Genomic DNA, 68,329 nt, shown 5'->3' with positions numbered 1-68,329 from the left:
GTATTTCGCCGTTAATGGAGTTACCTTTCCAGGGGTATAGTTTATCAACATGGAAGACGGGATGGAGGCGATCTAGGGATAGGGGAAGGTCAAGGCGGTAGTCTAAAGGGCCAATTTTCTCCAGAATGCGATAAGGGCCAAGCTGTCGATCTCCTAACTTTTCACTGGAAAGTTGAAGGTTAATGTCCTCCGCACTGAGCCAGACTAGGTCTCCAACTTTAAATTGATGAGCTTTCCGCTTCCCGCGTTCGTATCCCTCCTTCTGTTGTTTCTTTCCTAGGTGTAAGGCAGCTCCGGCATCTTGTCGCACTTCTCGGAGAATCCGTATACGGTCATCCACAGCTGGAATACCGCTGCGTTGGCCCACTGGGATATTGAACAGGGGAAGATAGCCGTAGGTTAGCTCGAACGGGGACATGCCTAGCGCAGAATGAGTCCGTGAGTTAATCACAAACTCCGCCATGGGAAGGTGCTCTGCCCAGTCATCTTGTCGTCGTCCTACATAGAGGCGGATGTATTTCTCTACTTCCTGATTTGCTCGTTCGGTTTGGCCATTAGACTGAGGACGGTATCCGGAGGTTAGATCTGATTTAATTCCTAGCCTAGCGAGAAGGGATCACATGAGTTTAGCTGCAAACTGGGGTCCGCGGTCGGATTTAAAGTGAAGAGGAAGACCATGGAGACGGAAGATCTCTCGGTAGTAAATATCGGCAACGCCTTCGGCTGTGATGGAGCTGGTGCAAGGAATGGCGTGAATTTGTTTTCCATACAGGTCTGTGCAAACCAAGACAGCATCGTAGCCTTGGGAGTTAGGTAGCTGTGTTATCAGGTCAACCCCTACCTCTTCCCATAGACCGGATGGTACATCTAATGGTTGAGTTACGGCCCGTGGGTGTCGCTGGATCTTCTTACGGGCACAAACCTCGCATCCCTCAACGTATTTTTCCACAAAAGAGCGCAACGTAGGCCACCAGAAATGGGTACTGACCAAGTCGAGTGTCCCGTGTAGTCCGGGGTGTCCTGCAGTTGGATTGTCGTGGCATTGACGGAGTACCTCAGTGCGTAGGTCGTCGTTTGCTGGTACGTATACTCGACCTCGGTAGTAGACCAACCCATTGTCTTCTTCCCATTCGGCTATCCCATTGGCCAAGCGCTGTAGTCCGTGCTCTTTGACTGTTTTGAGACCCTCCAATACCTGTGCCTCCCGTTCTGAGGCTTTCCGGATACGATCCTCTAAGGGGTTCTGTAGGATCGAAGCTGCAATTTTTACGAAGTGGCCAGGTTTAAGGACTGTCTGTTGTCGGTTATCATCGCTGTCCGATACATGATGAACTGCCATGCGGGAGAGAGCATCAGCTTGGGTGTTTACTCTGCCAGGGCGGTGGATCATATGAAAGTCAAACCGTGACAGATAGAGGGCCCATCGGGCTTGTCGGCGGGTGAGGTCTTGTGCAGTGCGCCAGAATTCGAGGTTCGAATGGTCCGTAATGATGTCGAATGGTTGAGGGAGTCCTTCTAGAAAGTTCCTCCAATCCTTCAGTGCTTCAATGATAGCAAGCATTTCTCGATCGTAGATTTCGTAGTTCCGTTCCGCTGGCTGCATGGATGCCGATCTGAAGGCTACCGGATGCCATTGGCCATCGTCTTGCTTCTGCATAAGGGCGCCTCCCGTGGCAAAGCCTGATGCGTCTACCTCGATTCGAGTAGGCCTGTCTGGTGTCCATAGAGCAAGGATCGGTGCGGAGATGAAGGCTTCTCGAAGGGTATCAAATGCTTTCTGTCGAGTGTCGGTCCAGGTAAAGCTGGTGTCTTTCTTCGTCAGGTCATTCAGAGGTCGTGCTATTTTGGCAAAATTCCGGATAAAGCGTCGGTAGAAGTTTGCAAATCCCAAGAACCCTCGTAGTTCCCGAAGATTAGTAGGGACTGGCCAGTCGCGAACAGCCGCTACTTTTACCGGATCCATTCTCACCTCCCCTTCTGAGATGATGAGTCCGAGGTATTCAATCTGTTGTTGTTCAAATTCGCATTTTTCTGGTCGTAGGTAGAGGTCGTGCTTTTCTAACCGGGTTAATACTTCCCGTACCATTCGTCGGTGTTCCTCGAGATCGTTACTGAAGATAAGGATGTCATCTAGGTAGACTGCCACCTTGCCGGCTGCAATGAGATCAGCAAATATAGCATTCATAAGTGCTTGGAACGTGGCAGGGGAATTTGTGAGACCAAAGAACATGACTTTAGGCTTGAACAAGCCTCGGGTTGTTGCGAACGCGCCTTTCCATTCATGCCCCTTCTTAATCCGTATGTTATTGTAACCCCAGCGGACATCAAACTTCGTGAAGTATCTGGCTCCCTGAAGTCGGCTAATGATGTCAGCAACTAATGGGAGAGGGTATCGGTTCTTCACAGTGTACTCGTTCAGTTTCCGGTAGTCTTGTACGAAACGGAGTTTCCCATCCTTCTTCTTTACGAAGAAGACCGGTGATGAGATTGGTGATTTTGAGGGGACGATATAGCCTTTCCGTAGGTTTTCTTCTAGGAAACGATCCAACTCCTCCTGCTCGTTTAGGGACATGGGATAAATCTTGGTACGCATGGTTGCTGGTGCTCCAGGTACGAGATCAATCGCATGGTCCCAAGGTTGGTGGGCAGGTAATCGTTCGGAGGCGGATTCTGAGAAAACCTTCTTGAAATCACGATACTGCTCAGGGACCATTTCTTTGAAGGTTTTAACGGGTTTGTCTCGGTTGGCTTCCTCTGCTAGCTGCTGGGAGTAAGTGAATCCTGCGGCGCACCAGACTTCCTCCGTCTGTTCCTCTAGAATTCCTGCTTTTACCCATGCCCGGCGAGTTTTATGATTGGCTCGAATTCGGTGTATTGGTGGTTCTTCCACCGCTGCTGATTCACTCGGTTCAAGGGTCGCTTCTAGTGGCACCTCAATGTGGGGGTTTTCTGCGGGAGGTTCCAGTTCCGGGAGTTCGAGGATCGGAGTTTCTGTGTGAGTGGCGGCTAGATGAGAGTACAAGATCTTCTCGTCTGGGACTTCTTCTATCGTTACTCGAGGAGGCTTTACTGAAAGTCGTCCTTTCTCCCAATCAATCTCCGGATTTACCTTCCGTAGCCAGGGGAGTCCAAGGATGATGTCTTCACCTCCTAGGTTGGTGATCAGAAAGTCCATCCATCGCTCTTGATTATCCACTGTGAGTGCCAGACGTGCAAAATGGGTTATCCGTCCAGCTCGGTTAGGTGTTCCATCGATATTAAAAACGTCGATTGGTTTATGGAGGGGTGCACATCTTACATGGTTCCGGGTGACAAAATCTTGGTTTAAAAACAGGGCGGTAGCTCCACAGTCTACCATGGCTGCAGTTGTTATACTGTGATTCCTTCCTCTTAGTCTCGCATGAATTCGGAAATGTGGGGAAGTAGAGTTTAATTCCCGGATCGACGATATTGTACATGATGGGTGCGAGTCATACGAGGAAGTAGCGAACATAACAAACTGATTACGGGGTACTCTCGGTGCAGCCGAAGCGGGTACCCTCTTTAAAAACCCTGTTGAAAGCCAGAGGACGAGGAGGACATAGCGTTAGCACGATCAAGTAATTCCCTTATTTGACCAATCTGATTGGAAAAGTCCTGGTTAGGGGGGCTCGGAGTAGCAGCTACGGGTGCAGGAGCAGATGTTGGGGTCGAGGACGCGATTTGGACGGATTCGTTTGGGAATAGGGAGAATGGCGCGGGTCCCGTAGCGGATATCTGTTGGCGTCGAGGTTGCTGGCGTCGGCCTCGGTCTCGTCCGAGTCCCATGAATTTGTCTTGGCAGACTGCTTCCAGATGTCCTCGACGTCCACAGTAGCGGCAGGTGGTTTCTCGGTGTGGGCAGTTTTGCTTGACATGACCTTGGGCACCGCAGCCGAAGCATCGTCCTCGCATGCGAGCTAGGAATGCTTCCCTAGTATTCCCATTACTGGTGTGGGTTGCATCAATGTCCATAGCGTGGGGGTCAGCAGGGGTAGTATGAGCGGTATGCGTGGGAGGGTATCCAGAGTTCCGGCCAGTCATGGTGGGATCGTGCAGGTAGACATCCACCGATATGGCCCGTTTGATTGCCTCCTTCAGAGTCGGAGCAATTCCTTGGGCAATGTTTACGGTGATGAGGTGTTGTCGGATCTCTGGGAGTAATGCAGTGAAGAAACGTTCCCGCAAGTCAATATCAGACATTTCAGTCCGATCTCCGATATCCTTGAACTTCTGAGCGAATTCCGCAACTGTCTGTCCTTTACTTTGCCTGAGATTCTTGATCTCGCTACGGGCTTCCATACCTGGGTCCATTGGTTCAAACCGTTGGCTAAATTCCTTCAGAAACGCCTCCCAATTTCCTCCGAAAGGGGGATTTTCCGCATTGAAATGTAGCAGATGGGGAGTTGCCCAATCTCCGGCACTTTCTGTGAAGAAGCCCAAGGCGGACTTGATAAGTTTCACTTGGCTTTTGGCGAGATCCGGTTGTTCTGACGCCCAATTCTGGAACTGAGCCATGAAGCGACAGGCTTCAGCGCCATCTTTACCCTTGAAAACCTCGGGTTTGTTCATGCTTGACTTAGAGGATGAGCGTTCCTCCATAGCTGTAGCAAGGTTAGCTACTTGTCTGATGAGCTGAGCCATGAGATCCTCCGCAGAGGTGTTTGGGGCAGGCGGGATAGGAGTCGACATGATGGGAGTAGGCAATCGGGGCTGGGGAATCGGCAGGAAGGTTATATTGCTCACAGTGAGTGGCTCTCGGATTGAGTTCGAAAGGGCGTTGGGGCAAGGTTGAGACTGGCAATCGCGCCAAGTATCGTCGTTGTTATGGGCGTGAGCTTGGTCTCTGGGGTCAAGTGCGTGCGGGAGTGCGGAGCAGTCTATACTGGCAACAGGTGTTTCAGAGTCGGGCGGAACTGGGGAAGACGTGGTGTCTATAGACCCTGCAAGGACAACCTTATCGGTAGGCTGTCAGTGCAGTAATGGATCTTGACCTAATGTCACGAAGCGGCAGAGGCGGAGTGACTAACGGAGCGGGAAAGCGGAGCGACTAAGCAGAACGGTGAGGCGGAGCAACTGGACAAGGCAACAAGGCGGAGCGACTAAGCAGAACGGCGGCAGGCTGGTCCCAGATAATGACAGAGTTATATTGAGTATCGTAGTCATAGGTAATAATAAGTAAGCACATACCTGGTCCCAGATAATGACAGAGAGGTCAAGATAAGGGACCAGGCTGTGGAGGGTTGGCTATATATACATAATCCGGTCTGCGAGAAACAACGATGTAATACTGTACAGTTTAAGAACAAGGAAGGTGGCGGAAGCCAATAGAAGGAGAAGATGGGTCAGGTGGATCAGTAATCGATGGATCAGTAATCGATGGGGGTTTGACAGTGATGGGATGATGTATCGTACAAGTAAAGGCGTCGAGATGGTGAGAAAAGGAAAATGATAGGGGCTGCGTACTTTATGACAAAATCAATCTTCCTCTGCCTCGATGCCTGCCAATGTCTCCTTATCTAGAAATTCTGTAACTTTTGCCTGTTTGGTTGACCTCGAGTGATAAGGAATGATTCGAAAGGCTGCGTATCGGAGGCGTGAAACGGCGCCTGTCAATTCCGCTAGACGATAGTTCCCATTGCAAGTACGTTTTATGACAATCATAGGGCCGAAATATCGAGGTAGTGCTTTCTTCGAGACGCCTGCTTCAATCCGTTTGTTGAGGACTAGAACTAACTCGCCTGCCTTGAATTTATAATCTTTTATGACATTCTTGTGATAACGACGAAAGGCTTCCACTGATTTGAACCGACTTTGTATGACTTTTTCGTGAATTTGAGCTAAATCCTTCTCTCGTCATTCGAGTTGTCGAGCCCTGAGTCCAATGAGGTCTGAGTCCAAAAGCTTGGAGGTGATGTCTGGGAGAAGGAATGTTGCTTGGGTGATGTCAAAAGGCAAGAGTGGTTCTACCCCATGCGAAGCGTAGTAAGGTGAGAATCCGATGTCACGAAGGACTGTGATACGATCCGCCCAGAAGACATATGGCGTTACACGTATCCACTGTCGGATATCGCTCCCGCAGGCCTTGACAATGCTATCTCGGATGTAACAATGTGAGACTTCGACGACGCCATTTGCTTGAGAATTATATGCCGCAATTTGGATGTGTGTTATGTGGTACTTCTCGCGAAGCCAATCCAATGCTGCTACCATTGCAGGACCGTTATTGGTTGTAATTTCTTCTAGTCCTCCCCATCGGCAAAGTATCTCCTCGAATATAAACTGTCCCAATGTTTTCCCATTTTCTTTCTTCAACATTCTCCATTCCGGCCATCAAGAGAGCGAACATCGGCCTTGAACAATGAACTTATAGCCCTGGACCAGAGGCATGTACATCACGTCGATGTGCGCTTTGCGAAAGAGAGTGGCAGGGATAGAAATAGGGAGGGAGAATCTTCACGACTTTGCTGTTGTCTGGGAGTCGACCTTCATACGTGCACACCGTTCCTATGATTTTAAGCTCTGGAACTGCTACTTTGAGTTTCTTTGCTGAGACCGTGACTCCAGCATGTTTGAGTCGATGGAGAATGCGATTGAGATCCAGAGCGTATTCCCAAACAAAGCGACGGATACCTGAGTTTTCCACCAATACTTCGTAGTCTCCTCCCTGCTTTTCATATCGAGTTTTGGGTCCCAAAACTGGTAAGTTGTCTATAAAATTTGGAGAGACTTCAGTCTCATCCTGTAGCAGAAACGCGACGTGACCATGGAAGACTGGGACAGAGCCTGTCCATCCCTAGGGTATACGTGCTAGGCGAAATGTTCTGATAGGAGTATCGAATGTTGTGGGGTCTCGAGAGTCTTCGTGAAGTGTCCCATGATCGAATCCTGCGATTACATCGATTCCAGAGTATATCCCTCGCCCGCCACACTGCTCAATGAAGAGATGGATGATAGGTGGTTGGCCTGAGTCGCGAACGGTGATTGCGTTGAGTTTCTTTAAGTTATGGACAATGCGTAGACCTCCATCTGACTTTGCAACTACGAACCATTGGGAACGATATGAACTATTCGAGGGTTCGTAAAGTCCTGATGCGACCTTCTCCCGAACAAGTTGAATGACCTTGTTTCAAATTCCTGGTGGGATTGGCAGTGTTCTATCGGCCCATGGTGTATGTGCTATCATCGGAATCTTCAGGGGAGGAAAATAGTCTTCGCAGAATCGACCCTTCTCTGTCTCGTCCCAGGCTATCCCCATCTCATTCTTCTTCAAAACATCTGCCATCAGTAGGTGTTCCTCAGGCCATAGAAATCTGTTTTTCAATATGCCGAGTCCTTTCAGTCGTTCCTCCGTTAGACGTACTCCAGGGAGAAACTGTGGTGGATTTCATGAGAGGCTTGGAAGGGTAAGAAGAGGGTCCTCTGGGAATCTTCGGATTACCTTAGCATAGTCAGGCATGACAGTCGGGATGGGTTGAACCTTCTGCACAACACGCTTATACGCAAGAATGTGGTGGATTTGATTGTGTGAGTAGTTGGAATGAAAGATGAAGGCTGCCAATGATGTTGGGTTGCTCGGATGCTGGATTTCCCCGTCAGTCAACATATTGAGTTGAACTCTTTCCCACATCCGAACCACTTCCTCTGGTGTTATTGAGTTGTCTGGCGGTGTCTTGATATCCTTTGGTATTGTTTTGACTGTCCTCGACCTCTGCCTTCCCATTGGGTCATGTACTGTGACTAGGACATTCTCGTCTGTCTCCATCTTCGACAATCGTACATGTCTCTGCCAAGGTCGCCCCAACAAAACTCGAAACAGACTGTTTGTGATGATAAAAGCATGGGCCCATGTTACCAGTCCGTCCACAACAATTTCCAAGTATTCCGTGCACCCTTCCATCTGTTCACGGCTCCCATTCGCAGTTTCCATTGTAACCATCTTCTCGGGATTTATTCGGAGGCCCATCTCTTTGCAAACATCGGCTCTAATGATGACGATTTCCACCCTGTCGTCGATGAGTGCTGTCTCTTTCTGCCCTCCAAACAACATGACTTCAATCATCCGTACCGGCGTTGAGTATTCCAGGTTCAGGGACTCCTTGGTACAGATTGTTGCTTGGACTGTTGGTTCATCCGTGGTAGTGGGAATACGTTGGACTTTCGTATGGTCTATCCATTGCTTTTGCAAGTCGCTACTAAGTGATACGAGATCATGGACGGTCACATCTGGAACTACAACATCCAACGTCCTTTGGAACATCTTCGTAGCGGCGTTTGGATCCTCTGCTTTGGACTCGTAGGTGAATGCAGGTTTACTTCTGGATATGGTGAGTGGTCCTGGCAGGTTTACTGGAATCTTGGGTTGCTTATGAGTTTCTTTGGCTTTAGGTTGATCCTCCGTATCCTCTTCGCGCTGTTTTCGTTTGCCAGCTGAACGTGTTACTGCCATCCCTACATTCTCCTCAACTCTTTCCAGCTCCAGGGGTTCCATCCATGTATCACCATCTTCCTCTATTGTATCTACGTCTATGATCTCCTCCATTCTTCCTTCCACCCTCGACGAACTTGCAGATGTATCTTCGTTTGCCTCCACCGTTACTGCTCCCGTAATGGCTTGGCAGTCTAAAAACCCGGCAAGTTTGAACTCTCCCTGTCGTGGGGTCAGACGGAATCCGCTGACATGCTTGGGGATGGTTATCAGGCCAGCAGAACCAACGTCCGATTTGGGATACTCAGCTCGTTCATAGATATTCGGGAAGATGGGTACAGTCACGGATCAGGTGGTTTTCTTTGCAGAAGAAGCAAAGGATTTTCGCTGGGAGAGGTCCTGGAGCTTGTCTCTGCATCCCGTTACCTCTCCTGTAGTTGTTCCTTTGTATTTCGATCGAGTTGGGATACGTCGCTGGGGTTAATGGGCGGTTTGGATATGGTGCCATCTGGACTGCAGGAATCGCCGTTGTTGTCACTATTTGCGGAATTGGTGGAAGTGCTGCGATAGCACCTGCAACCACTGGCGAAATTGTTGCTAATCTGGCATAAACTCCTGCGTAATTGACATCCTGAACGTTCAATGCATGGAGTTGTTTGGCAAGATCTTCAACACTATCTGTCTGCGGCTTCTCAACAATCTTTGTCCTCACTACTTGCTTCACTGTCTTCTTCCTCTTTGGCTTCTCTTCCTCCGACTCTTCACTCTCACTTGAATCACTATCTTCATCATCCTCACTTTCACTCGTGGACTCAATAACGACGACCTTGCCTTTCTTCTTCTTCTTTGGCTTTGTGAACATTTCGGCAATGTGGTCATCAGACTCCATGCCCAATACATCGTCACTAAAGACTTCGCGACCCATCTTGAAGGCTAGTTCCATGTCCGGAACTGTGGTCCTGTCGAATGTCGAGTCCTTTAGCTCAATGCGACCAAGAATCTCCTTTCGGTCGTGTTTATGAAGACCATACCAGAAGTAGCGGTTCGACTCATCCACCGAAACCTTCTTATCGTCCTTCAATGGTCTCGACATTACTCGGAACTGTCGGTAGTACTCAATAAGATCCCCTTCCTCGTCAATTCGGTTTTTCACATTCTTCTCAGCAAGTTTCATCAAGCCTTTTACTGTGTAATGATGTCCTTTCTTGGAACCCGGGTAAGCATCAAACAATTCTGTCTTCATCTTATTCCAATCTTTTTCCCCATAGCCGTCGAGTGTTTTCCAATAGCGCTTCGTCTGTCCGTCGACGTACTTCAAAACAGCATGAACCTGTTCCTCATCGGTGAGTTCTTGTGCTTTCGCATGACCGTCAAATTCCTCAAGAAATTCTCGTAGTTGTCATAAAGTACGCAGCCCCTATCATTTTCCTTTTCTCACCGTCTCGACGCCTTTACTTGTACGATACATCATCCCATCACTGTCAAACCCCCATCGATTACTGATCCATCGATTACTGATCCACCTGACCCATCTTCTCCTTCTATTGGCTTCCGCCACCTTCCTTGTTCCTAAACTGTACAGTATTACATCGTTGTTTCTCGCAGACCGGATTATGTATATATAGCCAGCCCTCTACAGCCTGGTCCCTTATCTTGACCTCTCTGTCATTATCTGGGACCAGGTATGTGCTTACTTATTATTACCTATGACTACGATACTCAATATATCTCTGTCATTATCTGGGACCAGCCTGCCGCCGTTCTGCTTAGTCGCTCCGCCTTGTTGCCTTGTCCAGTTGCTCCGCCTCACCGTTCTGCTTAGTCGCTCCGCTTTCCCGCTCCGTTAGTCACTCCGCCTCTGCCGCTTCGTGACATTAGGTCAAGATCCATTACTGCACTGACAGCCTACCGATAAGGTTGTCCTTGCAGGGTCTATAGACACCACGTCTTCCCCAGTTCCGCCCGACTCTGAAACACCTGTTGCCAGTATAGACTGCTCCGCACTCCCGCACGCACTTGACCCCAGAGACCAAGCTCACGCCCATAACAACGACGATACTTGGCGCGATTGCCAGTCTCAACCTTGCCCCAACGCCCTTTCGAACTCAATCCGAGAGCCACTCACTGTGAGCAATATAACCTTCCTGCCGATTCCCCAGCCCCGATTGCCTACTCCCATCATGTCGACTCCTATCCCGCCTGCCCCAAACACCTCTGCGGAGGATCTCATGGCTCAGCTCATCAGACAAGTAGCTAACCTTGCTACAGCTATGGAGGAACGCTCATCCTCTAAGTCAAGCATGAACAAACCCGAGGTTTTCAAGGGTAAAGATGGCGCTGAAGCCTGTCGCTTCATGGCTCAGTTCCAGAATTGGGCGTCAGAACAACCGGATCTCGCCAAAAGCCAAGTGAAACTTATCAAGTCCGCCTTGGGCTTCTTCACAGAAAGTGCCGGAGATTGGGCAACTCCCCATCTGCTACATTTCAATGCGGAAAATCCCCCTTTCGGAGGAAATTGGGAGGCGTTTCTGAAGGAATTTAGCCAACGGTTTGAACCAATGGACCCAGGTATGGAAGCCCGTAGCGAGATCAAGAATCTCAGGCAAAGTAAAGGACAGACAGTTGCGGAATTCGCTCAGAAGTTCAAGGATATCGGAGATCGGACTGAAATGTCTGATATTGACTTGCGGGAACGTTTCTTCACTGCATTACTCCCAGAGATCCGACAACACCTCATCACCGTAAACATTGCCCAAGGAATTGCTCCGACTCTGAAGGAGGCAATCAAACGGGCCATATCGGTGGATGTCTACCTGCACGATCCCACCATGACTGGCCGGAACTCTGGATACCCTCCCACGCATACCGCTCATACTACCCCTGCTGACCCCCACGCTATGGACATTGATGCAACCCACACCAGTAATGGGAATACTAGGGAAGCATTCCTAGCTCGCATGCGAGGACGATGCTTCGGCTGCGGTGCCCAAGGTCATGTCAAGCAAAACTGCCCACACCGAGAAACCACCTGCCGCTACTGTGGACGTCGAGGACATCTGGAAGCAGTCTGCCAAGACAAATTCATGGGACTCGGACGAGACCGAGGCCGACGCCAGCAACCTCGACGCCAACAGATATCCGCTACGGGACCCGCGCCATTCTCCCTATTCCCAAACGAATCCGTCCAAATCGCGTCCTCGACCCCAACATCTGCTCCTGCACCCGTAGCTGCTACTCCGAGCCCCCCTAACCAGGACTTTTCCAATCAGATTGGTCAAATAAGGGAATTACTTGATCGTGCTAACGCTATGTCCTCCTCGTCCTCTGGCTTTCAACAGGGTTTTTAAAGAGGGTACCTGCTTCGGCTGCACTGAGAGTACCCCGTAATCAGTTTGTTATGTTCGCTACTTCCTCGTATGACTCGCACCCATCATGTACAATATCGTCGATCCGGGAATTAAACTCTACTTCCCCACATTTCCGAATTCATGCGAGACTAAGAGGAAGGAATCACAGTATAACAACTGCAGCCATGGTAGACTGTGGAGCTACCGCCCTGTTTTTAAACCAAGACTTTGTCACCCGGAACCATGTAAGATGTGCACCCCTCCATAAACCAATCGACGTTTTTAATATCGATGGAACACCTAACCGAGCTGGACGGATAACCCATTTTGCACGTCTAGCACTCACAGTGGATAATCAAGAGCGATGGATGGACTTTCTGATCACCAACCTAGGAGGTGAAGACATCATCCTTGGACTCCCCTGGCTACGGAAGGTAAATCCGGAGATTGATTGGGAGAAAGGACGACTTTCAGTAAAGCCTCCTCGAGTAACGATAGAAGAAGTCCCAGACGAGGAGATCTTGTACTCTCATCTAGCCGCCACTCACACAGAAACCCCGATCCTCGAACTCCCGGAACTGGAACCTCCCGCAGAAAACCCCCACATTGAGGTGCCACTAGAAGCGACCCTTGAACCGAGTGAATCAGCAGCGGTGGAAGAACCACCAATACACCGAATTCGAGCCAATCATAAAACTCGCCGGGCATGGGTAAAAGCAGGAATTCTAGAGGAACAGACGGAGGAAGTCTGGTGCGCCGCAGGATTCACTTACTCCCAGCAGCTAGCAGAGGAAGCCAACCGAGACAAACCCGTTAAAACCTTCAAAGAAATGGTCCCTGAGCAGTATCGTGATTTCAAGAAGGTTTTCTCAGAATCCGCCTCCGAACGATTACCTGCCCACCAACCTTGGGACCATGCGATTGATCTCGTACCTGGAGCACCAGCAACCATGCGTACCAAGATTTATCCCATGTCCCTAAACGAGCAGGAGGAGTTGGATCGTTTCCTAGAAGAAAACCTACGGAAAGGCTATATCGTCCCCTCAAAATCACCAATCTCATCACCGGTCTTCTTCGTAAAGAAGAAGGATGGGAAACTCCGTTTCGTACAAGACTACCGGAAACTGAACGAGTACACTGTGAAGAACCGATACCCTCTCCCATTAGTTGCTGACATCATTAGCCGACTTCAGGGAGCCAGATACTTCACGAAGTTTGATGTCCGCTGGGGTTACAATAACATACGGATTAAGAAGGGGCATGAATGGAAAGGCGCGTTCGCAACAACCCGAGGCTTGTTCGAGCCTAAAGTCATGTTCTTTGGTCTCACAAATTCCCCTGCCACGTTCCAAGCACTTATGAATGCTATATTTGCTGATCTCATTGCAGCCGGCAAGGTGGCAGTCTACCTAGATGACATCCTTATCTTCAGTAACGATCTCGAGGAACACCGACGAATGGTACGGGAAGTATTAACCCAGTTAGAAAAGCACGACCTCTACCTACGACCAGAAAAATGCGAATTTGAACAACAACAGATTGAATACCTCGGACTCATCATCTCAGAAGGGGAGGTGAGAATGGATCCGGTAAAAGTAGCGGCTGTTCGCGACTGGCCAGTCCCTACTAATCTTCGGGAACTACGAGGGTTCTTGGGATTTGCAAACTTCTACCGACGCTTTATCCGGAATTTTGCCAAAATAGCACGACCTCTGAATGACCTGACGAAGAAAGACACCAGCTTTACCTGGACCGACACTCGACAGAAAGCATTTGATACCCTTCGAGAAGCCTTCATCTCCGCACCGATCCTTGCTCTATGGACACCAGACAGGCCTACTCGAATCGAGGTAGACGCATCAGGCTTTGCCACGGGAGGCGCCCTTATGCAGAAGCAAGACGATGGCCAATGGCATCCGGTAGCCTTCAGATCGGCATCCATGCAGCCAGCGGAACGGAACTACGAAATCTACGATCGAGAAATGCTTGCTATCATTGAAGCACTGAAGGATTGGAGGAACTTTCTAGAAGGACTCCCTCAACCATTCGACATCATTACGGACCATTCGAACCTCGAATTCTGGCGCACTGCACAAGACCTCACCCGCCGACAAGCCCGATGGGCCCTCTATCTGTCACGGTTTGACTTTCATATGATCCACCGCCCTGGCAGAGTAAACACCCAAGCTGATGCTCTCTCCCGCATGGCAGTTCATCATGTATCGGACAGCGATGATAACCGACAACAGACAGTCCTTAAACCTGGCCACTTCGTAAAAATTGCAGCTTCGATCCTACAGAACCCCTTAGAGGATCGTATCCGGAAAGCCTCAGAACGGGAGGCACAGGTATTGGAGGGTCTCAAAACAGTCAAAGAGCACGGACTACAGCGCTTGGCCAATGGGATAGCCGAATGGGAAGAAGACAATGGGTTGGTCTACTACCGAGGTCGAGTATACGTACCAGCAAACGACGACCTACGCACTGAGGTACTCCGTCAATGCCACGACAATCCAACTGCAGGACACCCCGGACTACACGGGACACTCGACTTGGTCAGTACCCATTTCTGGTGGCCTACGTTGCGCTCTTTTGTGGAAAAATACGTTGAGGGATGCGAGGTTTGTGCCCGTAAGAAGATCCAGCGACACCCACGGGCCGTAACTCAACCATTAGATGTACCATCCGGTCTATGGGAAGAGGTAGGGGTTGACCTGATAACACAGCTACCTAACTCCCAAGGCTACGATGCTGTCTTGGTTTGCACAGACCTGTATGGAAAACAAATTCACGCCATTCCTTGCACCAGCTCCATCACAGCCGAAGGCGTTGCCGATATTTACTACCGAGAGATCTTCCGTCTCCATGGTCTTCCTCTTCACTTTAAATCCGACCGCGGACCCCAGTTTGCAGCTAAACTCATGTGATCCCTTCTCGCTAGGCTAGGAATTAAATCAGATCTAACCTCCGGATACCGTCCTCAGTCTAATGGCCAAACCGAACGAGCAAATCAGGAAGTAGAGAAATACATCCGCCTCTATGTAGGACGACGACAAGATGACTGGGCAGAGCACCTTCCCATGGCGGAGTTTGTGATTAACTCACGGACTCATTCTGCGCTAGGCATGTCCCCGTTCGAGCTAACCTACGGCTATCTTCCCCTGTTCAATATCCCAGTGGGCCAACGCAGCGGTATTCCAGCTGTGGATGACCGTATACGGATTCTCCGAGAAGCGCGACAAGATGCCGGAGCTGCCTTACACCTAGGAAAGAAACAACAGAAGGAGGGATACGAACGCGGGAAGCGGAAAGCTCATCAATTTAAAGTTGGAGACCTAGTCTGGCTCAGTGCAGAGGACATTAACCTTCAACTTTCCAGTGAAAAGTTAGGAGATCGACAGCTTGGCCCTTATCGCATTCTGGAGAAAATTGGCCCTTTAGACTACCGCCTTGACCTTCCCCTATCCCTAGATCGCCTCCATCCCGTCTTCCATGTCGATAAACTATACCCCTGGAAAGGTAACTCCATTAATGGCGAAATACCAACACCACCAGAGCCGGTATACTTAGAGGATGAAGACGAACCGGAATACGAAGTAGAGGAGATCTTAGACAGCCGGGTTCGATGGAAGAAGTTGGAATATTTGGTTAAGTGGAAAGGTTACGACGCAGGGCACAACTCTTGGGAACCCGCAGCCAACCTCAGTCGAGCACCAAAAATTGTTCGGGCCTTTCATAAAAAACACCCAACAGCGGCAAAGCCTTGACCATCGAGGGCAATGGTCATAAGGAGGGGGGTAATGTCATAAAGTACGCAGCCCCTATCATTTTCCTTTTCTCACCGTCTCGACGCCTTTACTTGTACGATACATCATCCCATCACTGTCAAACCCCCATCGATTACTGATCCATCGATTACTGATCCACCTGACCCATCTTCTCCTTCTATTGGCTTCCGCCACCTTCCTTGTTCCTAAACTGTACAGTATTACATCGTTGTTTCTCGCAGACCGGATTATGTATATATAGCCAGCCCTCTACAGCCTGGTCCCTTATCTTGACCTCTCTGTCATTATCTGGGACCAGGTATGTGCTTACTTATTATTACCTATGACTACGATACTCAATATATCTCTGTCATTATCTGGGACCAGCCTGCCGCCGTTCTGCTTAGTCGCTCCGCCTTGTTGCCTTGTCCAGTTGCTCCGCCTCACCGTTCTGCTTAGTCGCTCCGCTTTCCCGCTCCGTTAGTCACTCCGCCTCTGCCGCTTTGTGACAGTAGTTCTGCATTTTTCCCTCTGAACTTAGTCAGTGCTCGTGTTGAACCTGGGGCTGGCATGACCTTTCGTAGCTGCGCGCGTGGGTGTAGTCGACATTGTAATGGGTGAAATCCGTGGTGAAGATGGTGGAGAGGGAGTCAATGGAGAGAGTGAAGATACTGTTGAGGGAGTCGTTCCGAGAGAGGTCCACTTGCTGGTATGTATTTCTTTCGTTACATCTGCACTGGGTTGTCTAACGTCTATGTCTGTTCTGTTGTTTTTACGGTGCAATGTTTCCTCAGGGGCTAGGTACTGTAGTCGCTCTGTGTCTAGGGAGTGTCTATGCGCCGTTGACGATATGCCCTTTCGTGCTGGCAGAAATCTTAGCGGGTTTCCCGACGCTGTCAAGTTTGGATGTTCCGACGAAATCTTAGCTATCTTTCTTAGCTTGCGGTGGGCTCCAGATGTAATGCGAGTCTTCCTTCCGTCCTCGCGTCGATGACTCGTATACCGTAGACAGAAGCCAAGTGCTGATTCCCCGAATTACCCGAACGTATATACATTTGTAAGTTAATATATTCTATTGCTGATTAATGGCAAGCCGTGCATGTAGTCCTATCGCATCCTCTACACTTGGATTGCTTAGATGTGAAGTAAAAGCATGTATTGGATTGCATAGGTGATTGTAAAGACAAGAGATAAAAGTAAAGAAACTGAGATAGAGAAACAGAGAGTAAATGAAGTTCCGTATAGGTAGCAGGTACAAAGGAACAGGGACTGGACCTATGTAAAGGGTGTATATTCAAAATATACCAAGCTAGGGACATTTATGCTATGAGGGTACATATATATAGGTGAGATAAATAGGTAAGGAGGCATTATAGGAAACAAGCATCTAATGGGGATGATGTGAAGTGCGAAGTCCATGAGGCTAGATTGATAAGGGACCATTTGACAGTATATGCAAGGCCATCCCAATACTGCTGCTTTGGTTGGAGGTTAGTATTGATTAGGAGATTGACTAATGCTCCATGGTTCATGGGAGGTTCTTTAAGAGGAGTGGGCAGAGTTGACGTGCTCATGAAGCAATTCTAGGAGGTTTAGAAAGGGAGGTTTAGCAACAGAGCATGACACAAGCTCAAAAATTGAACCAGACTGCCAGTTTGACTGCCATCACAGTAGTAGCTGGCCAATGCCTGACATCCATCCCAGAACAGTGATGAACCCTCTAATGATGTAAGGACCACCAAAGGACATCAACTTGTAGTTCAGATTCCTCCTCCAGTGGATCCCAGATCCACCAGAACAGCTATGGGGCTGCCTCAATGGGGTATGTTCAGCCTACCAGTAGTCCAATAGGAGGTTTCACCTACTCTCCCACTTGGGGAACGAGAGGACCCCCCCCTCTGGGCCAGTACTGCAGTTGGACATGGAATCAGCTTCGAATACAGGAGGAAGAGTTAGCAGTCAAATAGCCACTATAGACAAACTATAAGGGAAGGAGGTGGCCTCCCTTACAGCTTGACAGAAAGAAAAGCTCCCTGAAAGGAAGGTATCACCTGCTGTATCTGAACAGTCCCGAACATTATTGAGGAGATTACCAACTCCTCCCACACAGTCCCTTAATCCTCCACCAAGACAAGGAAGCTCCCTTTCTAGTCTCCTTAGGAGTCCCGCAGTAAGTGCATCTAACTGGGAACGTACCCATGCTAACGAGCTTGCCTCGTTTTTATGTGAAAGAGAAAGGAAGGAATCAAATGGGCACTCCAACCAACCAATCTAATACACAATATGCAAGTTCACTGCTATCAAATTTATTTAATAGCAAGGGGTAGCATTGTCAAAGGTTCCGCAAAGCTTTGAGAGCTAGGAAAAGCTTTGATCAATCAATTTGAATCATTCTAAGGATTTGGTATATTCCTTTGATTAAGGTAGATTCAGCACGATTTGTGCTTTGATTGTATTGATATGGGTATATCAAGAATTGGGGGTTTGACTCAAAGTAATTAAAACCGAAACACACAAACCCCTACGAAGGGCTAGAACTATGTGCTAGCACAACCACACAGTGTGATTTGCCCTTAAGACCAACGACTGATCCTAAGTTAAGAATACCCAACAGCTGGATATAATTTCTCGCAGTCACAAGGAGCAGAACACGACATTCCTATACTCACAAGTGCCGGGCCCGAATGGCTGCTAGCGAAGAGGTTTCAGTCTGGCAGGAGTGTGTCTTTCCTTTTTATGGATTAGCACTGCAACGTTGTCCCAAAATCACTTGTATTCCAGATACATCTGATTGCTATTTATACATACAGGACATAGAATTGCACAGTACAATTAATTTAACAGAATGAATATTTGGAGCCACAAGGAAACTTCTATAATAGGTTATACATTATTTAATTTGAATGTATTCATTCTTATTTGGTCCATATTGGTTCCAAGATTCTAGTATACCTCCAAACATAGGTAGGTACTTTTGTAGTTATTGAATCTTAATTAGAGAATGACTTGAATGGTGTTCATCTGTCATGGATGCTCAATATGTTCTTCAAACATTTGTCACCTTGTCTAGAGGCAAATCAGCTCTTCTCATTTCCAATCCTATCAATCTGATTCATCTGGATTAATCTAATTACTTTCCACTTTCAGTAGACACCCATTGTGTCTATACTCTATCAAGAAAGTTGTTCATAGTATTCATTTTAATTATATTCTTCCATGTTTTCTGCTTCATGACTCTTTGAGATACATTTGATATATTTTCGGAGCCTTGCAGTACTTTGATCATCTTTCTAGTCATTTCCTTCAACCATGCAACCTGATTGGTCTATTAGACTAAATTGCAGTCTTTTGGATTAATGCATGATCTCATTCTAGTATGTGCATTTGACAATTCTTGAGTTTTAGAAAGTCATTTTGAGTCAATCCTTGGCTTATCCTCACCTGAGTAAGTTCTTCCAAACTCCTGCCAGTGTAAGGTTCAACAACAATACCCTTGGTATGTCATGCATGAACTGTTGTTCTTTGGATGTAGTCTGAGTCTGGTATAATCCTGCTTGACAAACAGGTAGACTTCTATCTGAAGCTAGTTTCAGGGATGGGTAAACTAACCAACTCATGGTAGTATGGGTATAGGGTCTCTTCAACTATCAGACTGATTCAGTAATGACTTTGACAGTCAATCTGAGTCTCAATTACAGTCCTCTTGATACAAATCTACATATAAAAGTGTCAAAATTCACTGCATAGACATCTAGCCAAAATTCAGGCATGTCACTGGCTTGGCTGCTACTTATGTTCTTCTTGTACCTCTCTTCTACTCTCTTCCTCCAGGACTAATGGCATAACAGTGGTGTTGTTAATAACTTCACTACTGTCCCATTTGACCCTCCATGCTTAGACACTAAATGGCCCTTGGCACAGCTTTCCGGTGTACATGATCTTAATAATACCCATTCTGATCCAGGTCTTACATAGGGCAATTTTAATTCATTGTACTACCAGGGTTTTAGAGGTTAAAATATTGGGAGGAGACCATGCAGAAGAAACTGTTTTCATATCACACATAACACTTACACCATCTAATTTGGATTTGCCTTTCACATTGAAAAGATGTCAATTTCCAGTCTGGCTTGCTTTTGCAATGTCTATCAATAAAGCACAAGGGCAATCAGTGAAACAAGTTGGTTTAAACCTGCAGTCATCTGTATTTACACATGGCCAATTGTATGTTGCTCTTTCTTCATCTGCAAAACATGGATTTTCGGCTAAGGGTCCAAAAGTAGCTGAGAGCAGCTCCCAGCACCGAAAGCATTCAAAGTGAACTGCTTTCAGTGCTTTCAGTGCTGGGATATGCTCTGAGTTGCTCTCAGTCCTTAGCCAAAAATCCAGGTTTTGCAGATGTTGCAGTACCACAGAACAAGGAGTCAAGGTCATTTTTTGTGAAGGTAAAGTTTTTATCATTACTTTCAATGTATTATTTGTTGATTTACCTTTGTTGTATAGGTGACACAGAATATAGTTTACCCAGAGGTTCTTTTAGACTAAATAAATGCACCAAATACTCCAGATTCTTTATTTATTAGCAGTTTGTAAAGTGTAAATAAGTTAAACAAAAGCTAAGTGTGCCAGAGGAGCGAAGTGATGACTAATGGGGGTTTGGGGGCTTGCCCCCAATAAGCTGTGAGCCCAGCTGTAGCACAGGAGAGCACAAGGTGCGAGCAAAGCAAACCACCGTGGCGAAGGCACGGGTTCTAAAGCTTGTACTACATATAACACCAATGCTTTCATCTTACGGGTAGCGGGCTATGCTGCTTGCCGGCGCTACTTCGTTATAGGATTATGTACTTGGTTGGCATTGACACGACCACGTGCTAGATGTTGAAGCGCGATTTTGGAGATTCTGAATCTTCACCGTTTGACGATTTTGACCTACAACAATACAAACAGGATGTTCAAGAGTATCCTTCCATCAAAAAGGATCACCTCCTCCGACTTCACAATGGTAACTCCCTTAGCAGATGGAGCTCCAAACGGCAAGGAAAACCAACCGAGCTCTAACTTTTTCACGCAATCCACTCGAAATACGAAGGGAGGTTCCGCTGGCTCTGACAAAGGATTTACTGATAAGAAGAAACGCGGAGCTGCCCAAGAGATTAACCAACTTGAACATGGAGATGACATGCACGAAGCTTTCGACCAACTTTTGGTGCGTTGGTTCAGTTCCATTTTACTCATAATGTAAGCTGACAGAATGGATATAGGACGAGCTACAAATTCCTTCTACTCTTCGTCCTAAGCTGGTTGGAATGGACTCTTCTGTCAAAGCAGCTATGTTAAAGTCATCTCGAGGGATGTCGCTTAATATTAAATCAACTTTCCCTGTTATTCCTGAGATGCCACTCACACCCCAGCCCTTGACCTTGAGACGGACACGAAGCATTGACACGTTGGAATCTCCTCGCCCAACAAAACCAACTTTGGACTACGACCTGAGACCTCCAATGGCACCTTTCACGCTCAGCGATCAATCTTCTCGATCTGCTTCCTCTACGGGGTCTCCGAGAAAATCTAGTCATTCTCGTGGCATATCTCTGGGTACAGGTATTATTTCCCGAAGTCAAGTCAACCTTCTCGGAAATAACTCCACTTTGGACCTCACGGCCACGGCCAAGTCAGGAAAGGAGAAAGGCCCTGGATCCTCGAGAATAATATCACCAACAAAGTCGGTCAGCATCTTGGCCGGTGCATCTAGTACAGAGCTGGATGTGGAGCAAGTCAAGAAATTACGTCTGCTGTTACGAAACGAATCTGCTAGGTAACAATCTTTACAATGTACCTTCGTTCACGTTCTGACGACGATATAGTTGGACCGAAGAGTTTCTCCGTTCAGGCGGCTATGCCGCTCTTTTGACTCGAATGAATGAAATCCTGGAGGTTGAATGGAGGTAAGTTGCTGTTTGTATGTCGTTTGTACACAATTATGTATTGACTGTCTTGCAGGGAAGAACAACATGATGATCAAATTTTGCATGAGCTCCTACGATGTTTTAAAGCCCTGTCTACATCTTCTATTGGATGTGTTGCGCTTCGAAGCTCTAGCCCTACTCCTTGGGGCCAACTTGTCACGCTGTTGTATTCTGACAAAAAGCCAGGCGAGGTTGCCACCCGTCAACTTATTGTAGAACTTTTGCACATTCTATTCGACCTTTATCCTTCTTCATCTTTGCCGTCCTCCGGAAGGAGTCCGCATCGAGAAATATGGGACTCTGACTCTGCTCCTCTTGGTTCTGGCAACGTCATTACCCTCCCCGCGCCTCACAAATCCTTGTTCTCCTTCATACGATCCCTTCTCCTCACCCCTGCGCCTCCCACAGCGGAAGCCCCTGCGTCCCCCCTCTCTCCTCACGAGTTCATAGAGAATCTTCATCGGCCTAGGATATACAAGACCTATTTACAAGAGTTGTCCGACGTATGTCGCGACTACTTTTGGGTGTTCTGTCACCCCAACAACACAATCTGGCTTTTATCAGAGACTGATGAGGGTCGGGTTGAGAAACCTCGCGCGCCAGGTGGTATGACGGGCGGCGTAGAATTCGAAGCCATGAATTACTTCGTGAGTGATTCAGTTTCACCGGGATGCTCGTTTCTCACACCTCCGCTTGAAAGACATCACATCTTAAATTCATCAATGCTGTTGCTAAAGCCACTGACGACTTGAATCTACCTAAGGACCACGAACTTTCTGCACACCGTTTCCATAGCGATATGTTTGCATCTGGTTTTGAGCGACTTATCTTGGTATTTCTGTCACTGTCACCTGAACGCTCTCCTAATACGTCCTTAGATCTCCCGCAAAGCTTCCACGACCTATTATCCTACTCTTCATCTCGAGCTTGCACGTTATGTTACCTTCGCAGGCCGCGCTCAATTTGAGCTTCCTTGGACAGTATCCAGGCTCATTGGTCTACCTCCTCCAGGATTATGCAAGAACTCTGTGTCCCCGTCCTTAACATCAGGTAAAAGTACACCTGCAACTCCCTCAAGAAGGACAGCTCGAGCCCCTGCTTCTGCTCTTCCACCGCAGCCCGGAAGCCCGTCCCGCGGAGCGCTTGCCAACTAGGAGCGTGCGGTTGATATTCCCATACTTATATCACCATGTACTTTTACACTTTCAATCGTTATTTATTGACTTGACGGAGGCATTCATTTCTATTTTGTTTCTCCCACCTGTCGGTCATCCTTATCTGCTATGCTATTTTTTCAACGGTCTCTTCTACGTACTTACTCTCAATAGATGCAAGCACTGTTTACATCAAGATTTTCTCCTGGCGGGGTGTATCTATCTATGTAGTCCTTGTTATAACATCGTATGACATCCATTCAACTAGGGTTAACCCATATTCATCCTTCAAGAGAGCTGTGGCTGTTGATAGTCAATCCGTCCTAAGCAAACGTCGTTGTAAGCTTCATTTCAATGCCTGTTCCGCGAACTTGTGAGATAAAGTGACTTAATTCACCTCACCTCACGAGAATTGATAATCACAGAAGCCTGCTGCTCAATGTCGTGTATCGGATATCCAGATATTCGTGTGATCGGTTGGAATATGAAAGTCTGGGACTGGTCTGGGATGTCAAAACTGATAATTGGTATCGTAGAATTGTGCGTTAAGTGTAATGTGCAGTCAATTGTCCGATTGTTAGGTTTAGTTCAGCAAGTACTTTGAAAATTGATACTTGATTGCTTCCTTCGCTCGAACTTTGTACATAGAAACTACAAAGATGCATAGGCGATCCCGAGGCACTGACGTCACGCGAACTGCCTAATTCTGAGGTTTGATGCAAATTTGATGTTTGTAGCTTGCAGTCTCAGTCTGTAGCCACTCGGTACTGTTTTAACGCAGCCTCTTTACTTCATAGTAATGGGGTCGAGTTAGAAATGTTTTATTCATTGATTTACGATTATGGCAAGTCGAATAACTGCAGCTGAATAGATAAGAGGTATCATTTGTCAGAAAGTATTCTGTAATGGAGGTGATATAATGGGGGGTAAAAATTCTTCAAAAAGCGACAGTACAAAAAGTGAGGAGCCAGTGTATTGAGTGTTCCAACTAGTCGACTGTTGGGGGCGGTGGAAAACGATACCAACACGACGCGATGATGTGATTGAAATACCGAATGAATTGAAAATATTCTTGTTGAAAAAGATTCTGGGGAGGTGCATTTTTACTCGGGTTTCTGCGTGACTAGACATTGTGTGAGTGTTAGCGAGCGACAGGATCACCCCAAAGCAGACAGACGCGTAGGTAGACGTTGAGTAGTCGGACAACAAGCAAGATGACAACGGATTGGAAGATGGAGATCACCCGCTATGTACTCACTGCAAAGAGGTACATAACAAATTTGAAGGTGAATGATTCATCATCGATCATGTCCGAGGTCTAGACTTCGCCGCCACGTGATGGGCGTCTATCACTGGTAGACGTCGAAATTTCTTGGGGACGTACACGACTTTTTCATTTGGGGGGTTCGAATATATAAAGCCTTTGGCTCTTTTGCTTTCTCCATTGTTCGGGCATTTTACCTTGCTCAACGATGGCGACGATCTCTGCGAACGACGCTTGTTCATCGTCCATTACCATGCGACCTATCATAATATCACTGGGCAAAATTAGAGTGCGTACTTTTCATCATGGTTTTGGGAATGCCTGCTAAAAATTACTTAATTTTCAAGGTTTCAATCCCAGTCTCTACCAAAGCAGATGAATGGATATCTGCAGAAATCCTTAGAGAAGAATTCACTCATGAGCAATCGCTCATAGACGCAGTTGGAAACACTGCTGAACTCGAAAACCAGGCAGAAGCATCCTTAGAGCTTGCTGCCCGATTCCTCGGCTTTATCGCTACTAGAGTGCATGAAAACTCAGAATGCACCGCTGCTCGTACAGCACTGTTATTGAATGTTTTCAAGTTCTTCACCTCAACCTACCTATACAGCAAAGACATTCACTCTTTGGCCTCCAACTACGATACTGAGGTCAGAAAGGCTGTACTCACTTCATACTTCAGCGCTTTCTCTGTTCTCTCTGAACAGAAAGCTGCTGACATTCCCAGAGGTCCTCAATCGGCCCTATTCGTTGCCGCCGCTGCCGGCGAAGCCTCGATATACGCGCTCTTTGGAGGGCAAGGGACTAACGAAGTCTATCTCGACGAATTACAATCTCTCTATGACATCTACAAACCCTTCGTCGCTTCGTTTATTTCAACAATGTCAGAGATCCTCGTTCCCCTTGCCGAGGAAAAGCAATTCTCCTCCTTCTACACTCACGGCCTCGATGTCTTCTCTTGGCTTTCCGGCGTCGTGTCTCGTCCTTCGATCTCCTACCTGGCTTCTGTCCCCATCTCGTTCCCTCTTATTGGGTTGACACAGCTCGTGCAGTATTTGATCGTCTGCAAAGTTACTGGTCTCACCCCCGGTGAGCTATCCGATCGCATGACCGGTGCTACTGGACACTCGCAAGGCATCGTGTCCGCCGTCGCTGCTGCGGCGTCTTCCTCATTCGAATCTTTCACTGAGAATGCGAAGAAAGCCATCCGCTGGCTTTTCTTCTGTGGTTTCCGTGGTCAAGAAGCATTCCCAATCGTCTCCCTCGAGCCTGGCTTAATTCAAGATTCCATTGATGGCGGTGAGGGCATGCCCACCCCCATGCTATCCATAACTGGGCTTTCGCTCAAGGAGTTAGAGCCTCACCTCGTGCAAACCAACAATCATCTAGCTGACAACTCTCAGCTTCAGGTCACGCTTCACAACGGTCCTCGTGCGCTTGTTGTTACAGGTCCCTCGCGCGCATTGCACGGTCTTGTCGTTAATTTGAGAAAGATTCGTGCTCCTTCTGGTGCCGATCAAAGCAAAATCGCATTCTCGCAGCGCAAACCAGTTTTTTCTGTCCGTTTCCTGGTAGTCGGCGTGCCCTTCCACAGTGTTTATCTAGGTGAGGCGACGGATAAATTACTCTCGGAAGATTTGAAGGGCGAAGAACTTTGGGAACCAGAAGAGTTGAGGATTCCCGTTTTCAATACGGAAGATGGTACGTTGTACTTCCTTCTCTATTTATGCCTTTTTTTTTTGGATTTGCTGAATATCTTTGTGCAACAGGCAAGGATTTGCGTGCTTCCAAAACCTCTATCACTCGTTCCCTTTGCAACCAGATCTTCACGTCACCTATTCACTGGACGGAGGCGACGAATTTCCCCAAATCAGCTACTCATGCCCTGGACTTCGGTCCTGGCGGCCTTAGTGGAATAGGTCCTCTTACTGCTAGGAATTTCGATGGGAGGGGTGTTCGCGTCATCGTCATCGGGGAACGCGGCAAGGGAGATGCTGAGTTATATGATTCCACTGCGGTTCAACGGGAGGACAACTGGGGCGAGAAGTACGCTCCCCGTTTGGTTAAAAGCGGGTATGTGCCATTTTTTTTGAATCACCGGATTTCGCTCACGATTACTGTTAGGGATGGTACTGTCCATCTTGATACTCCCTTTTCTCGTCTTTTAGGCAAGCCTCCAATCATGGTCCCTGGTATGACACCGTCTACTGTCCAAGCGGGATTCGTTAGTGCTATTCTCGACGCGGGTTATCATGTCGAATTAGCTGGAGGCGGGCATTACAATGCGAACGCTCTTCGTGCTAAGGTTGTCGAAATCCAGGGTAAAATTCCTCAGGGTGCCGGGATCACTCTAAACTCGATCTACATCAATCCTGCTCAGTTTGGTTTCCAGTTCCCTCTTTGGCAAGAGATGAGGAAGGAAGGCTTTCCCATTGAAGGTTTCTGTATTGGTGCTGGTGTACCTAGTACTGAAAAGGCTGCTGAAATCATCGACGGTCTCAGGTCTTCCGGAATCAAGCACCTTGGGTTGAAACCGGGTTCGGTCGATGGTATTCGGCAAGTTGTCAACATTGCTGCTGCCAATCCCGACTTCCCGATCATCATGCAGTGGACCGGTGGTCGTGCTGGAGGCCACCACTCCTATGAAGACTTCCATCAACCCATGCTTTCGACCTACCGCTCCATCCGTAAGCATGAGAATATTATTCTTGTTGGTGGTTCTGGATTTGGTGCTGCTGAAGACGTTTGGCCCTACCTTACTGGCGAATGGTCAGTGGCTTATGGTGTTCAGCCGATGCCCTATGATGGTTTTCTTTTCGGAAGCCGTGTCATGGTTGCAAAAGAGGCACATACAAGCTCTTCCGTAAAAGATCTCATCGTCGCGTGCGCTGGAGTGGAGGATCAACAATGGGAGGGCACTTATACCAAACCGAGTGGCGGTGTTCTTACTGTTCGATCGGAGCTTGGTGAACCTATACACAAGGTCGCTACGCGCGCCGTTAAGCTCTGGAAAGAGTTTGATGACACCGTATTCAAATTACCCAAAGAAAAGCGTTCGACTTGGTTACTTGAGCATCGTGATGAGGTCATCGAAAAGCTCAACAAGCATTTCAGCAAGCCATGGTTCGGCTGGAAGAAGGATGGCAGTGTTGCGGAATTACGAGACATGACTTATGAGGAAACTGTCCTTCGTATGGTGCGCTTGATGTATGTCGCCCATGAGAATCGATGGGTCGATATTTCTCTTCGTAACCTTACTGGTGACTGGATGCGAAGGATCGAAGAAAGGTTTGCCGGCGTCAATGGGTCTGGCACCAAACCGTCCGTCCTGCAGTCTTACAACTCCTTGAATGATCCTCTCCCTTGCGTTGAAACGTTCTTCAAAGCCTACCCTCTCGCTTCACAGCAACTTCTTTCTGCTGATGACTCTGGTTACTTCTTGGCTATCTCACAGAGGCGCGGCCAGAAGCCCGTTCCTTTTATACCTGTTCTCGATGCGTCGTTTGAGGTTTGGTTTAAGAAGGTACATGTCTCACTCCTGATTGCCATACGCATGCCACATATTTATGATGTCGTTCTAGGATTCTTTGTGGGCTGCTGAAGATGTTGAAGCAGTCTTCGACCAAGATCCTGAACGTGTTTGTATATTACAAGGCCCTGTTGCCGTCAAGCACTCTGTGATCAAGGATGAGCCCATTCGCGACTTGCTCGGTAACATCAACTCGTCCCTCATTCAAAAAGTCTTACAGCTACGTTACAACGGTGATGCTTCTACCATTCCTTCAATTGGTTATCTCGCTCCTCCGCGCCGTGCTTCCAGAGTCCCTGCGGGTGTCAAGATCACTACCACCGACGAGCAAATTGTCTACCAGTTTGGGAAATCTCTCCCTACGAATGCATCTTGGCTTGCTTGCCTCGCTGGCTCTCAATTGAACTGGTTCGGGGCGCTTATTGGGTCCACGAGTGTTGTGCAGGGTTCTTCTTACATCAGCAATCCCATCCGCCGACTCTTTTACCCTCGCCCTCACGAAAAAGTCGTTGTTAGCCTTTCCAATGGACAACCAACGTCCATTGTCGCGTATGGGGGAGCTCGCTCGTATGGCCTGCATGACCCAAATTTCAAGGCCACGGAAATTATATTCAATTCCTCAACTAATCTCATTGACGTGACGATCTTCGAAGAGCGTAACAAGGTCGCTGTACCTCTCACCTTGCAGTTTGAGTATAAATCCGCGATGGGATCTGCCCCCATCCACGAAGTGGTCACTGGACGTAATATGCGCATCAAGGCGTTCTATTGGAAACTTTGGTACGGGGACGACCAGTCTCTCCCCGAGTTGGATATTCATGATACGTTCACCGGTCCTGATGTCACCCTCAAGGCAGAGGACATAGAGAAGTTCTGTTCTGTTGTTGGTAACAACGACGAGTCGTTCAAGTCAGTGCGAACCACCACCATTAGTGCTCCGATGGATTTTGCTATCGTTGCTGGTTGGCAGGTACGTTCTTCGATTTCAAAGTTGCTCAACTATGCATTCATTCCCAATCTTTAGGCTATCATCAAGTCAATTTTCCCTGCATCGATTGATGGAGATCTCCTCAAGCTCGTACATTTGTCGAACAGTTTCCGCATGATGAAGGGCGCGAGACCCTTCCAGGCCGGCGACATATGCAGATCGGAAGCTAAGATTGTCTCCGTTGTCAATAGCGGGCCTGGAAAGGTCGTCAAAGTGAAGGGACATGTCTACCGTGATGCAAAGCCGGTCGTCGAGGTTGTGTCTGCTTTCCTTTACCGCGGCGTCTTCACCGACTACGAGAACACATTCGAAACCACTGAAGAACCTGACTACATTGTGACGTTAGCGACTGACGCCGACGTTAGCGTTTTACAATCGAAGGAATGGTTTGATTGGGAAGATGATACTCGACCTCTCTCTCCTGGAATCCCTTTGATTTTCCGTGTACAGTCTGAGGTCTCTTTCATGGATCGCACTTCCTACCGGGAGCTATCCGTATCTGGTGAAATCTTTGTCCGCGACCAGTTGAAGAACCTACAGAAAGTAGGTTCTGTTGAGTTCCAAGCAGATGATGCGCACGGCAACCCTGTCGTTGCCTACCTTCAAAGGCATGGCATTGCTCAAGGTCTGAGCGTGCCCCTTGCCAATGAGGGCTATCAACTCACTACCACGGAGGGCTCAACATCATTCTTTTCGCCACTTACCAATGAACCCTACTCTGGGATCTCGGGCGATTTCAACCCAATTCACATCAATCCGTATTTCTCTTGCTACGCCGGTCTACCCGGGACAATCACTCATGGTCTATGGTCCAGTGCTGCAACTCGCAAATACGTAGAGAACGTTGTCGCCAAGGGTCATCCTGACCGCGTGCTTTCGTGAGTTCTCGCCCATTTTAACATGTCTCCTCACACTAAACGACCATTACAGGTACGATGTATCTTTTGTTGGAATGGTTCTTCCGGGCGAACAGCTTACCGTCAACCTTCGGCACACCGGAATGCGGGATGGCAATATCGTTGTCAAAATCGAGACCGTTAATGTACTCGGTGAAAAGGTCTTGGAAGGTTCTGCAGAGGTGTCCCAACCAACTACTGCCTATGTCTTCACTGGACAGGGATCTCAAGAACCTGGTATGGGTATGGATCTTTACAATAGCTCTCCTGCTGCTCGTGCGGTCTGGGATGGTGCCGATGAACATCTTCGAGCTGTCTATGGGTTTTCTATTCTCGAAATCGTCAAAGAGAATCCCAAAGAAAAGACGGTACACTTTGGTGGTATCAAGGGACAAGCCATCCGTCAGCGTTATATGGACATGTCCTACGACACCACTGACAAAGATGGTCACATCAAAACCCTCCCTCTCTTTGCCGACATCGACATTCGCACACCCAAGTATACATTTAGTCATCCTAATGGGCTCCTTTTCGCTACCCAATTTGCTCAAATCGCACTCGTCGTTACCGAAAAAGCGGCATTCGAAGACATGCGTTCGAAAGGATTTGTTCAAACGGACTGCGCTTTTGCTGGTCACTCTTTGGGTGAATATTCTGCGTTGGCATCTATTGCTGATGTACTTGCGATTTCTGCCCTTGTCGACGTCGTTTTCTATCGTGGTATCACGATGCAAAGAGCTGTTGAGCGTGACTCTGAAAACCGCTCCAACTACGCTATGTGTGCTGTCAATCCCAGCCGCATTTCCAAGAGCTTTAGTGATGCTGCTCTGAGAGAAGTTGTTGACACTATTTCAGTGGGCACTGGTTCCCTTTTGGAAATCGTCAATTACAATGTGGAAGTAAGGTTTTCAATTTCTCTTCAGTTATTTGTCTCTGATGATTTTCATAGGGACAACAATATGTGTGCGCTGGAGAGTTAGTTGCCTTGCAAACCATGACGAACGTGTTGAATTATCTGAAACTTCAGAAAATTGACATTGCTAAAGTATGTCTGTCCGTCTTGAGTTTCGCAATGGCCTAATCTTCTTTCAGCTGACCGAGACTTTCTCCGTTGAGAAGGTGAAAGAAATGCTTGGAGACATCGTCAAAGAGTGCCATGGACGTGCCCTGGATCAGAAGAAGGCGGAAGGCCATATCCTCTTAGAGCGTGGCTTTGCCACTATCCCTCTCCCAGGCATTGACGTTCCTTTCCATTCGAGATATCTCTGGGCCGGTGTCATGCCTTTCCGCACCTGTGAGTTCCTTCGTGTATATTGTTGCTACCTACTCATGTTCTCTAGACCTTTCCAAAAAGATCGATCCTACGCACATCAATCCAGACGTGCTCATTGGCAAATATATTCCTAACCTCATCGCTCAACCCTTTGACGTATCGCGAGCTTATGCTCAAATCATTTATGATCAGACTTCCTCGCCTCGCCTCGACAAAGTCTTGAAGAACTGGGATGAAGAGAACTGGGGCTCTGCCGCTCAGCGCCAGAACCTAACTTACATCATCCTCGTCGAGCTTTTGGCTTATCAGTTTGCTTCACCAGTCCGCTGGATCCAAACCCAGGACCTCCTCTTTTCCCACTTCAATTTCGAAAGACTCATCGAGCTTGGCCCTTCCCCCACTCTTACCGGAATGGCAACTCGTACTCTCAAGGCTAAGTACGAGCTTCAAGACGATTGCGTTTCTTTGAAGCGCGAAATTCTTTGTCATGCGAAACATTCAAAGGAGATTTATTACTTGTTTGAAGATGAAGCGGTTGGTGAATCTGTGCCCGTAGAGGTAACCGAGTCTGTTGCTGCTCCTGTCACCGCCACCGTCACCGCTGCCACCGCCGTTCCCTTACCTGTTGCTGTCCCTACAGGCCCAGCTGTCAGCATTGAAGACGTTCCCGTTAAATCGTCGGACATCCTTCTTGCCATTGTCGCGCAGAAATTGAAAAAACAAATCAGCGACATTTCTACGTCGAAGTCTATCAAAGACCTTGTTGGCGGAAAGTCGACTCTTCAGAACGAAATCTTGGGCGATCTACAACAAGAGTTCTCTTCAGCTCCCGAGAAAGGTGAAGAGTTACCTCTCGACGAGCTGGGCCCTGCTTTGGGTTCTGGACATAGTGGAACGTTAGGTAAATACACCACTGGTCTCGTGTCACGTTTGGTCGGAGGGAAACTGCCTGGTGGCTTCAACTCGTCTGCTGTAAAAGCCCATTTGTCGAAGACTTGGGGTTTGGGTCCTCAACGTGCGGACGGTGTTCTTCTCCTTGGAACTACCATGGAACCCGCTAAGCGTCTGGGATCTGAAGCGGAGGCGAAAACCTGGCTTGACGGCGTCGTATCGGCGTATGCGCAACGATCTGGAATTTCTCTTGCATCTCCTGGCGCAGGAGGAGGCGGGGGTGGAGGAGGCAGTGGCGGCGCAGTGATCAACAGCGAAGAGTTCACAAAGTTTCAGGCCGAGCAGGAGCGTTTCGCTGCTCAACATATCGAGCTTTACATGCGTTACCTTAAGCGGGACTCTCGCTCTGGCGAAATCGCATTCGACGCTGAAAAGGCTAATTCGATGGCCTTACAAGCTAAGTTGGACAGTATTGCTAAGGAACACGGTGATCTCTACATCGACGGTATCATGCCTGTCTTTGATCCCTTGAAAGCTCGTCGCTTTGACTCTTCTTGGAATTGGGTTCGACAGGATGCTCTAACGATGTACTATGACATCATTTTCGGACGTCTTACAACTGTCGACCGCGAGATCACAGCTCGCTGCATCCATCTGCTAAACCGCGCCGATCCGGAGATGTTGGCTTACATGCAGTATAACATTGACCAATGTGATCCGAGCAAGGGCGACACTTACAAGCTTGCCAAGGAGTTTGGCCAACAGCTAATAGACAACACGCATCAGTTCATTGGGCAGCCGCCTGTCTACAAGGATGGTATGTCGTCTATGCTTTTTTTTCATTCTCTTTCTGATGTTCTTCTAGTTACTTTCCCAACTGCTCCTCACACGGAGGTCAGCAGTAAGGGTGACATCGTGTACACCGAGGTTATGCGCGAAAACGTTCGCAAACTAGAGGCATACGTCGAGGAAATGGCTCGCAGTGATACAGTGTCAGGCCCGGTCAACATTCAAAAAGTTCAAGACGATGTGCTGAAGCTCTGGACGATTGTGAAATCCCAACCCGAGATTAGTCAAGAGCAAAAGAATCGTATCAAGGCTCTGTATGAAGGCGTCGTTCGCTCATTGAGAAACAAAGGTTCTGAACCTCGCCCGCGCACTCCTAGAAATCGTCGATCGTCCTCGCAGTTCCTCCGCCCTCAAATATCCGGAATCGCGACTGTGTCTGCCGACAAAGTTCCTCTGCTCCATTTGAAGAGGAAAGTTGGCACCAACTGGGAATACAGTAGTAACCTTACGAGTGTCTATCTTGACATTCTTCACGAGATTGCCACTGCCGGAACAACGTTCAAGGATAAGAACGCTTTGCTCACTGGAGTTGGCAAAGGTTCCATTGGAGTCGAAGTTGTCAAGGGTCTACTCTCTGGTGGCGCTCATGTTGTGATCACTACCTCCCGCTACAGCCGCTCGACTGTTGAATATTATCAGTCCATTTTCCAAACTTTCGGCAGTCGCGGGTCTGCGCTTACTGTGGTGCCCTTCAACCAAGGTTCGAAGCAGGACGTCGAGGCTCTTGTGGATTACATCTACTCTACCCTCGGCATGGACTTGGATTTCATACTTCCTTTCGCTGGTATTCCCGAGAACGGCCGAGAGATCGATGGAATTGACGACAAGTCCGAGCTGGCTCACCGCATCATGTTGACCAACTTGTTGCGAATTCTTGGCGCAGTGAAGAACAAAAAAGCCAGTCGACACTTTGTTACGCGTCCTACTCAAGTTATCCTCCCCCTGTCTCCTAATCATGGTCTGTTCGGCAACGACGGCCTGTACTCGGAATCGAAGATCTCTCTGGAAACACTCTTCCAACGTTGGGCTTCCGAAAGCTGGGGTGAATATCTCTGTCTTGCCGGAGCTGTCATTGGGTAAGTCGTTTATAATTTTGGTTAGGCTCCCGACTTACTTTTTCTGTACAGATGGACCCGTGGTACCACTCTCATGGGACCCACGAATATAGTAGCGCACGAGCTTGAAAGCTTCGGTGTCCGCACATTCTCTGCCAAGGAAATGGCGTTCAACATCCTTGGTTTGATGCACCCTTTGCTGTTCAGTATCACTCAAGTGGAACCCATTTGGGCTGATCTCAATGGTGGCATGGATCGTCTTCCAGACCTCGCCGATATCACGACCCGTATTAGGACCTCGCTTACGAAAAAGAGTGACATGCGCCGTGCTATCGCTCGTGACAATGCTGCTGACTTCAAGATTCTCAATGGTGTTGATGCAGAGCGTTTGATTCAAACTGTGGACGTCCTCCCTCGTGCTAACTTCCGATTCGACTTCCCCGCCCTCGAATCCCAAGACTCTCTTGTTGATGTCACCAAGCTTCGGGGTATGCTTGACTTGGACAAGGTCATGGTTATCACTGGTTCCGCCGAAGTGGGACCTTGGGGTAGCGCTCGTACCCGTTGGGAAATGGAAGCTCGGGGAGAGTTCACAATTGAGGGTGCTATCGAGATGGCCTGGATGATGGGATACATCAAGCACTTCGACGGGCGTCTGAAGGATGGCACGTTGTATGTTGGTTGGGTCGACAGTAAGAGTGGAGAACCAGTCGACGACAAGGACGTCAAGGGACGCTACGAAAAAGATATCCTTGCCCATGCAGGCATTCGTTTGATTGGTAAGATTGTTCTATTTTTCACCAAGTCTCTTGCTTATGACTGTTACAGAACCCGAGCTCTTCCGTGGCTATGATCCAAATAAGAAGATCTTCAATCAAGAGGTCGAGTTGATCCATGATCTTGAGCCCATAGAAGTCACCGCAGATGAAGCCTCCAAATTCAAACTCCAGCACGGCGACAAGTGCGATATCTGGGCCGGAGAAGGAGGTCAATGGTTCTTCAAGCTCAAAAAGGGTGCCTGTGTATTCGTGCCCAAATCATTCTCGTTCAGTCGCAAAGTCGCAAGCCAAATTCCTACTGGATGGTACGCTGGCCGCTACGGTCTTCCTGAAGACATTATTGCCCAAACCGATCAAGTCACCCTCTGGAATTTGGTCTCAACTGCCGAAGCCCTCAACATGTCCGGTATCACGGATCCGTATGAACTCTATCAACACGTGCATCCATCTGAAGTCGGGACGTCACTTGGTAGCGGTATGGGTGGTCAAGTCAGTCTGGCGAAGATGTTCACCGACCGTCGCGACGAGAAAGAGGTACAGAACGACATTTTGCAAGAAACGTGGGTTATTTTTCTTCATTTCCTCCATCGCTGTCTTAATTTTGTGAAATTATAGTTTCATAAACACGACTGCTGGATGGATTAACCTTCTGCTTCTATCATCGAGTGGTCCGGTCAAGATCCCTGTCGGTGCTTGGTAAATATACTCTCCATAACTTGATTCCGCCTTTGCTTACCCCTATTAGTGCTACCGCTTTGCAATCTCTCGAAATCGCTTGTGACACAATCCTGTCGGGTAAAGCTAAGGTCATGATTGCTGGTGGTTTCGACGATATAAGCGAGGAAGGATCATACGAGTTCGCAAACATGAAGGCTACAAGTAACGCAGATGCCGAATTTGCTATGGGTCGTGAGCCAACAGAAATGTCCCGACCAACTGCAAGTACTCGTTCAGGAGTAAGTCGCTTCTCACAGGTCTAATTCACTTTTACTTACATGTTTTATCAGTTCATGGAAGCGCAGGGTACTGCTGTCCACATTGTCATGAGCGCAAAGACTGCTTTGGAACTTGGGTGCCCCGTTCGCGGTATCGTTGCATTCACTTCTACCTCCACGTAAGAGTAGTCAAAGTTTATATCCTTCTCATTGACTAATATCCGCTTGCATAGTGACAAAGCTGGCCGATCGATTCCTGCCCCCGGACGCGGATCGCTTACCGTAGCACGTCAAGTCCCATCCAAACACCCTCTCCCTATTCTGGATTTGAAATACCGTTCCCGCCAACTGTCATTCCGACGCTCACAAGTCTCGCAATGGCTTGCTCACGAGCATCTTCAACTGCAGGACGAGCTAGAGGCTCAGAAAGCCTCTGGGCATACTGTGAACGAGGAGTATTATGCGTCTAGAGTTGCTACCATTGAACAAGAAGCTGCACGCCAGGAGAAAGAGGCTCTCGCTACTTACGGTATGCTAGAAGGAAGTGACCCACATATTGCCCCTCTGCGTCGCGCTTTGGCTGTCTGGGGTCTCACCGTTGACGACATCAATGTGCTTTCCATTCACGGTACTAGCACACAAGCAAATGTAAGTCAACATGAAAGTTTTCCTATTATCTGGTATTGACCATCCTTATAGGAGGAAAACGAGACCCATATCTGGAATTCTATCTTCACAAATCTTGGACGTACCCCTGGTAATATTGTGCCAATAATGGCGCAGAAGAATATCTTAGGTCACGCCAAAGGTGGATCTGCTGCCTGGCAGATATCTGGCCTCCTTGATTCAATCAACACTGGTGTCATCGCTGGTAATAGGAACGCGGAGTGAGTTCAAAAACTTACAGTTGTCCTTCAATGGATACTAATGTCCCTTCTAGCAATGTCGACGACCACTTCCAGAAGCGTAGCTACCTGATGTTCCCGTCGAAGACCATTCGTACCGACGGTATACGCGCAGGAATCATGGTACGTGTCGAAGCTCAAATAAGAGCCCAATGCTGAGTGCCTGTCCTTAGTCGTCGTTCGGTTTCGGTCAAGTTGGAGGCGTACTGCTCGCTTTACATCCTCGTTACCTGTTTGGATCAATCGACCCCGCCGTTTACGAAGCATACAAGGAACGTCGAGCTGTCCGTGCCAAGTTGAGCTACAAGGCAATGAGCGAGATGATGATCAAGAACAATCTCGTCCAAATCAAAGAGCTGCCGCCATATCCACTGGCGCTCGAGGACAAGGTTCTCATGAACTCCATGGCTCGTGCTCGCCCGGATGCTAAGTCTGGCTCCTTCGCGTATACTACCAAGATGGAGGCCCCGATACATGTTGACACAGCAAACTTCAAAACAGTCTCTGAAGTGCTCGCCGCGGATGCCTTAAAGAAGTCCGCTTCATGCTCTGAGGAATTCGTTGGTGTCGGAGTTGACCAAGGTACGTCCAGTGTTGTGTCTTTACTGGGATAAAAATCTCATAATCTTCATCGCAGAACTCATCTCATCCGTACCCTCGCACAACCCTAACTTTGTTTCCCGAAACTTCACCGACGCCGAAATTGCTTACTGTAGCGCACAACCATCTCCCGCCTCCTCATTCGCTGCACGATGGGTCGGAAAGGAAGCTGTCTTCAAATCCCTTGGCGTGAAATCCAAGGGAGCTGCTGCGCCGATGAAGGACATTGAAATTGTGAACGACAAGGACGGGGTTCCTACTGTGGTGTTGCACGGTGAGGCGAAAACCAAGGCCTCGGAGAAGGGTGTTTCGAAGGTTCTTCTTTCCCTGAGTCATTCAGAGGTATGTTTTTACACTGTCGTTTTGTTTCCATGTGCATTCTAAGCTTTTGTTATAGAACGTTGCTATTGCCTTTGCTCAAGCTTCTACGTGATTTTGGTTGTTGGAATTATTGCATCTGGACTGTCTTATCTGGTATTACTTTTTGACTATAATCATGCTTGCACTACGAAATGTACTCCATACGAATATATTGTTACATAGATTGAACGAATTCTAGAATTTTGTCTTCAGTTTTTACGAGTGATTTTTGGTCAAAGCTATATTTCCTTGGTTGAAATGCCGCCACGTGGGAAGCTTCCAAGCGAAGGTGCCTGAAGGCCCTGAACTCCCTTAGGAACACTCCACTAAATCACATACCGATAAACCACTATCTTCACGAACTGATCACGACCATCGTCACGAATACAATTCCATGTTTCCTGCTCCAACCTTCAAAATCTAAGAAAATTTTCCGCTGCTTGCTTGGATATGAACTGGGAGCATTTGCAATATCTTGTCGTTCTTTTCGCTACAGTCGCCTCGAAGGCAGTTGCTTATACTGCCCTACCGAGGCATGTTTCCATTGTCCTTTTGATCGCCTTCTCGACTTGATATGTTCTACAGATGGGGCCAGGCTACAGCTATCATTAATGATGCATTGTTTGTCCAAGGCGGAAGAACCGACCAATACAATGCATATTCCTATACAACAGCACCCATAGACGATGACCTATTATACCTCTCCTTATCAACTTCTTTTAACCCTTCTTCCCCTCCATGGCAGCTTATCAGCAGCTCTTCTAATTCTTCTACATCTTCTGGTCCAGCAGTCGCTTGGCATACGATATCTGCCACCAACACCTCGGAAATATTCCTATTTGGCGGAGTACCAGCTATCAATTCACCAACTGTACTCACAGTTCAAGCAGATTCTGCATGGCTGTTGAATGTTTACAACCGGCTTGTCCCATCCTGGATACAAGAGGCCATGTCTTGGGCTAATGAACCAATCCGACGCATTCGACATAGCGCTGTAACTTCAATTGAGGGCGTTGTGTTCATAGTTGGTGGAGAAAAGGCTGACGGTTCAGGGATCGCGTTCTCAGACCACTATGCGTTCGACCCAGCCGTTCCATCCTTCACCCAACTACCTACCAGTGGACCTCCCGGGATCACAGGTCATGCGTCGATCATTCTTCCAAATGGTACTATGTTTGTGTTTGGAGGCTACGAACCGAGTTCCTCCTCTATGGTCGATTTTTCAACCATCTGGGCTCTAGATACCACGGCTTCGTCTTTCGAGTGGACTGTGGTCACCGCAGAAGGGACTATTCCTGGTTCAAGACGAGCGTTTGCCGCAGTGTTGATTGATGGTGGCAAAATACTTATACAAGGTGGATCCGATGCAACCTTTCAAACAACATATAGTGATGGATGGGCTTTGGATCTAACATCGGATCCACCAACTTGGTCAGAAGTATCTGCCCTATCCCAAGTAGGCCAACGGAGGGACCACTTTGCCGTTTCTTATGGCTCTGACGTGATTTTCGGGTTCGGTGAGCATTTCCTTCGCGTTAAAACCAACACACCCCACTGATAAGAAACTTCACTAGGGTACGGCGTGTCTGCACCTGCTTCTATACCTCTTATTATATACGATCCGTCCGGTGCTTCTGGGGAAGGTTCCTTCTCCTCAACCTATAGTGCACCTTCACCTACATCTGTTAGTATCACTCAAAGTATTCCTGGGGCGACTCAAATCACCACTGGCACTGGTAGTCAAAGCACAGGAACAGATAACCAGTCAGGAACTGGAGTTACTGGTACCGGTCAACCTACGTCCACCGGCGATCCTAACAAGCCGGGGAATGGTGACCCAGGAACAAACGACAGTGACAGCAACAACGGGAAAACCGAGGGGGTCGTTCTCGGAACTGCTCTTGGAATTCTCGCTTTTTTGGTGGCCGGCGTAATTGTCGTTTACTATGTGAGACGGAGGAGAAACAATGCTGCTGAAGAAAACCACTTCTCGTTACTCAACGAGAATGATCCGGAGGCCGGGCTTCCTGCTGTTAGATCTAGTGGAGAAAAAGGGCCTTACAGCGAGCGTTGGAATGTTTTGAAGAACCTTAAAGTTGGTGGAGCACTCACCGCTGTACCCGGTGGTGTTGTTGGCCTATCCGAAACTCACCCGACCGCGGCAAGGAGGGATATGCTGGCCGATGAGGATACTAGAGATTTCGGACCTTGGTACGGTCGTCGGAAGAGGGATCATACTGGTGACAGTTCGTGGTCTCTGATGAGCTTCATGAAACTCAGAGGCCGTGAGGGCAGCTCGTCCAGCTACGCCAGCTTAGCAACCCCTTTTAGAGAGAAATCCGACCCCTTCTCAGACGGTGCGGCGCTGATGGGAGACGATGAGACAGGGTTCGTCGGTGCCGCTGCACGGGGATATAGCGGCTCTATCGGTCGCCCATCCCATAACCGGGGTATTAGTTATACCAGTACATTGAGTGCAGTGAGCGATCTCGAGCAAGATATCGCACCTTACTCTGGTGGAACTACCTATCACGACCCATTTTCAAATCCTTTCAGTGACGATAATGCTATCGCCGAGCTGCCCGCTGTTTCAACTTCGTCTAGGCGAGCCTTTCCTCGACCTAATCAACCGCTTCAAATCCAAACTATGCTACCTCTTGAAGTCCACAGCCTTAGTCCAGTCACGGAAGCTTCCCGCGCGACACATTCACAGAGCGACCACACGAGTTCCGTGTCTGAGCACGAGCACGAGCACAGCGTTAGTCCCTTCAACAGTATTTCTCAGGTTACTTCCCGTACCTCCTTCAGTCCTCGACCATCATCTCTTCTAGATGCCAATAACCCTAATCCTGATTCTTATTCTGTACGACGCAGCAACTCATGGTGGTCGCGATTCTCGCGTACTAGTCTTCTTGACAGAGGGCCAAGTGGTTCAAAGCAATTAGGCGGTATGCCAGATATCCGAGATCCAAATCCTCCACCCCGATTAGGTGGACTTGTCGCAATTGAAGAAAGCCAACATTCTGGTTCTCCGGAACACGACTCGCCCAATTCAAACAGATCCAATTCCGCCGGTTCCATCAAACGCGCTTTATCTAGGGGAAGTGGGTCCAAAGTTTACAAAGGGAAACATGGAAAATCACTTTCATCACTTCGCACCGCGGATACTGAAGCAATTGAACGCATGGCCGGAGAGGTCGATGTTGTTCAACGCGAAAGAACAGGTAGTCATGGCACTCACGACAGCACCGGTAGTTATGATAGCAACAGTACGGGATGGCTTCCTGAAGATGGTCGAGGTATTGTGCACGGGGTTGATATGTCTGCCTTCGACGTCGCATCTCCAGTAGAAATGACATTCCAAAAGTCCATCATTTTTCCGGAACTTCCTGTCTTACCTTCCAAAGTTGCTTCACCTGAGATAACGCCTCCCGTATCTCAACCAACCACTGCCACGTCATCGAACACGTCAATAAACACTGGCGCACGTCCTATCCGTGCGCCAACGGGCTCTGCAGTTGCAGCGCGCATTCGAGAATATGAGAAGCGGATGAGCCAGGATCCGTCTATTCCATCCCCAACCAACACTCGAAAACACGAGGAGAGGTCTAACAAAAGAAAAACTCTTGTCAATTATGGGCTTACTACACGGCCCAGCCTCTTTGTAGCCAATCCAGACCATCGGCAGGATTAGATTCACTCTCATACTCATAGGTTTTTCTTCACTGCTTTTATTTTAGGTGTTGAATTTTCGGACATCAGGTTCTTCTTCGCTTTCGCTACTCACTATCCAGCCATCTACAGTATACTCGCCCTTTTTTTTCTTCGCAAAGAGCGGATTGAAATTCGGACGAGCTACAATTTATTAACCTTTTTATTAACGTTTTTTTAAATGTTTGATCTGATGACTTTCACGACGCATCCACGATCGTCTTTCTCCCTTTCCTTTTATTGTTCGAACAAGGTGGCTGGATAATGAAATTGATTTGAGACTGTATGTAAATCTACCTAGCTTGACCCATGTTGTTCTAGTTATCGATGTATCCACAGACTACAAACTACCAAAGACTTAATAGAAAATAAAAATTACGCGGGTTCAGGATAAGTTATAGACTGTCATAGAATGCTATCTCAAATTTGCCTGACCCTGAGGGGCCTGAACACTTCGCTTCCCTATGCAGCCAGTAACCCAAAGGTAAATCGATGAAGTACTACGCTAAAAATGGAGACTGGCTGTTGTGCAGTTTTTTCTTGAACCCTATACCCCAGCTACTCAAGATTTTCATGATGGGTAATTCGAACTAAATACGAGTATTCAATGGAATTCCAACTTGAAACCGCTCAGATCCTTCTCCATTCAAAGAACATTGATACTTCGGTGGATCATGGGGATGCGTACAGATCTTAGCAAAGGGTGCGCAAACCGCAGAATTGTCGAAGACCATATGGAGATGGTGACATAAATGTTTCAGACTCATAGCACAAGTACTAACACTGTAAAAGGTTCCTACGAGGAGAAAATTTTGATCATGGAGAAATCACGACCGTGAGGGCCTACCAAATATACAAATCGTCTAAGCAGACGCTTCGTATCAAGAGTGCCTCTCTACGCAGTCAGCGTTCTCTTGGTTATCTGTAATCTTTACCTCCAACATGAACCTTGGTGACTGATTGATTTCGAATTATGAGTGGTAGATTGTTTTGATCTTCATTACATTCAACAGCCCAAAGAAATGGAGGAAATAGTACGCGGAACTTGGCTTTCGAAGCAGTTAGTTGAATGAAAATCATCGTGATAGGGAGTCAATGACTTTCAACCCACCTACTTACTTTACTCAAACTTTGCTGTATTCTGTCTGTTGATGGAAAATTGACAGATCTGAGCCCCCCCGAGTTGCGATGATTCATTAGAATCAAACTCTAAGCCTTGGGAGGCCAAGGAGACTCGGACTCGAGCAATGAAAGATGTGTATTAGACATGTCTCGAAATTATTTACGCGGATTCATTGACGCATCTTTCCGACTGGGAGTAGCTGTTGTACCTCGCTTACTAGTATGAATACCGAGAACTACTAGATGGTCTTCCGCCGTGCAGAGCGCGGCATCTAGGCAGACAGAAATACACACTGGATCGTCCACTTGGGGGAAGGATCATAACAACGCACGTTATATGGGCACGACGTCACAGGCTGCGATTAGAAGGGCGAGAACATCCATTTAGGATTGGCTATCTCTCCCTTCCCACCTCAAGTGGAACACGATTCGCGGAGTGAAGGTTAGTAGAATGCGGCAGTAGTTGCCGCCCACCAGACGCCCGGAAACATCGCAGATTTGAGTAAGGATTTAATGAAATAAAACAGCAAGCATGTAGCCTGGAAGCCTTGTATTCTTGTGTGCAACGTTGCAATGGGCGATCGTTTTGAACCCAGGCCACTGGATGGCGTAGGATTGTGGGTCAAGCGCAGTATTATTCATCGTACTTGATACCAGATCTCTAAATCGAGTTGTGGTAGAGAAGGATTCAAATGTTGTTGTGGTATAGAAGGAATCAAAGTTGATGCAACTTACGGTGTAACTTAGACACCTCAAGCATCGTGGTGGTCTGGCACACCTTTCGTCGTTTTCCCCCGTCGCTAAAAATGACTTTTGCGCCACAAGAAGTAACTTGAATTGGACTGACACACCTTCCGCATCAGTCCTGTTGATTTTATTTGGGTGTTCGAGGTCCCTTTTACAAGGAAAAGATACTGACTGACGCCCACACGTCCACAGAATTCGAAACCCGGCGAGTGATGAGAAGTGGGTGGCCGTGTTTCTGTTCCTCGATCATAGTTTATTTTCATTTGCTCTCTCGCTCAACAGCTCGAAGGTCAAGGCAGTACCGAGGCATTTGAACTAAGTATTTTTGGGAGAATCTGACCAGTACTTGAAAGAATAAGAGAAGCATCGGACTTGAAGTAGTTCCTTACGCCGAAAACTTGGGACCGTACCGTACTTGTACACACATTGATTGCACGATACTCTTTGTACATGGTTTCTAAGATTTCGGAGATCGAAGAGTGCAAAACTACTGCGCCGCATCGACCTGTGCAATAAAGTCCTTCCCTTTATCTGTGGTTCCTGCCAGCTGCGTCGGGAGAAAGTGACTTTTAAAAACACAACGCTATTGATCATGGACGAGTTCAGAAGACCTGCCTCTTTAAATTTATCTACGTATGCCTTCTGAGCATCTTCTTTCGACATTCCCTTGACACTATTCCAAGCATCCCTAGGATAGTTAAAGTTCAGGTTGGCTGGGAAAATAACGCTGTGAAACCTGAACATACCACATAGCTTTACCTTTGAAATCAGTGAATCCAGTTGGACGTGGGGTATTGACATCTCCAACGGTGGCTACCCAAGATGGATGGTAAGATTGAGAACATGTGAGAGGATGTAAACGAGGCAAACCTTGCTTGAAATGCTTGTAGAACTGTATCAACGATAGTGGAAAAATTCGTTTAGAATAAGAATTTCTTGACATGGGGAACGCACAAAAAGCTGGTCCTCTTGCGAGGGCTGAATAGGACTGTCTCCCTTGGGAAGCCGAACAATCTCCACAGCTTTATCGAATTGAGCTTGGGACATGATGGATGCACAAGAAGAAGATGTAATTTTGGGGTACGGAGATTTTGGGGGAATAATCTGCGAAGGCTCGTGATTCGATTTCCATCGATTATCGGCGATCGCTTTCCTTATATCTGATGAAGCGCTTAATACTGATCCGCCCCAGCGTCGCTCCGCTAAGTTTCCTCTTTTGTGATACGATTACACTAGAACTTACAGTACGATGGTCTGTGTTGTCTCTGCTACGTTCACCGTTCCCTTATATCCGAGCAATGTAGGATGTCATGCTGTGGAAGTAGTTTGCAGGTACTACGCAAAGTATATTTCCAATTACGAGCTGGGTATATAGGCCAGTGCAAATATCATATGAACCGTACGACAACCACTTTTCCGCAACATATTCCTTCCCCAAGCTGACTTAGTCCTAGATAGCAGGAGTCGTTTAGGTTCGCCACGAAGATATTATGTCGGGGAGCCAGTAAGAGGGACAATGAATAATAACAGAGAGGATTTGGGCATAGATGATAGGAACGGATAGATATTTTGGTTGGGACTTTTCATTCGGTTCATACATGCCTGAGACGTCGATGTATACAACAAATACATCCTGATACGCTCGTGTCACCCTCAATATCACTTATAGTTTTGACTCGGAAACGTCTGACTCTGCGCATTAGATCACCGAAAAATAAAGGAAACCTACATCAGTGTCTGCCCCGTTCGGCTGCTCGCATATGAGTCTATAATAGTACGTTCTGAACTGTTTTGAAGGTTTTTGATGTGCCAATGTCACAAGAAGCCTCTGTATAAAGCCTGCCTTGCATTATTTATCACGTGGTGATGAGCAGTTACCATCGTCCGTCGTTGTGACCACTCATGTCGCCCTCAGCCGCACCACCATCTCCTCAGGAAGTTCACCGTAAGCTGTCTATATCATCAGTAGCGAGAAACAGCAAAGTGAGTCGAAAATCCAAACGGGAGTTGAGACACTAAGTCATTTATTACCCGTATATAGCCTCCGCCGCCTGTTACTGTTCCTACTGTATCTGGCAACGAGTCCGATTCTGACTCTATCCCAACGCCAGACTGGAATATTTCTCCATCAGGCATGATTTCTGGTGCATCTGGGACAATATTACCTGGTTCTCTGCAGCAACAACCGCTGTCGTCCATCGCTGAACGTCGGTCAGGAAGTGGCGAGGATTCCGAAGATGATGACGATGAAGGAGAAGGCGGTTGGAAAACTGCACAAGTGGGCGAGGGTCATGCTCAAGGCTCCATAGATGAAAGTGTGATCAAAACTGGATATCTCTGGAAGAAGGGCGAGCGGAGAAAGGTTCGAATTGTTCCTTTTTGACTTACAAAACACTCCTCAATATCATTTATAGACGTGGAAGAAGCGTTGGTTTGTGCTAAGGCCGGCACATCTCGCGTATTATAAGACGGCAGCAGAATACCAGTTGTTGCGGTTGCTTGAACTCAGCGATGTGCACTCCTGCACCCAAGTGTCACTCAAGAAACACGAAAACGCCTTTGGGCTAATTTCGCCTGTGCGAACGTTCTATCTTCAAGCCAAGACTCCCGCTGAAGTTCAAGAATGGGTGACCGCAATTGAAGAGGCTCGACAGGCTTTGCACGCTTCTTCAACTCAAACTTCGACTTCTGCGCCTATACCGATACCCAGAGCGTCGAATCATCCTTCCACACCTCTGCCGATAACACCTTCCCCTCCTTCGTTTGTTTCCCATAATGCCACCTCGTCCGACTCGGAAGATGCTTCGCCGTCAGCACAATCAGCACAACGTACATATTCGACATCATCGCAAACCCGACCTGTGATCGGCTTCTCGCCCTCAAAGTCACAGCCCTCTGCGTCACCGAAGGACCCTAGTAAAGTAGTGCTGACTGGCTACTTGATGAAGTGTGGGTCCAAGAGACGAAATTGGCGGAAACGCTGGTTTGTTATGTCTGGAGAAAAACTGATATATTCGGCTAGCCATATGGTATGTTTATATTGCATGATGGCTCTACACGATCTTATGTTCACCATCTTGTCTGCTTGCAGGATACTAAACCTCATCGCCAATTTCCCTTTTCCGACATTCTAGATGCGCTCGAATACGACGTCGTCTCTAATCGTCCACACTATCCTCCTTCGGTATCATCACCTCCCAATTTCGAAGGCGGTGGCAGTGAAGGACCATCCACTGCCCATACATTCAAAATAATAACAACCAAAAGAACCTTGTTACTGTGCGCGCCTACTGAGGAGGACGAGATTAAATGGTTAGGTGCTGTTCGTGCACTGATTGCACGTCGTTCACTCTCTGGTGATACCGCAAAGGCACCGCCATCAGGAGGTGCATCGAATCCGGATACAAGTCCACATAGTTCTGGCTTCACGACTTCTGGTGGAATCAAAGGCAAAGTGCGAAGATTGAGTGCAAGCGGTGGATCCGGGACCAACCGCGAGGAAGTCTCTTCTACTGGGCAATCGTAAAGGTGCTTCGCAGACGTATCCTTAATCTTATTCGTCTTTGGTTGCACTTCTCTTCATTCCACATCTTTTTGGAATAAGTTGTTATGTACGCACAGGTACGCACTCCGCGTGCCTCTCCCGTTCCATTAAGTTTCATTGTCCACCATCCATCTTTCTCTCTCTCTCTCCACCTCTCATTTCTATCACTTCTACTACACGGAACTGATTTTCTATACTGCCGTCAAAAATCTGTCTGTATTCATCAAAGTTGGAAATCTTTTCTTATTATTCTAAATCCAAACAATGTACGATAGGTTATACCAAGTTTTTGTGCTTCCAATTGATCAAAGGCAACCCTTTCTGTTGCTACGGTGCAATCGAGGTGGTGTCGCCGTATACGCTCTTTCCTGGCTGATATGGAAGTTTCATAACTTGTGTTTTCGGTGAAAACACCACTACAACCCCGTTGAAGGCGGGTGAACCCTTCGTTCATTTGCCCATCTTAGACAAGATGGAAGGGTACATCTATTTCCTGAGTTGGGACTCAGGAATTGATGTGATGTTGGACTTCGAACTTCTGTAGGGATGAAGGCAAGCACTGAAGTTCTTACTGCACCACCGACGAGGACGGTTTGTGAGAAAATCCTGTTTCAATGGCACCCACCCTTGACCCTCTAAAGCTCTAACGCTCAAGCTCCTCCAACACTGGTCTTTTCGTGTGCAGTGCCTGGAGCATATACCTGTGAAGGGAGACCACTGCCTCGTCAATGCATTGTCATGAAATAATCTTTTGGAATCCAACAAGCCAAAAAAGAGGTTTAATTTCTTTCGAATACATACTTATTTGGTGTAGCATTCATTGAATATTGGTGGGAATACTCTTTAGTCTGTTTTAGAATCTGCGTTGATTCGGAATGAGATAAAGCAGGATAAAGGATGTCCAAAGAGGGAAGGACCCCAGCCACCGCGCTGACAAAGAGTTTTTCGCAAAAAGCTACAAAGACGTGTAAACAAGGTCTTCGTTTGTCGTTTATTAGCGCCATACATAAACGCCAGCCTTTTCTTCAAAGCATCTAGTGCCGCTCGCCTCGCTCTGCCAATCGTGGTTTTTGCTCTCCCTTTCTCTCCTCTTTTCTACTACTAGTAGTCCCGGTATCGTCCTAGCCTTTTAATATCGCCCTCAAAGATGCCTCCCGCCTCTTCACCCAAACCGACGACGAAGAAGGCCGGAGCGCCCAAAGCTAAAGGCGCTGTGCGCGCTAAGTCTGGCTGCTACACGTGCAGAATCCGTCGAAAGGTAACTTGTATACCCTCAATCTCCTCAAGGAATCGTCGCTAATCATTTCCTCCGATTTTCCTCTATTTTTACTGCCTTTTTTAATGATGTGGCGTTGGGAAGAAATGCGATGAGCGCCCAGATGCTGAGGGACGATGCGAGACTTGCCTTCGGCTTCGTCTTCAGTGCCTCGGTTTTGGTGCCAAACGCCCAGACTGGCTCAGAGTACGTTATCCAAGGTCTCTAACCCTGATAAGGCCGTATCTCACTTTCTGTATTGGTGCTCGTAGGAAAGCAACAATGTTACTGAGCTTCGTGATAAAATCAAGTCTTTTCTTGCCTCTCAAGGCATGATCAAGGGCCATTCTGGCTCTGGTCCTCGTGCTCCTGAACAGGAACCTCCTACTCTCCATCTCTCCACCCAGAACTACAACGAACCTACCGAGAGCCCCCCATCGCAGCTCCTCGTACTTACTGATGAAATCGTACGGCAAGGTCCTATCTCCAACGTCCGTGAAGAGTGGCCATATCCTCCTCCTGGAGCGCCCGGTGGTCCTCCAGCCAATTTTGAAGGCCATCCCGGTCATCCAAACTCGAGTAAGCTGCTTCCTTGTTTCATGGCTAGCAGCAACCTGATATCTCTCGTTCCCAGTTCTGCCTCCGGTCGGCCACCCGGCTGGAAACACGCCTTCCTTTGGAGCTCCTACTCAAGATGGTTTTCCGCACAACGAACCTTACCTGCATGCGCTTCCCCCAAATAATTCCACTAGCTTAGTAAACCCTCAATGTAAGACTCCCCTGTACCCATATTAAATACTGTAAATTCATGTAAAGTACTCAACTCCCCTCCTTCTGGCAGGGTATACTCCAAATATGATACAACATCCACCATATGCAATTTCGCAACACCATTTTATGATTGTTCCGCCCCCTCTACAACCACCCCAGTCACAGTTACGGCCAAATGTTCCTCCAACAATTGTCAGTCGCTTTGGGTCTTCGTACACAGCAGTGTTCCTGGATGATCCAACTGACCAGAACTATCCATCACAACAGACTCATCCAACGCGACCACTAACTGCAGACGGTGATCTGGATGAGTTGGCAAATCATTACATGAATACTGTTGCCGCATTACAATACCAACTGGCAGACAAATACTTCCTTCCTCAGATATTCAAAAATGTCATTGAAAAGGAAGGTGTCGCCCGAAACGCTGCGCGTATTTTGGCCTTAGTGCATGTTCAGCGCTCGCAGGCGCCTATGGCACAAGCGCTTGAAGACGTTCAGACGCGCAAACGCTATGACGAGCTTCTCCAGATGTTTAGCTTTGCAAAGGAACAATTTGACGACGACGATGCTCTCGCAGCGTTGAACATCATATCCACTTTCCTCTTTGACGGCGGTAACGGTGACTGGGAACGATGGCTTCATGTTGCCTCCGTTTATTCAAACAGCATCCTAAATGACCGCAGTCGATTCCTGGATTATCGTGATGCTCTTATGAACTCTACAGACAAGGAGCGCTTCATCATAAAAACCACCTTCTGGTTTGATGTCCTTGCCTCTGTGACGACGATGAAAAAACCCAACTTTGTAGAAGTCATTCACGAGCTTTACAATCCTTCCAACCAAAGTGGACTCTCTGAAATTTCAGATGACTCTGATTCCCTTTCCATGTTATCGGTTATGGGTTGTGAAAATCGCATCGTCTGGGCTTTGGCAAAAATATCCGAGCTCCATGTATGGAAGGAACACCGCGCGAAAAGCGGGTCCCTTAGTATCGTCGAACTCAGTAGAAGAGCTGAAGATATAGAAATGCACCTCGCACCATCAGTTACACCTCTACGTCCGCGAACCCAAGACGATGTTCCTCGGTTGTTAGCCTCGGAGGTCTTCCGCACCTCTGCTATCGTCTATCTCCGTACTATTGTCTCAGGCGACCATCCACTTGTACGCGAAATCAGCGAAGCCGTTGATGATGCTGTTGTCTCTTTGGAGCGAGTGGCTGCCGAGTCCAAGGTCAATGTCAAGCACGTTGTCGTGCGCAGCACTGTATTCGCCTTCTTCGTCTGCGCTGCCCTCACCACCAAGCCAACCAAACGGGCGTTCCTTCTCAAACAATTGAAGGATGAAGGCGAAGTAGGGAATTGTCGTGGTATCCTCGATCTACTTCAAAATCTACATGTAGGGTCGCAAAAGCCCAAGGAAGTTCCTTGGAGATCGATACTTCGCGAATCGAGAATGCTGCTGGTTTGAGAAGTCAAACCAGCCAACCAGACACATGCTTACCTCTCTACGTGAAGACCTTGTTTGTTTGTAATCTCAATAATTGGAACCTTACCTCTGTCTGTAAATTTCTGGTAAAATTTCTAAATCTCTGTTTCTTGCTTTCCACTCAGTCATCTCATGTCCAAATCCATGCTCTCTCGGTTATGACCTGGTATCATCTGCATATGCTACGTGCTACCGTTTTGTACAATTAATGTAACTCATAACGACCCAATATCCAGTCATTTTTAGTTACATTCTGCGATCGCCCAAACGACGTTGTAAACATGAATCATTTATGGAAAATGATGGATCATTCCTCGGTTTCGGTGGTTCCTACCTACCGACCAGGCAGTTGCAACCATGTTCGTTATCGATCAACTTTCCCTCAAGGATGCGTATGCGTTACAGGACTTGAAAAATCCGTATCCTATCTCCCTGTGATCTATAGTGATAGTTATCGGATACCGGAAAGCGGAGATCCGCGTCGTGCAGGACCCTGGACCTCGTCGGCTGCGAGTCAGCGCTAGCCTGCGACGACGAGCCCGACACTGGATGTATCTCCAAAGTGGGGTACACCTACAGATCCGAATCCTTCAAATTCGGATTTATGAATTAAATTCCCCTAATGCCTAATTATAATACTGGTAGTGGCAACATCAGTCCAAGATGAGATGTGTAATAACTCTCTCAACGTCCTTGTCGTTAGTAGACGTAGTCAGTCACTGCCGACGTCACCTTGAGCAACGGAAAAGGCGGACTACAATTAAGTTGTCAGTCGCTGTGAGCTTGAGCAACGAAGATTGGACAGAAAGTTAATTGTGGCAACGACTGCGAACGAGAGAATCGCTGAACGTCATGGGGTTTCTGACGTCGGTTTTACTGTCTGCGGTTCAAAGAATGTGGGCAACGAACGATCATAGATTTGCAAGGATCACGGTTTCGTTTCTTTGCCGTTTGGCGTTTGAGCTTCAGAGTGGGTGGGGCAGGCCCGATACCCAAGGATAGTGACAGGAAATTCTACGGAGTAGCTTCTTCTGAGTATAGATCCAGATATGATATTTCAAGATTTTACACATGCTCAACTGGCCGATCATTTTCTTGTTTGCCGAAACAAGGCCGCATTGCCTCGCAATTACCTACACCGGTAAGTACACCGTCCTAGCCTCTCCTAGGTCCTCTATATCCCTTAAATCTCTGCATAATAACACGACGACTTGATTACAAGTCTCCATCAACCCAGAGTCCTAACATCTCCTTTCATATGGCTATTCATTCCCTCGTATAAACACGTTGTAATTGCTGAGACCCTTTACTACCAATCCACCATCAGTCCCAACATACGAAAAGTTCCCTTTAAAGTAGGATCACACATCCCATCCGACCTGACTTTTTACCACCACATCACTATATACACAATGACTTTGTCTCGTCGAAGCTCAAAATCTATGAGCACTAGTCCAGCAACATCCTCATCTAGTCTCTCTCCTATATCTCGGCCTACTTCTTTGATGGCACCCTCTCCGGGAACTTCTTCAAAAAATAGCAGTGCTCGAACGTCTCCAAATCGCAACGCAGTCGATTTACCCCGAACTCAAGTGGCTAGTAAAGGTGGATGTTGGTAAGTGTTGACATGAGATCATTTTTGTGCGTGGAAATTAATGACCAAGATACATAGGACATGCCGACTTCGTCGCAAAGTACGTTCGCTATCATGACATTGAACAATCTTATTGACTTATCTTCACCAGAAATGCGACGAACAGAGAGAAGGTGACTCATGCAGGACTTGTATACGTTTGACGATCGAATGCCTGGGATGGGGGCCCAAACGACCAGAGTGGATGCGGGTCAGTCGGTCCTGTGAATTGTTCATGTTGACATATTGAACTGACTTCTCCCTTTACCTAGGATAAGCAAGCCGTAGAAGCTTACAAGGCTGATATCAAAGCCCAATTGACGCGTGCAGGATTGATACGGGGTCAACCGCGGTCATCTATGCTACAAGCCCAGGCCGCAGCTGCAACGGGACCGATGAGGACACGGCCAATGAACACGCACCGTTACTCAGCTCCCGCGACGACCACGAACAGCCCCTCCAATTCACCTTCTCTGGGATTGGGCCTTGATTTTGGTTTTGGAATCAGTCCATACATGGACCCACACCATCTGCGACATGAAGCCCTTCTGCCCGGAGTCCCCGGTATGTTCTCCACGACCAGAGCGCAATATGATGAAAAATGACTCACATGTTTGATATAGGTGCATCGAATCCGCATTTCCATCAGCTACCCGCTGCTTCCTTCAGTGACCCACATCTCAACGATCTTGATTTAAATTGCTCATACTTCCAGTCCCCCCCAGTAGCCACACTTCCGAATCTCGGCCTGGATTCCAACGACTACGATATCTCCTCCGTCGTTAACCTTCACCAACATCAAACAAACGGAGGGTTTGAGTTTAATGTACACGCACCTCCAGAGCTGAATTTCCCTGTGGTTTCCAACCAAAATTCTATACAGGAAAATCATGTAATGTATTACTTTGAGAACGTTCGTTCTGCCCACTTCCTGTTCGCGGGAAACACAACAACAAACGTAGTTTATTCGGTGAGTTGTGGACCACATTCGAAACCTCCTTTCTAATGTGTGCAGTTAATTGTCCAAGAGCCGCGAGGAGCTGTAACGAACGCCGTATGTGCACTCGCCAGTCTGCATTTCACTCGAAAGAGAGTAGCAGAAGGCCTCGAAGCACCAGACCCGAATCCTGATCACTCGACGGCAAAATACTTTTACGACGAGTCGTATTTCCAACTAGCCAATGCCCAGCAAATCCGAGGCCAGTACAACGAAAGCGACGTCATCGCGGCATTGCATCTCGTCTACTTTTCGCAGATGTCGGGAGGATCAATGGACTGGACGCCTGTGCTCAGCATCGCATCGGACTGGCTATCTCAAATTGGTTTACCGGACGAAGAAGACCCGAGATCAGTGTTGAACACCATGTCCCTTTCGGCCCAGATAGCTGTCAAAGGCACGATGGTTAGTTGCTCAATTTCCATCGTAATGAAACTCACAATACTGATCTGCCTCTGCAGTGGATAGATATCTTCGCTAGTTTAACCTCGATGCGCCCACCCAAATATTTTATGTTATACCAACGCCTTCTGAGCCATTCAGCATGGTCTACAGATGTGAATCCCTCCCACCCCCAAGCTCTTCCAATGGAAACATTGACGGGCTGTCCTGACGACGCCCTGCTTGCGATCGCGGAGATTTCCGCTTTAGCTCACTGGAAAAGCATGGAACGAATCAAAGGGACCTTAAACTATAGAGAGCTTATCCATCGAGGGGACATTGTTGAACAGCGCTTGCGCCAGAGACCCGACACCCCTGTCTTCGAGAAGGATGCGCCACTGCACCCAAACCTCTTACAACCTTCAATAACGGATGTTATATTTCCAAATGAGGAAGTGCGGAAACTACTTGCCAGCATCTTCCGCGCGACTGCCTTATTGTATCTTCACACGGTTCTTCATGACTCTAATCCTGGTAAGCCCCATCCTCTCCGTCTCCTATTACATAGTCGTTGACAAGTAATGAACGATTTGCAGGGGTATCTGACATTAGTGTCTCTGTGGACGGGGTAGTCCAACTAATTCACCAGTTGCAGCCTTCGAATGTCGATCGTGTGATAGTTTTTCCTATATGTCTAGCGGCCTGTATGACAGATGATCTTATCCATCGAGACTTCCTTAAAGGAAGGCTTCAGGCTCAGGATGAGAGCATAGGAAATCTGATGAAAGCCAGATTGTTGATGGAAGCGGTATGGCAGAAACGGGACGTCTCAGGAGGGACAGTGGACTGGCGAGAAACAATGCGGGATCGAGCCTTGAACTTGCTTTTGTTATGATTAATTGACGACTATGCTTCAGACTTTCAGAATAGTTATACCCTCAACATATTTACCCACCTTAAAATAATTCTCGTTGGCTACCATGTATCGCGTATAACCTCCTTTGTACTATTATCTGCATCTGGTTAAAATGAGGCTTCCCTCTAGATTTTTATTGAATACAAATCCTCTAGGGTGAGGATTTCAGCAACTTGTCAATCCTTTCAATTTCGGTTTATTTTGGTGAGTACGCACCGGCGACCATATGGACTTGGGGTTCATCGGAGTTACCAAAATAGGCTTGGCTTCACAACCATGTCATCGTCAGCTACAAATTACGAGTCTACAACGGCGAAAAAGGCAGTCAGCGTTATCTTCATGACAAAAGATAATAAATGCTTACCTTTGAAGGGTTGGACAAAGATCTCAGTGAAGTATACGAGCCGTAGCCCGGGTTATACACCAAATGGCGTATTTGACCGTTGAGGTCGGGGATTTATGTTACACCTTGGTAATAAGCGAGTTGAAGGAAATTTTTGACGTCGAAAGAGAGAAAGAAAGCCAGGAGAATGCTTTTTGTCAGTCCAAGGGCTTTTATATCCTCAAAAGCGGCAAAGAACATGGTGGTTTGGGCGCAAGATAGCCAACAAAGTTTGGGCGCAAGATAGCCAACAAAGTTTGGGCGCAAGATACCTGTAGCCAACGAATTCCCGGTGCAAACGGTAAATTGACTTCAATACAAATGCACATGCTTGGGCGTTGGCGCTTAATGAGGCGCTGGAGCCACTACCTCATTTAGCAGCTTTATTGCTCTCCTCTTTGGTTTATTTGTGCAGCGAGCAGGCATTTTCTCCAAATCTTTACAAAAACGCATCATCACTGTTATGCAAACTGATTGAAAATGAGCTCTGAGGTTGACCAGGCTGGCCGCTCATAAGTATTTAGCTCAGCGCTCAGCGCTTTGCTATTTGAATCAATAAATATGGCAGCGGTACCAGTAAAATTTGAGCACCCCCTTGAGTGGAAGCTGCTCATAGACCCATCTACTTATATAGGTTGCGCTGTTCATTTGCCATAGGAGGTTCGTTGTTGGATACTAGCATGCCCTGATATTGATGCATACACGTCCTGACTTCGACAACCGTATACAAGGTAAGGTCTAATTAGGCATGGTCACACCTTGCGAGCCTTCGTGCATTTCCCCGACGACTAACCACATTGAGGGTCCAAGTACGGATTAAACGCCGACGAGTCACCAAACATGGAAAATTTGACTTGAAGAGCCGACTGCACGTATGTCGTCTCTACCGATGACTAGCGTATAGCGAGAGACAGCGGGGAATCAGAAGAATTTGAGCGGCTGCCAACATTGACAAACTTTCGAGAATCGGAAAGAGATAACCTCCCTATTAGTTTATCTAGGTTGAGACCCTCAGCCTGAATATAAAGCATTACTAGAAGTGCAACAAACATCTATGTATATGCCAAGCTAAGACTCAACGTCAAATTTGAAGCGGTCCCTACTGCTGAGACGTGCTGTGCGAAATCCCTTCCTCGGTTAGTGTTAGTATTGAAGTTGCTCCTCTTCCAAAGCAGACATATATAGATACGATCCTCGCAATGGATACCAGGCCAGATTGCGCACTGCAGTCCATCGTAGTAGCAAAAGCAGCGTTCAAGTCGGTTGTGTAAATCCTAGTTCGAGTCACAGGTTCGAGTTCGGCCGGATAATTGAAAAATCAACGAATCCTGTTGTCACCATAGGTGACAGAATTCAAGCTTGAGACGATGGTAGTGAGAAAAAGATAACGTGGTACATTAGTAGGTATTTCGGAAGTCTTGACAGTACTAGGACATGTGAGCTCATGTGAGGTCGTGCAAGAGCAATTGCTCACGCGTCAAATCGAACGCGTCGCGACTGGCCGGAAATGCCGTTCCGGAATCCGTTTGAATACAGCGCTTACGGCTACGCACGTTCGCTACAAACTAAATTCTAGCTTTTCTCGATTGGCTGAGCCTGTTGAGAATATAGAACGGCTTCCACAGTAACGATGAAGTTTGGCCGAAAGATCAGCGTAGGTATCCTCGGTTTACGGGGAAAGCTTTCCTCCTTCTAATGAACTTTAACATGTTAGACGGATCTGTACAATGAATGGCGCCCGTTCTACTTGGACTATAACTCGCTCAAGCGAGAACTTAAGGTTGGCCCGTTAACCAACAATTGTCTATATCCCACTGACTGTAATTTTTTTCTTATTAGGACCGCACAACTTCTCATTCGTGGGACGACAAAGACGAACGTGAATTCACGGAGAGACTCGAAGCAGAGTTAGATAAAATACATAATTTTCAGAGGGCTAAGGTATGTTATTGTCCACAAACATATGATCCAACTCCTCTCATTTTTTCTCGGACTTCTAGACGTCTGAACTCTCTCGACGCATCACGGATGCAGAACGCGACGTAAAGCAACTTGTTTCTGGGGCGCTCGAAGAGGAACAGCTCGACCAATCCGGACACACACGTTCAAGGCAAGATCCGGAATCCCAACAACGCGAATCCCATCACGTTTTGGACGAAGGCTCGGATGATGAAGATGAATCTGACGGCCGAGAGACAGATGATGAATCTTTTGACGCCCTCGAAAATAGGTTTCATTTGCTGGAGGAGGAGGTTGCGAATCTAGTAGCGGACGTTCATGACTTGGCATTATATACCAAGTTGAATATCACTGGATTTATGAAAATTTTGAAGGTTCTTCATTCTTTTATCAAAGTTATTCTGATTGACTGGATCCGTTCACTGTTAGAAACACGACGTGAGCTCTTTTTGTTCTCTTCACCTGCCCAGCCTCATCCAGCATACTTCTTCCCCCATAGAAACAAACATCGTTCCTCCTCAAACCCATATTTATTCCGGAATATCTCGAAAAGCGCCCATTCTACAAATATAACTGGGATGCTCTTATTGTCAAACTGTCGAAGCTGTACGATCTTGTTCGAACCCGTGGGCATCCCGTACAGGGTGATGCAAGTGCAGGCGGAAGTCAGAGTGCATTTGTGAGACAAACCACAAAGTACTGGGTATGTATGGTGTTTTGCATATATTGAGGTTCAAACAAGAAAAGGCGTTTGTTTGCTCATGCCTAATTTGAAGGTCCATCCTGATAATCTCATTGCTCTCAAGTTGGCTATTTTGAGGAATTTACCAGTGCTAGGTCCGCTTAAACTGCTCTTTCTCATTGGCCCTCAGGTTGAATTGACAATGTCTCGTTGCAGTGTTCAATTCCGATAAAGATTTCGAGCAAAAAGATTCCGGTTCGTTCTAGTACTCTATTTGACTGTTCTTGCGCATCCTCCTGATAGACCCTCAACCCCGATCTTTCAGCTATCACTTCAATATATTTCGATAACGAAGACCTCGAGCTCTACCTCGGTCGTTTGGAGAAAACTGAAGGCGCAGAAGCTATCCGGCTCAGGTGGTACGGTGACACCGACGTCAAAACTGTGAGCTCAAATAACTATCGAATGACCTCCTTTTTCACTTACCGTCGTCATTTTCTCCATTTGTCATCTTACTCATACGATCCACAACGCAGGTTTTCGTCGAACGTAAAACGCACCGTGAGGATTGGACTGGCGAAAAATCTGTCAAAGCTCGATTCCCTGTCAAGGAACACCTCGTCAATGCGTTTCTCAGAGGTGAATACACAGTCGATGAAGATTTCCAACAGCTGGTTGCGAAGGGTAAGAAGACGCAACAGGACGTGGATAGTATGATTCAGTTAGCGAATGAGGTGCAGTACGCAGTACTGACAAAAAAGTTGGTCCCCGGTAAGTAATCTGACGCTCTCCGTATTTTCTCTGTATTGTTTGTTCCATTAGCTCAATGCACATATTACTAGTAATGCGAACCTTCTGCAATCGAACAGCATTCCAACTTCCCGGTGACGCTCGAGTGCGAATTTCACTCGATACCGAACTTACTATGATTCGGGAAGACAACTGGGATGGACGAATGCGCTCAGGTGACAATTGGCGACGGACGGATATTGGTATTGACTGGCCCTTCGAACAACTTCCACCCGATGACAAAGAACTGTTCAAGTGAGTGCTCCCGGTCTGGATGAAGAACTATGAATTGAACGAACGACTAACGATACTTGCTTCTATCGCTTTCGTTTCAAGATATGGTGTTCTAGAAGTAAAATTACAGACACAGCTAGGACAGGAACCTCCACAATGGGTGACGGATCTCGTTCAGTCACATCTGGTAGAAGCCGTGCCAAAGTTCAGGTAAGCATTGATGCTGTGGTTTTGGTTTTGGCCTACGAATATTGAAACGAATGGCGATACAGTAAATTCATACACGGTTGCTCAACTTTGCTTCCTAACCGTGTAGATCTGGTACCATTTTGGCTTCCACAAAGTAGGCTGATTTCCCTAGGATGCTGGGGCTAATACTGAATCTGACATGCCTTCTCAAAACGTCTAGTGGACACCGATATCCTAAAACCCGACACTGGTTACCTCACTGTTATTGAGCGTCCTGTGCATTTGTCCAAGGGGTCTTCTGCTGCTTCTGGTTCCGGATCTGCATCGCGGGACCTCTCACCCCATGCAGAAAAGTACACCGAGCCTGTATCGGAAGACGAGGATGATTCCGACATGCTTCGTGCACCTGCGCGCGACGAGGATAAACGTACGGGTTTGACGGAAACCCAAGTTGCGGAGGCAGTTGCATATCGGGAGAATATGCTCAGGGAAAGGAGACAAACGGAAGTTGCGGACGGCAAGAAACCGAATCCAGGCTGTTATGGCTCTGTGCCTAATAATACCGACGAAAATGCAGTGGAGGATACCGATGAGACTGCAGACGAGAGAACACCGTTCCTGGTGAAAACTAAAGATCGAAGTCTCAGCCAAACGCGCTCTGCTCTCAATGCCCTTCCGATTAACCCTCTGGCGCCATCTTCGGCTTTCGATGAGACATTCAGAAACCAATTACAAGACGAGGCGAATGACGGCGCCATCAGAGACGCAGATGGAGAGGAGGACGCACTAGCTTCCTCGGGTGAAAATCGCCTACTATCTAGAGATTGGCGCGCACCTGTAGGAAAGCACATTTCTATACCAGTACGGATTGAGCCAAAGGTATACTTTGCTGCTGAAAGAACGTTTTTGGTGCGTTTTCACAATTTTCCAGTTTTGCGACAAATTTGAAGTTTCCGTGAACACAACAGAAATGGCTGAACATCTCGGTTTTCATCGGAACAATTGCCACTACCCTCCTTAATTTTACATCTCCGGAGGATTCACGGGGGCTGATCAGCGCTGCGTTGTTTACCCTTTGTGCTCTCATTGCAATTGCTTATTCGGCCGGGGTATTCATTTATCGATCATATAGATTGAGGGCGAGAAGGGCAGAAGGACTCTATTATGACAAGTATGGGCCAACACTGCTTTGTTTCACTCTTGCTGCTGCGATGACTGTGAACATTGGCTTGAGGGTGGGAGAGATGATGGAAGACTAGCTTGATTTGTTCTCATCTGTTGTCTTATTTATAGTGTGCTGCTTACCATAGTATAGTCCGGAATTGAGAGGTGAAGCGTCCAAGTACAAGTACTCATCATGAAGACTAGCGCAAGACAGCATAGAACTTGACTTTAAGAGACAACGTAGGTATGTACAATATGATATGAAGTACAGTATTATACACATTGTTATTTTGGATCAAGCACAACATATTGACAACACCATATAACACAGCACATAGCAATAAATCCGGACGGATAGAGTTAAACAGGATTACTGGAAACTAAATAAGCGACAGAACCATATAACAGTCGTTGTGAAGAGGAAACTCACTGAGAAATACATCAACCTCTTTTGAGCCTCATTGAGCGGCTTGAAATTCTTGCGGAACGCCTCCAAAGTTGTCTCAGCCTGAGCAGAGTCGTTATTAGTTGCGCTATCCGAGAAATCAATTGTTCCCTGGGGATCGTAATGGTTTTTCGCTCTGGAGCAAACGATATCCGCATCTTCAATATACATCAATAACATCAATTGTGGGCAAAAGGACTCGGACATTGTGAAACGCACAATAAACCGGGGCAGGAATTGAGACGCTGCGGGTCGAACGGGCATATACATGGCAGAGGGCGAATGATAATGACTGTAGGGCATCCGGACTGAAAGCATTCTCGTCATGAAGAACCTACAAAATGCCCATTAGTGGAAGGGTGTCGTTTATATTCATAATTTTTTTTTGCAAACCGAATAATGGGCGGGACGACTTGTTCCCAACAAACCCCCATGCGACTGAAGGTAGAAATCAAGGTCAGTTGGGTGACCAATCTCCCTATCTACCACAGTTCCTGCAGGACAATTGCCTGAAACGTCCGCATCGGCCTTATTAGTAGGAAAGAACCTGGAGGATTTTGATAGTCGCAGGATGCGCTCAAACAAAAGAACAATGTATACCTTATATGGTGACGCTTTCCAACGACAATAAAGGTGATTTTGGGCTTGATGTTCAGAGCAGCGCAAGCCTCTGGGCACAACGAAGACGACGTTGGTGAACTGGCTATCAATCGACAAACTTAAGTACCTACTCTTGAGTGCTACGAGTTCTTGGTCCAGAACCTGCTGAAACTGTCCCTCAGAAACGCCATCTACAAAGCTTTTGATAAACGTCACAACATATTCAATCAACGCAGTAGCAAACCTCGGTAAAAGATGATACGCTTAGGCGACGCCATCTGCGTACTTTTCTTCTCTACACCCGTACGATATGTAGCATACATAGTGAGTGTGTTCTACAAACAAATCAGCATCCAGTAATCAAGCAGAGAACACAATGACAGTGGGATTGAAGACGGACCTTAGCCATTACTTCAAGATCTTCAATAATCTCTTGGCGAGATGTCTGTACTCCACATTCTGCAACATACTTCGCATTGTCAGAGTCAACACTGGCAACAAGAGCCGTGAAAGAAGGGCGGCCTTGGGAACCGGGCGCGGGATGAATGACGTCGGCACCTGAGCACAAAGTGTATGTGAGTAGTTGTTATGAGAGGTTATTGAAGTGCTCACCCATCACAATTGTGGGGTTCTGAGGATCAGTTAAGGCCTTGACTGAGTTGGGATCCGGAATTGCATTGATTCCTCCAAGCTTGACATTGATCCTATACAGACAAAGTTCAACATAAACACATTGGCAAAAGGAACGAGTCCGTACTTCAAACAAACATTGGCAAAATATTGCGCCTTCGCACCAAAGCACTTTGTGGACTTCAGGCATTGAGTGGCAACGCCCATCGTTATATCCCCAAAGCTAATCCAACATAAGTGTATCCGACACAGAAGATTGAAACTTTGCCGCTCACTGCTTGACAGCGGTGTATATCTCATTACCACCTTCTGGCAGAACAACTACAATGAGGTTGGGGGGTGCCTTAAATTGATCGTATACCAGCTTCCCCGAAGCCCTGAGTTGGGAAGCAATATCCCCTTGACCACTGTACCAAACGACGAAAGGGGTCGGGGTCATTTTCATACCTGGTGCGAAGGAAGAACGACATTAGCTACTGAACAGCCAAAGAATGATGTGCAAACACAGACCGACTTCCCGAGCACTGCCACACAAACCCCGGCTCATTTCAGCAACAGCTTGCTCGTTGAAGCGCTGCTTGCGTTCCTGAAGAAAGACAGGTAAAGTTATCTGACCACAAGATAAGGTTGAAACTCATACATATACGACAATAACCCAACGAAGGACGTCCACCGGCTTGAAAAAGCGCTTGTCGCGCCTAAGCGACAATCAGTAAAGAATTATGCCAAGAAAGTCTTGGAGATTTACATATTCCATTGACCGTTGGCCGGGACCTGTAACGAAGCAAGTGATGAGCGGGGAAGGATCAGTAATACAAGATAAATGGTTGAACACGTACGATCGTTAGTTGACGACTTCCCGGCCCGTACTTCAAGGCGGGAGGGTTCAAGACCCGTGCTTGAATCTTCATTGCCCGTGTTTGAGGTATTGTTATCCCGAAATTCCGAACGTAGTCAGATTGTCCATATGAGAGAACCTGCATAGTAGAGTTGACTTCAGTATAGAGACACTGTGTGGCATGCAAAGGTCATACCTGGAGACCGGCCTCGATGGACTTGAGACGATCTTGCGGCTTCTTGGTCGCGAATTCAACAACCATTTTCGTCTTCTCTGGTGGGACTTGCTTTCTCATAATTTGCCCAGGGGGAACCTCGCAAAGTTCAAGTGGAATCAAAGCCCCAGTACCAATCTAGAAAGAAAGAGCACAACTTTGAACTTTAGTTCTGATACAACCATTGAAAAGAACATACCTCGACACAAATGAGGTTAGGGTATTGTAATGGGCGGTTGAGTACATTTCGGAAATACTCCGCGACGGTCATTGTACCACCTTCCTTGAGTTTGAAGGACAAAGCGCTGGCTCCAGCTGAGCTAAGCTTCTTCACCACTCGGGCTATCTTGCGACCATCAGGAGTGGGTGTCAACACCCGGATGCCGGCGACGAACCTCTGGAGTCGAAGACGTTCTCGGTCCGGGAACCCATTGCTCGGAGCCAACATCTTCGCGTCTGATTTGTTGAAGAAGTCGAGACATAGGTTGATGAGCCTTCCTGCTTTGTACATCGTGGCAGTACTCGTGTCGATTATGATGTGCATCTTTTTGAGAGCTGGGCGGACGGATTGAAAGTAACCTCTCCAAAGTTCGAGTCCTGACGGAAAGATTTAGAAGAGAAAACCGGTTGCAGAAGCGGAGTAGAGCATACCTGATCCTATGTCCTTCTTCTCCTGATCAGTGAAAAAAGATCTGACGTTGAAGGGATATTTCTGAGATGGCTCCATTCGAATCACAACATTGAGAGCCTGTAGATCAAAGAAGAGAAGATTCAAGTTCTTAGAAGTGAAGAGTCCGAAATATAACTGACGGTAATGGCGGTCAGCACCGCATTATCTTGCGACTGCTTTCCATCAATGTATCGCCGGAGAACTCTGAGTGCGATAGATGGAGACAATTGAGTGGACCCACAAATACACCCACAATGCTGCGCCGAAGAAGAGATGCTTACTCCGGATTGATTTGAGCGACCAGATTAAAACGAATCTTATAAACCTTTGGCCCTTTTCCCTTCGGAGACTCATCTGCACTTTCGAGCGTAACGTCGAACTGGGATAATGAATCGGTGAGCGTTGCATGGTGCCACACACTAAAGAGTCGGATCGAAATCCTTACCTCTCTCAAATCATCAGGACCAAGAGGTAATTTCCGTGCACTGAAGAAGTTTTTCCGACCATCATATACGCCAAGGGGGGTGAACACATCGGGAGCGATGCGTGTTTGGAGTGCGCGAATGAGGTCCATGTTAAGACGCGCTGGTAGAACTTTGTCGGCTGGATGGATAACTGTAGACGCGTTGAAGATTAGTCAATGCGCGTCGTGTCTACATATAAATCGAGAGAAAAGTCCGAACCGACTAAGAGGGAGAAAGTTACAAAGAACGAAGAACAAAGTCAGTCAGAACCACGTCGCGATCTCGCAGATCAAAAGGACGCACTATCGTAGTGAAAGATAATATTCTGCGGGAGCGTCGTCTCGAACACGTTAACGAAAATTGGAAGAGGTCGACCCGAGCTTCCAAACGCAGTCCTTTTCACACCGATTGTGGTTACGTGATTAGCGGTAGATGGCACATTGACTGTATTGGAGACGCGAGGAGGCATCGCAAAGTGGAAGAAAGTTTGCTTGAGGAGTAATGGGTGGCCGGTGGTAGTGGTAGTGGTGCAAAAAGAAGAGAAGGAGTGGACAAGTCGTCGAGGCGGCACGGCATAAAAGAATCTGATGATTCAGTGCTTCGATGTCATATACATAGTAATCTATCTATCTTAGAATAATGTTCTTTGTTCGTGGGGACAATACTGTTGGCATTTATCACTCTATGTAGATAATGGTAGTTAGATATCCCAACGCCGCAGCCCGCAGTGTACAATGGTCCTGTACAGACACTGTGATAAAGGAATCCATGTCTCGTGCACAGCGCGACCACATCCCTCGTAGGGCTCGGAGGAGATCGTGAATCAGCGAAGAAATGTTCATTGATATCGTGACAGATGGAATTAGTTTGAGGTGTTAAACTTGGTGTCGGCATCCCAACCTCTGTTGTTCCTTCATCTTTGATTGCATTGTCCAGGATCTGCGCTGGCACTCATGGACATATTCAACTGAACAGGCCCATGAGAATATACAATGACATGGAAGATGAGGTGAATCGGCGTCAGTCCAGAAGAAAATTTGGGTTCTAATCTGGAACGGAAGAAGTCCATGAGGAACCAGCAGATCCGACCCTGACGATTTTGCAGCAGGCATAACTGAGGAAAAAATGTTCATGACATTTCTCCAGGGTTCTGAATTCAGACGTAGAATAACAAGGCAGCTGAGTCACATCAGCATGCTCCGAATGAGAGGTTCCAGTGCCACATAGCTGAGGGTCATCGTAGATCAAGAGAGGAAAAGATAACGTGGGCTGACAAGGAAAATAGGCGCCCACATGTGTATACTCTCCCCGGTCCTTCCACGATTTCGTCGACTGGTACTAAAAACCGTCGCATCTCGAATGGCTTTGAATTCATCTTCCCTCCAACATCTGCGCCCGGGCTCCATCTATCCGACATTTGAGATTATATGGGGTTCTCATCCTCTTTGGCCTACTCCCTTGTTGAATGATGCACTGCCATCAGCACCCGACAGGATCCGAATCTTAGTCCTCGATTCCTCTTTTAACCCCCCTACACTTGCTCATTTGGCACTGGCAAAGTCAAACAGGCCTGAAGGTGACTATGACGCGAAATTGCTTTTACTCTCTGTACGGAATGCAGATAAAGAGCTCAAACCGGGCGACGCGACCCACGTTCAACGACTGGAGATGATGATGGAGCTAGCAGAAGATCTCCGAGATGCGAACGCTCACGAGTCGAACAATAACGTCGCTGTCGCCATTATCGACGAGCCTACTTTTGTTGGAAAATCAAAACTCCTTCGCGCGTTGCTCAAAGAGAAACTTCGCGCTATGAGCCTGATGCCTGAAGTGGAGCTAACATTCATTTTGGGATTCGATACCCTCGAGAGACTGTTTGATACAAAATATTACGAGTCATCGGAGGAGAAGATGTTCAAAGCCCTACAAGGCTTCTTTGCACCTCCGCCCAATCCTGGCTCCTCCACTACTAACGATGAGTCAGGCGATGGCTCCAGTATTGTTTGTGCACGTCGGAATCCCTCTTCTTACCCACATCCCTCACATCCTGCGCCTAATTCCAACTCCTCACCGCCCTCATCAGCAGAGGTGCCGGTGAACTCTCATCATCAAACAATTTCCACCTTCCTCACCTCAGTCGCGCTTCCCTCCTCCTGTGTGTCTATGATTGATATCGGGAAAGACGTCTGGAGCATTAGTTCCAGTGAGGTTCGGAAGAGCGTTAAGATGGAAAGTGACCCAGGAACGAAGTCAATGGAGGAGGAGGAGGGAAGTCAAGGAAGCGAAGTCAATAAACGGAGTCGTCAATGGAGTGAAATGGTCACTGGGCGTGTGAGGAGATATATCATTGATAACAGGCTGTATAAATGAACACTAGGTATCTGCTAGTCACATCGCTGTATGTTTTCTTTCAAGTTGTTGACACGATGATATATTCAGGTGAAATCAGATAATGACCATGGATTCTTGGCTTTGGGAAGAAACAGGAAGAAACAAGATCGATCGCTACTGGCCGAACGTTCAACGACGGAAGAATTTCAGCTCGGGAATCCGATTCTTGATCCGTTCAATTTTGGAGCATCCATTCAACTTTCATTAATATCATCAATGAAGAGTGAAATGAGGAACAGAAACGTATTATCACAATATTATAACCTTCTCCAAGCGCCATCTCTTCCTCACTCACTCTCTTCAGTGGATTCATCACTACTGCCACCAAGATAAACCTCCTTCCTCACCGCATTATAATTCTTATTATAATAAGTCGTGAATATTTTCGGGACGGAAGTAATATAGTCCCCCTTTTGAAGGAACTCCAGAGCCATCTTGACATAATCCATACAATTACCTCCTACCTCATCCGCCGGCTTCGACATATCGATCTTAGTGACAAGCTCACCAAAAACCTTCGTCATGTCAGCCTGGTCTTTGAACGTCGCATCACAGTCGAGATTCATAAGTTTGTCCGCTTTTTCTGGACGGTAGGCAAGCTGCTGAGGTTTCAACTTGGCCTGAGGGTCAAGACCGGATTTGAATTCCAACTGTCCTGGTTTCGCTGGTTTCTCTTCAGGTGCTATGGCATGGAAACCGTAGACCTTGTCGATTACCAGAACCCAGTGTTCATCGGACTGGCCTTCGTGATTTACCCACAGTTGGACAGGCACCTTTTCGTCTCCGGATTTTGTATCAGTACTGGGAGCTAAACGAATATTTGTATTTGAAGGAAAGGCATGGTTCAGAATTGAAGAGCTCACCCTTAGTACCACTAGTGTGCGAGGTACCAACTCCACTACCGGTGCGCCGTTCACGGCTATGAGCAGGCAAGGCTCCCACCGCGAAGAAGCTCGTCCAAAGACAAAACAGGGCAAATAAACGAGATGTAGTGAAGATCATTCTTGGATAATGAAGAAGTTTGCGATGGTGAGTTGTATATATCTGGAGATACAAGGGATATACTGATCAATGACTAGTATTCAAGACTCGAGAAAATAATACTCACTAGATGGATTTGGGCTTTGGCCTGCAAAACGCAAAAGGGAGTGTATGATTATCGGTGGGGAACTTATGTTTTTGAACTAGGAAAAGACAAGCAGATTGTCAGCTGAGGAGGTGTACCAAGTGTGTATCGCCCAATCCACATACCGAACCAGCGCTGCAGTTTCAAAATGGAACCTTGCCCATTATTTATACGTTTACACTGGAGGCTGCAGACTCGGGACTCGTCCTCGAAGTTGCATATCCAAGAGCGGAGTGAACGCCGATTCGGAGGAAATTTGTTCCAAAGAATGTAGTTGTATTCCTCCTGTTAATCCTTGGAAGGTTGAAACAATCGAAAGCCGAGTATTTACACAAGAGATAGCGGGAGTCTCAGTACTCAATATGCCCTGGAAAATCGGCGTAATTTCTGGACGGTTCTGGAGGTATACCAATGCCCCTCCGAATATCACAGTACTTGCTTCTAACTTGGGTTTTTGCGCCTTTGGTAGGGGCCAAGTGAATCAAATAAAACTACATCTGTGCTTCAATCTTGAGGTCGGAAGGTACTACTATACATATACATATCACCAGGGCATGGGCTCAGCCTATTGTACTCCTGGTCTTTTATCGGTGACAGTGAGAAAGAGTTATGACACTGCAGATTCATATGTTGTTTGAAATAAAAACCAACGAAGCTGCGTATGCATACTAATAAAGCGGGAGTCTCAGTACTCGAAATGCACTACACGGCACCAGAGTGACCTTTTTGCATAAAGATCTCGCCTTATCGTCGAACTTCGAGGCTCCCTTGACTGCTTCCTAACACATAGAGTTATCTATTACAGTAGCTAGACGCCTGCTTCCTGATCTAATTTGTAAGTGTCAGTGTTCCCTATCCCTCTTCTGCTTCATCTGCATCTAAATCAATTTGTAAAAGCCTACACAACTGTATCAGTAGTAATTAATCACCCCAAGTTGACCAGAGCGGAACCAGAGACAAGTTAATGCTGTGAGAGGCCGGTCAATCACCGGCACTATCAGTATTGATAGCATTTTGGATGATCCTCTCGGCACAGAGAAACCTGTTTGAATTTTAAGGTACTTTTAACACTCCGGTCACGATGAATTGTACGGCTAACGAAAACCGTAATGCAGTCCGTTTCACCCAACCACCTGATTTTCGAACGATTCCTCTAGCTGATGCTCTGTGCCAGTGCGGCCCAGTCCTCGGTTCTGGTTCATCACCTCGAGGCTGCTCCTCCAGGATGTTGTCTTCAACAGAAATATGTGCTGCAGAGGACTCGACAACAGTTTTTGTTTGGTCAAGCAGCTGATGAAGGCGAACATCAGGTTTTGTTCGGTACTTGGAATCAGGCAGTAGTACAAGTGTTAAATGTGTTGAGTATGGAGTTGTGCTTCCTCCACTTCATTCTCCGTAGGCCAAGAACAGAACCCGGAGAACTCTTTTAGTTTCGGTTTGACCATTTTTACCTCCACTGATGGATAAGCTAGGATATTGGATATATTGGAGACTCTGGATAAGTGGTACCAGGGGAAAGTGGCATAATACATCAGTTCCCCTTCTCCATGGCAAATGTGTCAAGTCCATACCTCGGGGCCCCATTCCGCCGCTTGGTATTCCGAAGATCTACCTTTTATTGTAATCTCATTCTTATTGTTCTTTCTCGCTACACATACCCTTTCATTCTAGTCTCTCCTTATTTTTTTTTTTTTTTTTTTTTTTTGAATCCTGTTTATACACCGCTGTGCGGGAGCATATGGTAGTGTACAAACTATTGTACTTGTGTGTATCTTGTGTAAACTACTGTATGAGTATGTAGTCAGTCAACGTGAATCGGTTCCTTAGGGAAGCCAAAACGGGGATCCGTCAAAAGCGCATTGTATCTGTTAAAGTCCATGTGCTGTGAGTAGTGCATCGTAAGCTTTGCCCGTGTATTCGTAGCTTTATAAGTATGTGTGCGTCGTGAGGAGGGATTGAATGAAAAGAAATTAGTACTTGTAC

General features: G+C 47.3%; 11 protein-coding genes across 11 annotated transcripts; 8 read left to right on the top strand and 3 right to left on the bottom strand.

Moving 5' to 3' along the window:
- Positions 1–20,508: 20,508 nt before the first annotated feature.
- On the top strand, positions 20,509–22,680 carry C8R40DRAFT_1063651 (armadillo-type protein; the record flags this gene model as incomplete). The annotated part of the gene is made up of 6 exons (XM_046225540.1): positions 20,509–20,766; positions 20,822–21,375; positions 21,425–21,505; positions 21,561–22,173; positions 22,227–22,358; positions 22,405–22,680. The coding sequence occupies 6 exons, from the start codon at positions 20,509–20,511 to the stop codon at positions 22,678–22,680; spliced, it is 1,914 nt and encodes a 637-aa protein (XP_046078885.1).
- A 1,472-nt stretch (positions 22,681–24,152) lies between these two features.
- C8R40DRAFT_1178615 (fatty acid synthase) lies at positions 24,153–37,077 on the top strand (the record flags this gene model as incomplete). The annotated part of the gene is made up of 22 exons (XM_046232896.1): positions 24,153–24,233; positions 24,292–25,645; positions 25,714–26,017; positions 26,069–27,467; positions 27,526–28,443; positions 28,498–29,339; positions 29,392–30,256; positions 30,307–30,402; positions 30,450–30,651; positions 30,698–32,338; positions 32,387–33,446; positions 33,498–34,204; positions 34,254–34,764; positions 34,820–34,900; positions 34,950–35,160; positions 35,212–35,318; positions 35,373–35,787; positions 35,839–36,026; positions 36,080–36,167; positions 36,218–36,626; positions 36,682–36,986; positions 37,042–37,077. The coding sequence occupies 22 exons, from the start codon at positions 24,153–24,155 to the stop codon at positions 37,075–37,077; spliced, it is 11,820 nt and encodes a 3,939-aa protein (XP_046078884.1).
- Positions 37,078–37,199: 122 nt separating this feature from the next.
- C8R40DRAFT_1137244 (uncharacterized protein) lies at positions 37,200–41,102 on the top strand. The gene is made up of 4 exons (XM_046229425.1): positions 37,200–37,537; positions 37,590–38,521; positions 38,579–40,998; positions 41,055–41,102. Exons 1-3 carry the CDS (start codon positions 37,455–37,457, stop codon positions 40,696–40,698), a joined length of 3,135 nt encoding a protein of 1,044 aa, XP_046078883.1. The 5' UTR covers positions 37,200–37,454; the 3' UTR covers positions 40,699–40,998; positions 41,055–41,102.
- Positions 41,103–43,071: 1,969 nt separating this feature from the next.
- C8R40DRAFT_1075339 (acyl CoA binding protein-domain-containing protein) lies at positions 43,072–43,631 on the bottom strand (the record flags this gene model as incomplete). Its single annotated transcript, XM_046226848.1, has 5 exons — positions 43,072–43,131; positions 43,152–43,272; positions 43,331–43,397; positions 43,455–43,476; positions 43,539–43,631. 5 exons carry the CDS (start codon positions 43,629–43,631, stop codon positions 43,072–43,074), a joined length of 363 nt encoding a protein of 120 aa, XP_046078882.1.
- An 855-nt stretch (positions 43,632–44,486) lies between these two features.
- Positions 44,487–46,110, top strand: C8R40DRAFT_1063631 (uncharacterized protein; the record flags this gene model as incomplete). Its single annotated transcript, XM_046225539.1, has 4 exons — positions 44,487–44,567; positions 44,626–44,946; positions 44,999–45,613; positions 45,676–46,110. The coding sequence occupies 4 exons, from the start codon at positions 44,487–44,489 to the stop codon at positions 46,108–46,110; spliced, it is 1,452 nt and encodes a 483-aa protein (XP_046078881.1).
- Positions 46,111–47,275: 1,165 nt separating this feature from the next.
- C8R40DRAFT_1075337 (fungal-specific transcription factor domain-containing protein) lies at positions 47,276–49,624 on the top strand (the record flags this gene model as incomplete). The annotated part of the gene is made up of 5 exons (XM_046226847.1): positions 47,276–47,386; positions 47,489–47,590; positions 47,656–47,962; positions 48,018–48,152; positions 48,225–49,624. 5 exons carry the CDS (start codon positions 47,276–47,278, stop codon positions 49,622–49,624), a joined length of 2,055 nt encoding a protein of 684 aa, XP_046078880.1.
- Positions 49,625–50,743: 1,119 nt separating this feature from the next.
- On the top strand, positions 50,744–53,956 carry C8R40DRAFT_1137200 (fungal-specific transcription factor domain-containing protein). The gene is made up of 8 exons (XM_046229424.1): positions 50,744–51,257; positions 51,315–51,336; positions 51,388–51,486; positions 51,548–51,839; positions 51,899–52,245; positions 52,291–52,677; positions 52,734–53,187; positions 53,250–53,956. The coding sequence occupies exons 1-8, from the start codon at positions 51,055–51,057 to the stop codon at positions 53,546–53,548; spliced, it is 2,103 nt and encodes a 700-aa protein (XP_046078879.1). The 5' UTR covers positions 50,744–51,054; the 3' UTR covers positions 53,549–53,956.
- A 1,525-nt stretch (positions 53,957–55,481) lies between these two features.
- C8R40DRAFT_1261317 (SPX-domain-containing protein) lies at positions 55,482–59,175 on the top strand. Its single transcript, XM_046233827.1, has 15 exons — positions 55,482–55,605; positions 55,666–55,731; positions 55,791–55,892; positions 55,952–56,284; positions 56,340–56,348; positions 56,410–56,613; positions 56,687–56,747; positions 56,809–56,847; positions 56,918–57,036; positions 57,129–57,363; positions 57,435–57,636; positions 57,718–57,825; positions 57,888–57,958; positions 58,025–58,713; positions 58,773–59,175. The coding sequence occupies exons 1-15, from the start codon at positions 55,582–55,584 to the stop codon at positions 59,061–59,063; spliced, it is 2,553 nt and encodes an 850-aa protein (XP_046078878.1). The 5' UTR covers positions 55,482–55,581; the 3' UTR covers positions 59,064–59,175.
- Positions 59,176–59,338: 163 nt separating this feature from the next.
- On the bottom strand, positions 59,339–63,298 carry C8R40DRAFT_1075334 (argonaute-like protein; the record flags this gene model as incomplete). The annotated part of the gene is made up of 22 exons (XM_046226846.1): positions 59,339–59,341; positions 59,399–59,571; positions 59,633–59,747; positions 59,807–59,960; positions 60,014–60,083; positions 60,145–60,204; positions 60,258–60,348; positions 60,414–60,571; positions 60,626–60,717; positions 60,771–60,866; positions 60,919–61,090; positions 61,154–61,229; positions 61,284–61,341; positions 61,392–61,417; positions 61,483–61,620; positions 61,678–61,833; positions 61,895–62,292; positions 62,347–62,443; positions 62,506–62,569; positions 62,647–62,744; positions 62,811–62,980; positions 63,133–63,298. 22 exons carry the CDS (start codon positions 63,296–63,298, stop codon positions 59,339–59,341), a joined length of 2,631 nt encoding a protein of 876 aa, XP_046078877.1.
- Positions 63,299–64,188: 890 nt separating this feature from the next.
- On the top strand, positions 64,189–65,199 carry C8R40DRAFT_1178607 (uncharacterized protein; the record flags this gene model as incomplete). Its single annotated transcript, XM_046232895.1, has 1 exon — positions 64,189–65,199. The coding sequence occupies one exon, from the start codon at positions 64,189–64,191 to the stop codon at positions 65,197–65,199; it is 1,011 nt and encodes a 336-aa protein (XP_046078876.1).
- Positions 65,200–65,353: 154 nt separating this feature from the next.
- C8R40DRAFT_892390 (uncharacterized protein) lies at positions 65,354–66,497 on the bottom strand. The gene is made up of 3 exons (XM_046236606.1): positions 66,329–66,497; positions 66,084–66,264; positions 65,354–66,028 (listed from the first exon to the last, which is right to left on the bottom strand). Exons 2-3 carry the CDS (start codon positions 66,220–66,222, stop codon positions 65,508–65,510), a joined length of 660 nt encoding a protein of 219 aa, XP_046078875.1. The 5' UTR covers positions 66,223–66,264; positions 66,329–66,497; the 3' UTR covers positions 65,354–65,507.
- Between the last annotated feature and the right edge of the window lie 1,832 nt (positions 66,498–68,329).

Source organism: Lentinula edodes, assembly GCF_021015755.1.
Source record: "Lentinula edodes strain Le(Bin) 0899 ss11 chromosome Unknown C8R40scaffold_88, whole genome shotgun sequence".
Taxonomy (NCBI): Eukaryota; Fungi; Basidiomycota; class Agaricomycetes; order Agaricales; family Omphalotaceae; genus Lentinula; species Lentinula edodes.
Note: the sequence above shows the minus strand (reverse complement) of the source record. Positions and strands in the feature narration are given on the sequence as shown.

Bases quoted from the DNA above. Each gene is read 5' to 3' on its own strand.
- C8R40DRAFT_1137200 (XM_046229424.1), top strand. From the start codon at position 51,055: ATGACTTTGTCTCGTCGAAGCTCAAAATCTATGAGCACTAGTCCAGCA. The intron at 51,258-51,314 runs GTAAGTGTTGAC...CAAGATACATAG, and splicing joins GCTAGTAAAGGTGGATGTTG to GACATGCCGACTTCGTCGCA. The intron at 52,678-52,733 runs GTTAGTTGCTCA...CTGCCTCTGCAG, and splicing joins TAGCTGTCAAAGGCACGATG to TGGATAGATATCTTCGCTAG.
- C8R40DRAFT_892390 (XM_046236606.1), bottom strand. From the start codon at position 66,222: ATGATCTTCACTACATCTCGTTTATTTGCCCTGTTTTGTCTTTGGACG. The intron at 66,029-66,083 runs GTGAGCTCTTCA...ATATTCGTTTAG, and splicing joins GCACACTAGTGGTACTAAGG to CTCCCAGTACTGATACAAAA.
- C8R40DRAFT_1137244 (XM_046229425.1), top strand. From the start codon at position 37,455: ATGAACTGGGAGCATTTGCAATATCTTGTCGTTCTTTTCGCTACAGTC. The intron at 37,538-37,589 runs GCATGTTTCCAT...TATGTTCTACAG, and splicing joins GCTTATACTGCCCTACCGAG to ATGGGGCCAGGCTACAGCTA. The intron at 38,522-38,578 runs GTGAGCATTTCC...AAACTTCACTAG, and splicing joins TGACGTGATTTTCGGGTTCG to GGTACGGCGTGTCTGCACCT.
- C8R40DRAFT_1261317 (XM_046233827.1), top strand. From the start codon at position 55,582: ATGAAGTTTGGCCGAAAGATCAGC. The intron at 55,893-55,951 runs GTATGTTATTGT...TCGGACTTCTAG, and splicing joins ATAATTTTCAGAGGGCTAAG to ACGTCTGAACTCTCTCGACG. The intron at 57,637-57,717 runs GTGAGTGCTCCC...TTTCGTTTCAAG, and splicing joins GATGACAAAGAACTGTTCAA to ATATGGTGTTCTAGAAGTAA.